This window comes from Loxodonta africana, chromosome 24, assembly GCF_030014295.1.
Source record: "Loxodonta africana isolate mLoxAfr1 chromosome 24, mLoxAfr1.hap2, whole genome shotgun sequence".
NCBI lineage: Eukaryota > Metazoa > Chordata > Mammalia > Proboscidea > Elephantidae > Loxodonta > Loxodonta africana.
In genome coordinates, this window is record NC_087365.1 from 63796888 (window position 1) to 63868088 (window position 71201).

Here is a 71201-nt window from a genome sequence, read left to right on the forward strand (position 1 = left end):
ACCTTAGGTCTGTATACAATTGCCTGTTCTAGACATTTCATATACGGGTACTCATATAATATTTGTCCTTTTGTGAGTCCTATGGATTTTGACAAATGTATGTCATGTGTCCACCATTACAGTGTCTTACAGAAGTTTCACTACTTTCAAAGTGCCCTGTGCCCCACCTATTCATCTCTCCCCTTCCCCTGAACCCCTGACAAGCACTGATCTTTTTGCTTTCTCTATAGTTTTTTTTTTTTATAGTTTAGCCTTTTCCAGAATGTCATGTAGTTGGACTCATACAGTATATAGCCATTTTAGATTGGCTTCTTTCACTTAGCAGTATGCATTTAAGGTTCATCCATGTCTTTTTGTGGTTTGAGAGCTCATTTGTTTTTATTGTTGAGTAATAATTCATTGTATGGATGTACTGTCATGGATTGAATTGTGTCCTCCCAAAATAAGTGTCAACTTGGTCAGGCCATGATTCCCACTGTTGTGTGGTTGTCCTCCATTTTGTGATTTCCCTATGTGTTATAAATCAAAATCTCTCTGGTTAGAGAGGATTAGGTTTGGATGTAACATCCTTGCTCAGATCACATCCCTGATCCAATGTAAAGGGAGTTTCCCTGGGATGTGGCCTGTGCCATCTTTTATCTTACAAGAGACAAAAGGAAAAGGAAGCAAGCAGAGAGTTGGGGATCTCATACCACTAAGAAAGCAGTGCCGGGAGCAGAGCGTGTTCTTTGGGCCTCGGAGTTCCTGTGCAGAGAAGCTCCTAGTCCAGGGGAAGACTGATGAGAAAGACCTTCCTCGAGAGCCGACAGAGAGAGAAAGCCTTCCATTGGAGCTGACGCCCTGAATTTGGACTTCTAGCCTACTAGACTCTGTGAAAATAAATTTTGCTTTGTTAAAGCCATCCACTGGTGGTACTTCTGTTGTTGCGGCACTAGATGACTAAGACATGAACCACAGTTTATCCACTCACCTACTGAAGGACATCTTGGTTACCTCCAATTTTTTGGCAAATATGAATAGAACTGCTATAAACATTCGTGTGCAGGATATAAGTGTGGATATGTTTTCATCTCATTTGGGTAAATACCTGGGGGCATGATTGCTGGATTGTACGCTTTATGAGAAACTCCCAGACCGTCTTCAAAAGTGGCTATCCCATTTTGAATTCCCAGGGGCAATGAATGACAGTCCCTGGTGCCCCACATCCTGATCAGCATCTGGTGTTGTCAGTGTTTTGGATTTTAGCCATTCTAATAGGTATGTCAACTCTATGGTGACTGACAACAACAAATAGGTGTCCAGTGTTATTGTTGTTTTAATTTGTTAATTCCCTCATGACTTATAAGGTCTAGCATCCTTTCAAGTACTTATTTGCTATCTGTATTTATATCTTCTTAGATGAGGTGTCTGTTCAGGTCTTTTGCACATTTTTAAATCTCAAATTAACTTTTAAAAAATTACATTTAATTCCATTTAGGAAAAAGTAGATTTTAAAAGAAAAAAACTATTAGGGAGTTCTTCATATCTTGTAATGATTAATTAAAAGCAGAATGTCAATTTTGCCACCTCCAAGTTTCAAGAAGAGAGAAGAATGTGCCTTGAACCTCTGCCTGGTGGCCGAAACTGGATGGATTATAAATACAGACCCCTCGCGGCCTCCCAGACAGGACCTGCCCCCACACCCTGGGACTCCCCGGGCCCCCATGCCCCCAGACACAACCTGCCCCGCGCCGCCCCCCGCACGACTTGCCCCGCACCCCCCTTCGCCCCCCCCCCGGCACGACCTGCCCCGCACCCCCTTCCCCCCCCCCCGGGCGCGACCTGCCCCGCAACCCCCTTTCCCTCCCCCAGGCACGACCTGCCCCGCACCCCCTTCCCCCCCCCCGGGCGCGACCTGCCCCGCAACCCCCTTTCCCTCCCCCAGGCACGACCTGCCCCGCACCCCCTTCGCCCCCGCCCGGCACGACCTGCCCCGCAACCCCCCTTCGCCCCCCCGGCACGACCTGCCCCGCACCCCGTCCCCCACCCCGGGCACGACTTGCCCCGCACCCCCCCACCCCGCGCCCGCTAGGACAGGGCCTGGCCGCCCGCGGGGCTCGCTGTCCTTCAGAGTCACTGGGTCTCCGTCCCGAGGCGTTCCGCACGACTAAGACCGGGCGGCGCTCCTGGGCAAGCCGAGGCAGCTTAGCACACAGACCACCCGGCCTCCCCGCTCTGTGTCACGTGTCCTTCTCTTGCGCTCGCCCCACAAGGGCAAGGACCCCCAGGAGGTTCTCGTTCCCTGGCGGAAGGCCGGCGGCCACCCATCCCGGGCCCACCGCACGGCGCCGTTGCCCCTTTAAGAGCAGAGCCTGGCGCTCAGGCGCAGTGGGGCCGCTGCGCGCGGGCGCTGTCGGCGGCTGTTTCCTGCGGCCCAGGCGGCGGCCTCGGCGGTGGAGCGCGGTGGGGAGGGCCGTAGGGGCGCCTGGTCGCGGCGGGCCGAGCCCGGAGGTAGAGCCACCGCCCTTCGGGCCTGGCCTGCGGCGGGCGGGCGGGCGGTGTCTCCCCTTCGTTCCTTTCTCGGTCTCCCCGTCTCCGTTCCCTCGTCTCCGTTCCTGGGGGCGCATCTCCCTTACCTCGGTCCCCTCCCCGGGGGCATTTGCACCCCACTTCGGCCTCCAGCACCTCAACCTCCTCCTCGCACCGGGGGGCGTCGCCCCCACCTCGGCCCCCTGCTCACTTCGGCCTCCCACCTCGGGGCGTGTCCCCAACTTCGGTGCTCTCCCGGCGGGGTGTTGCAGTCTCTGGACTCCCCGGAGTGGGACCGTCCCGTGCGCCCCCCTCGCGTCCGGGAGCCCCCGTAGCCACCCCATGCCCGTTGCTTGCACCCTTGGATTACTCGCTCTCCCAACCGTAGTGTTTGTAATAGTTTAAGTCAGGAATTGACGCGTTTAAAATAAATTCAACCTTGGGCTTTTTCAGAAAACGGCAGAGTCCCGGGCCTTGGAGGTACTCAGGGTTGGAGCAGACTGTAAAAGTCGGGGGAGAACTCACCAGGGTTTGTGCTTTGTTTTTGTGCGGGCAGCAGGGGAACCCTTCAAATTGATGTTTGTTCCGGTGTTAACACACCTCAAAAGGCCATCTAAGTACCTAACCCTCCTACCCCCAAACTCCTGTGCCTATGTATTTTCCTTTTTTCTTCTCAACAAAGTAATGGCTAAAGTAAACAACTCCATCCTGGGTTTACAGTAGAATGTCATCCAAGAACTAGTGAAGTCCAGATTTCTCTGTAATAGCTTAAATTGTTGTGGTTGTGCTCAGGGAAAATAGAGGCATAGACTTGGAGGTAATGGCGTCCTGCTCCTCAGGCCAGCACCCCTGCCCCAAAACCCCGCTCTGCTCAGATGTGGACGTGGAACATGGCCTGGGTATAGGACCCTGCGCCCAGAGGAGGAGCTCATTTCCTATTTTGCAGTTTGTTGTTAAAAAACTTCGTTTGTATTTAGTAGAAATTGTTCCATTGGTCCTGCTCTCCCAGGAATACCAAGTCAGCGGGGCCTCATGTGAGTCTTTCAAGTGTCTGGAAAAAACCAGCCTGATTCTTTGTAAGAGTTATGGTTTCCAGGGTTAGAAGTCTGAGTTTTTCCCATCATCCTGCCCACCAAGGCTCCTTTTTTTACTGGGATCTGTTTTAAGAAGTGACACTCAGATTGGACCGTGGTCCTCCTTGTGCATTCTGGCAAACTTAGCACTTCTCCACTCCCACGTGGGCTTTGAGCTTGTGCTGACACAGAATCACTGCCTCCCCATAGGGTACAGTCGTGAGGCCTTCCCCTTCTGCTGCTGCTCAGCAGAGCCTCTTCACTCTGCCCTTGCTACTGTGAGCAAAGTTGTTGCGCTGTGGACAGTTCATGCGGAGTAGTGCATTGCATTAAGGCTTGCAGAGTTTAATACATGTTTGAAAGCCAAGTGCAGCTTCACCACCATTACCTTGACTGTGTTTTGAAATTAGGTGACAGTGATAGGATTTGGTTTGGCAAGGACATCTTTGGGCCTGCTGTTGGTGGTGTTTTGGTGACCTCACCACTGCTCACATCCATGGTCAGTGATTGATAGCTCATCGTGTGTTCCTTGGCACCCCATCAGTGGCAGTAGATGGGATTACCCCCTAGTCATGGAGCCTGTCATTGTGGAATAAACAAAGATTGCCCACCTGTTTTTTGCTCACTTGAGAACCTTTAAGGCTGCATTTTGGTGTGGTATAAAGCACACAGGGCTTTGGCCAGACAATCATGGGTGTGAATTCCAGCCCTTCCTCCTGGCTGTGCGACCATGAGCAGAGTAACCTCTTGGCCCTGATTTGCCTCATGATGTCATAGCCTAAGTGAAGTCGTGACTGGCAGGTAAACAAGTTGCTGTGGAGTCGATTCCAACTCCTGGTGACCTCTTCTGTCCCAAAATAGAACTGCACTCTATAGGGTTTTCAGTGGCTGTGATCTTTCCAAGTAGATTTTCAGGCTTTTCTTCCTAGGTACCTCTGGGTGAGTTTGAACTGCCAACCTTTCAGTTAGTAGCTGAGCGCTTTACTGTTTGTGCCAACCAAAGCTAGCCTTTAGATATGTAATGAGCTTTCAAACTGAGGAAAAATTCAAAATAAGCAGTAAGTACTTAGTAGAAAATGAAACATGCCTAATATTTGGTTTATTTTGATTTTGTAAAGATAGAGTGATGGTATCGAGATAGAGTAGTACAACATTGTATACAGGCTCTGGGTGACCCAACATTTCTTAGTAGGATATGTGATTTTAGGTCTTTTCCCAGATAGACCCTTAAATATCCAAACTCATGACTCCACTTCTGAGCAGTAGCCCACAATTTAGATGACTGTCCCAGGCTCGGGGCATAGTCTTTAGCTCAGGTCTCAGTGGCTTATCCAGATTAAACTTGGCCTCATTAACACTTACCTGTCCAGCTGTGTTAACTGGCCATGGACTATAATATAAGGGCTCTGAAACTGTTTAAAAAGGGTATAAGAAATCAATCCTTGACCATTGCAGTGGTCTGAAAAGCCTAGTATTCAGTTCTAAAGTCGGTTATGAAGGTTAACTGTACTGATGTCCCGACTGTAAAATGGGAAGAGTATTTTATTATGCCATACCCTTCAGACATTTTTTTTACCTGTTGTAAAAGGCCAGTGGTTCATCATGGCATATTCCTGGGACAAGCCATCACATCACAATTTCCAGTTGTGAGTGTGTGTGTGTAAGAGTAGAGTATCTCCCCTGCCCCTAATATTTCTTTTTTTTAATTTATTTATTTATTGTGCTTTAAGTGAAGTTTACAAATCAAGTCAGTCTCTCATACAAAAAATTATACATACCTTGCTATGTACTCCTAGCTGCTCTTCCCCAATGAGATAGCACATTCCTCCTCTCCTCCGTGTATTCCCTGTGTCCATTCAACCAGCTCTTGTACCCCTCTTCCTTCTCATCTCGCCTCCAGACAGAAGCTACCCACATAGTCTCATGTATCTACTTGAGCCAAGAAGCACACGCCTCACCAGTGTCATCATCTGTCTTATAGTCCAGTCCAATCCCTGTCCAAAGAGTTGGCTTCAGGAATGGTTCCGGTCTTGGGCTATGAGAGCGTCCAGGGACCATGACCTCTGGGGTCCCTCCAGTCTCATTCAGATCATTAAGTCTGGTGTTTTTACGAGAATTTGAGATCTGCATCCCACTGTTCTCCTGCTCCATCAGGGATTCTCTTTTATGTTCCCTGTCAGGGCAGTGATGGTGGTAGCTGGGCACCATCAAGTTCTTCCGGTCTCAGGCTGATGTAGTCGCTGGTTTATGTGGCCCTTTCTGTTTCTTGGACTCATCTTTAGCATATGTTTTTGGTATTCTTCATTTTTCTTTCCCCCAGGTGGGTTGAGATCAATTGATGCATCTTAGATGGCCGCTTGCTAGTGTTTAAGACCGCAGATGGCTCTCACCAAAGTGGGATGCAGAATGTTTTCTTAATGCGTTTTGTTATGCCAGTTGACTTAGATGTCCCCTGAAACCATGGTCCCCAACCCCCCGTGCCAGCTGCTTCGGCCTTAGAAGTGTTCTGTTGTATTCAGGAAACTTCTTTGCTTTTGGTTTAGTCCAGTTGTGGTGAACTCTCCTGTATTGTGTGTTGTCTTTTCCCTCACCTGAAATAGTTCTGGTCTACCATCTAATTAGTGAATACCCCTCTTCCTCGCCCCCACCCTCATAACCATCGAAGAATATTTTCTTCTGTGTTTAAACTTCTTCTAGCGTTCTTATAATAGTGGTCTTATACAATATTTGTCCTTTTACAACTGACTAATTTCTCTCAGGATAATGCCTTCCAGATTCCTCCATATTATGAGATGTTTCGCAGATTAATCATTGTTCTTAATCGTTCCATAGTATTCCATTATGTGAATATACCATAATATATTTCTCCATTCATCCGTTGACTGGTACCTTGGTTGCTTCTATTTTTTTGCTGTCGTAAACAGTGCTGCAATGAACATGGGTGTGCATATATCTGTTTGTGTGAAGGCTCTTATTTCTCTGGGATATATTCCAAGGAGTGAAATTGCCGGATCATATGGTAGTTCTATTTCTAGCTTTTTAAGGAAGTGCCAAATTGATTTTGAAAGTGGTTGTACCAGTTTGTATTCCCACCAGCAGTTGTAAGTGTTCCAGTCTCTCCACAACCTCTGTAACATTTATTTTGTGTTTTTTGGATTAATGCCAGCCTTGTTAGGGTGAGATGATGATATCTCACTGTAGTTTTAATTTGCATTTCTCTACTGGCTAATGATCGTGAACATTTCCTCATGTATCTGTTAGCTGCCTGAATGTCTTCTTTGGTGAAGTGCATGGTCATATCTTTTGCCCACTTTTTGATTGCATTATTTATCTTTTTGTAGTTGAGTTTTTGCAGTATCATGTAGATTTTAGAGATCAGACGCTGATTGGAAATGTCATAGCTAAAAACTTTTTCCTAGTCTGTAGGTAATCTTTTTACTCTTTTGGTGAAGTCTTTGGATGAGCATAGGTGTTTGATTTTTAGGAGCACCCAGTTATCTAGTTTCTCTTCCAATATTTCTTTATGTTTCTAATTCTGCTTTTGGAAATCGAGAGGATTGTGAGGGGAAAACAAATATAAACTTTGTATGAAAGTATTACAGTGTGTGAAGACTGATTCAGAGAACAGGTCAGTGTTTACGAGGCCTGGTAGTTTTTCCCTAACACGACCAAGTATGTTAAAGCTACTCCCGGGGCAAGTATAGTCTTGGAGAGGATATTTGTATAGTTGTGGGAGAAGTTTGACTGTGGAGTGTAAGAAGGGACACTGCATGAAGTAGTTGGGCTCAGAGAGGAGGAAGTGCCGTGCCTTTTCTTCTTGAGGGCAGTTTGGAAGAAGGTGAGAAATGTGGTTTTTTGTTTTCGAAGAGCTGGGAAGGTACACAGTACACACTTTTAAAGTGGGTGTAGGAAGTTCTAGTGGCAGCTTCTCTTACTCCTAAGATTAGGCCTTGAAACAATAAGGTATTTGTCACAATATGTTAAATTTGGGAAGACAGTTTTGTTGATGTTGCCTTTGTGTAAAATTTTATCATCAAAGTATACATATCACCATATTGAGTGGATTACTTGATTTAGGTGAATGTTGTGTTTAAAAAAAAAATTTTTTTTTTGTGTTTATGTGGGTGTATAGGGCTCCCAGATAAAATATAGGATGCCAATTAAATTTGAATTGCAAATAAACAACAAATAATTTTTTAGTATTGGTTGTTTAGCTGAATTTCAGATTTAACTGGAAGGTTTTTCCCCCTAAATCTGGTATCCCTAGGGAACAGGATGGGTGGGTGTTAACAAGGTATTCCATCTCTATTTGCAGAACCAGAATCTGGAATTAGTATATTTTGTTGTTCTGTGCTGCCCTTACTTTAACGTAACTAGCTCTTTTCACCCTAGTGCTGCCCTGAGGATGGGAGGTGCCGTGAGTGCCGGGGAGGACAATGATGAACTCATTGACAACCTGAAGGAGGCCCAGTACATCCGCACTGAGCTGGTGGAGCAGGCTTTCCGTGCTATCGATCGTGCGGACTATTATCTTGAGGAGTTTAAGGAAAACGCCTACAAGGACCTGGCGTGGAGGCATGGGAACATCCACCTTTCCGCCCCATGCGTCTACTCAGAAGTGATGGAAGCCCTGGACCTGCAGCCTGGACTCTCATTCCTGAACCTGGGCAGTGGCACTGGCTACCTCAGCTCCATGGTTGGGCTCATTCTAGGTAAATCAGGAGGACTGGAGGCCCTGCTGTGAAGCACAGTGTCTGCGTGGCATAGGGCTTGGTCTTCTTCCTAGAGAAGGTGTGTTTAGTTACTGTGTGTCCTATGTGAGTGGGGACCAGACCCTCTTGTCCTGGCTTCTACAGAAGTCACCCAGTGCTGTTTGCACCTGGTACCCAGGTGGTGGCTGGAGACGTGGTGGGAAAGCCACATCACATTTTCTACTCTGTCCCTTGTCTTTCCCACACCTCTCCCGTTCCATCCACACCCCACAGGTAGCTCAGCATACCATCGTCCTGAGGGGTGATGGGCCCAAAAGGTCTGTGTGACCTGACCTCACCACGCCCTCCGCTCAATTTCATGGACTGCCTCCTCACTCCATCTCTACAGTGAGGATAATGGGATCATAGTTCTTCCAAGTAGTTTTTGTTTTAATACTAAAATAGAATAATAACTATGTTATTTATTTTTAAATAGATTTCAAGGATGAAAGGGATTTCAAAGGTTATCTTGTTTGAAGCCATTTAACGTATTTTCATAAATACGCTGTGACAATGTACGCGGGAATACGGTCATTTTTAATCATAATAAAAGCAGTGTCAGGTAACTAAGTATCTGTTGAGTTCCCACTTTGTTTTAAGTGCTCTAGTTGGGAAAAGTGCCTTTTTGAGTGTGACACATGGGCACTTACAGGAGTGGCAGGTGCTGGGCTGGGTCTTTCCAGGTCCCTCCAAAGAGGAGGCAGGCCCAGAGGCTGTGCCACAGATGAGGGGGCTTAGACCAGAGGTGGCGGCGGTATAGCTGGTGTGAAGTAGCTGGAGTCTGTGCATTTTTAATAATTTTATTTGTTTTGTTGTTGCGAATATGCACAGCAAAACATACACCGATTCGGCAGTTTGCGCATGTACCATTTAGTGACATTGATTACGTTCTTCGAATTGTGTTACCATTCTCACCTTCCTTTTCTGAGTTTTTCCTCCCCTATTAACATAAATTCACTGTCCTCTAAGGCTTCTAATCTTCTGGGTTGCTGTTGTCAGTTTGATCCCATGTGGATAATTCTTTTTTTTTTTTTTTTACAGGTTTTATAAGGCTTTTTTTTTTTTTTTTAACTTTTATTGAGGTTTAAGTGAACGTTTACAAATCAAGTCAGACTGTCACATATAAGTTTATATACACCTTACTCCGTACTCCCACTTGCTCTCCCTCTAATGAGTCAGCCCTTCCAGTCTCTCCTTTCATGACCACGATGCCAGCTTTCAACTCTCTCTATCCTCCCATCCCTGCTCCAGACAGGAGATGCCAACACAGTCTCAAGTGTCCGCCTGATATCATTAGCTTGCTCTTCATCAGCATCTCTCTCCTACCCACTGTCCAGTCCCTTTCATGTCTGATGAGTTGTCTTCGGGGATGGTTCCTGTCCTGTGCCAACAGAAGGTTTGGGGACCATGACCGCCAGGACTCCTCTAGTCTCAGTCAGACCATTAAGTCTGGTCTTTTTATGAGAATTTGGGGTCTGCATCCCACTGATCTCCTGCTCCCTCAGGGGTTCTCTGTTGTGCTCCCTGTCAGGGCAGTCATCGGTTGTGGCCGGGCACCAGCTAGTTCTTCTGGTCTCAGGATGATGTCAGTCTCCGGTTCATGTGGCCCTTTCTGTCTCTTGGGCTCTTAGTTATCGTGTGACCTTGGTGTTCTTACCATGTGGATAATTCTTAAAAGAGCATAATGCTCAAGGCAGATATTTTTTACTAAGTTAAGCTAAATTATTATTTGGTTTTAAGAAGACTTCTGGGGATATTTTTGATTTAAGGTTTAAAGATTATCTTAAGGCAGTAGTTTCACTAGTTCATCCAACCCTCAAGGCTCCAGGATGTCTGGAGTCCGTGAGAATTTGAAATTCTGTTCTTTATTTTCCCCCTTTTGGTCAGGCTTCTTCTATGAAATCTTTGGTTAAAATGCTCAGTAATGGTAGCCAGGCACTATCCAGTTCTTCTGGCCTCATGGCAAAGGAGGCAGTTATTCATAGAGGCAAATTGCCACACAATCTATATCCTATTCCTGACTCTCCCTCTTTCTCTGTTGTTCCATGCAGATAGAGACCAATCATTGTGCCTTGGATCGCTCCTTACAAGTTTTTAAGATCCCTGGTACTACACATTGAACTAGGAGGTAGAACAGAAGCACTAAACGTGTTATTAGGCCAATTAACTGGCATGTCCCTTGAAACCATGACCTTAAACTGCCAAACCAGGAAGCCAAATCCCATGAGGTTTTTGGTTGTACACAGGCAGCCTTAGTAGCTGCTCCTTTTTTGTTTTTTGTCACTGTAAATATATCTATCACACAACTTTTGCCAATTCAACTCTTTACAGGTATACAGCTTATTGACAGCAATTACGATAATTGGCTGTTCGACCCTATGCTTAATCAACGCAATATTTCCATCACCGTTAGCCTCCCCTTACCCCCTTTCTCCTGCCTGGTAAGCACTAATAAACTTTGTTCTCTATACATTTGCCTTTTCCTTTTTTTATATCTAAGTGAAGTCATACAATATTTGTCCTTTTGTGATTGACTGACTTCACTCAGCATAATGTCTTCTAGCACCATCCATATTGTGGCATGTATCAAGACTTTGTCTCTCCTGCTGGCTGAGTAGTATTCCATTGTATTTATATACCACATTTTGTTTATCCATTCATGACAGACATTTAGGTTGTTTTTACCTTTTAGCTGTTGTGAATAGTGCTGCAGTGAACTTTGGTGTACGAATCTCTCTTCGAGTCTCTGCTTTCTAGTCTTTTGGGTATATATCTCAGAGTGGGATTGCTAGGTTTTAGTTTTAGGTTTTAGTTTTTTGAGGAACTGCCACACCGTTTTCCACAGTGGCTGTCCCATTTTGCTTTCCCATGAGCAATGGGTAAGGGTTCCAGTTTCCCCACATGCTTGCCATCATTTGTTTTATTTTTTTATCCTAGCCATCCCAGTGGGAGTGAAATGGTATCTTATTGTGGTTTTGATTTGCATCTCTGATGGCCAGTGACGCTGAGCGTCTTTTTATGTGTTTGGTGGCCATTTGGATGTCCTCTTTGGTAAAATATTTATTCAAGTCCTTTGCCCATTTTATGATTGGGTTATCTTTCTTTTTGTTGTTAAGTTGTTGGAGTTTTATATGTAATTTGGGTAGTAGATTCTTGTTGGACATGTGGTTTCCGAAGATATTCTTCCAGTTGGCAGCTTGTCTTTTCACTTTTTTGGTAAAGCCTTTTGCTGAACACAAGTTTTTAATATTTATGAGGTTCCATTTATTCATTATGTCTTTTGCTGTTTGTGCTTTTGTTATTACATTAGATAATCCATTGTCAGTGTTGCCCTGCTTTTTCTTCTAAGAATTTTATGGTTTTAGTTTGCACATTTAAGTCCTTAGTCCGTTTTGAATTTTTTTTTGTGTATGGTGTGAGGCATGGATCCTGTTTCATTTTTCTACATGTGAAAATCCAATTTTCCCAGCGCCATTTACTGAAGAGACTCATATTTCTCCATTGAATGGACTTAGCACCCTTGTCAAAAATCAGTTGACCGTAGTTGTATGAGCTTATTTCTGGACTCTAAACTCTGTCCCATTGGTCTGTGTGTCTATTGTTATATGAGTACCAGGCTGTTTTGATTACTGTAGCTATGTAGTATGTTTTAAAATAAAAAGTGTGAGTCCTTCTGCTTTGTTCTTCTTTTTCAGCATTGCTTTAGCTATTCGTGACCTCGTGCCATTCCATATAAAGTTGAGGATTGGTTTTTCTATTTCTATAAAGAAGGCTGTTGGAATTTTGAGCAAGATTGTGTTGAATCTATACGTTGCTTTGGGTAAGATTGACATCTTAACAATATTAAGTCTTCCAGTCCCTGAACGTGGAGCATCTTTCCATTTATTTAAGTCTTCTTTAATCTCTTTCAGTAGTGTTTTATAGTTTTCATTGTGTAAGTCCTTCACATCCCTGGTTAGATTTATTCCTAGGTACTTTATTCTCTTAGATGCTGTTGTAAATGATATTGTTTCCCTAATTTCCCTTATAGATTTCTCATTGCTGGTGTAGAGAAACCCAGCTGATTTCCGTTTGTTGACCTAGTACCCTGCAACTTTGCTAAATTACTCTATTAGCTTTAAAAGTTTTCTTGTGGACTCTTTGGGATTTTCTATACGTTGTTGTTGTTAGGTGCTGTCGAGTCGATTCCAACTCATAGTGACCCCATGCACAACAGAAAGAAACACTGCCTGGTCTTGCGCGATCCTCACAATTGTGCTGTGTTTGAGCCCATTGTTGCAGCCACTGTGTCAGTCTGTCTCGTTGAAGGTCTTCCTCTTTTTCACTGACCCTGTATTTTACTAAGCATGATGTCCTTCTCCAAGGACTGTTCCCTCCTGATAACATGTCCGAAGTATATGAAATGAAGTCTTAACCATCGCTGCCTCTAAAGAGCATCCTGGCTGTACTTCTTCCAAGACAGATTTGTTCGTTCTTCTGGTAGTCCACAGTATATTCATTACTCTTCGCCAGAAGCATAATTCAAAGGTGTCAGTTCTTCTTAGGTCTTCCTTATTCATTGTCCAGCTTTCACATTCATTTGAGGCGATTGAAAACACTATGGCTTGGGTCAGATGCACCTTAGTCCTTAAAGTGATATCTTTGGTTTTTAACACTTTAAAGAGATCTCTGGTGGCACACGTTATCTGATTTCTTGACTGCTGCTTCCGTGGGCCTGATTATGGATCCAAGTAAAATGAAATCCTTGACAACTTCAATCTTTTCTCTGTTTATCGTGATGTTGCTTAATGGTCCAGTTGTAAGGATTTTTGTTTTCTTTATGTTGAGGTGTAATCTGCACTGAAGGCTGTGATCTTTGATCTTCATCAGTAAGTGCCTCAAGTCCTTTTCACTTTCAGCAACCAAGGTTGTATCATCTGCATAATGCAGGTTGTTAATGAGTCTTCCTCCAATCCTGATGCCCCGTTCTTCTTCATATAATCCAGTTTCTTAGATTATTTGCTCAGTTTACAGATTGAGTAAGTGTGGTGAAAGAATACAGCCCTGACACACACCTTTCCTGACTTTAAACCACGCAGTGTCCCCTTGTTCTGTTTGAATGACTGCCTCTTGGTCTAAGTATAGGTTCCTTGTGAACATAATTAAGTGTTCTGGAATTCCCATTCTTCGCAATGTTATTCATAATTTGTTATGATTTACACATTGAATGCCTTTGCGTAATCAGTAAAACACAGGTAAACATCTTTCTGGTATTCTCTGCTTTCAGCTATGACCCGTCTGGCGTCAGCAGTGCTATACCTTGTTTCATGTCCTCTTCTGGATCCAGCTTGAATTTCTGGCAGTTCCTTGTCGATGTACTATTGTAACATCTTTTGAATGATCTTCAGCCAAATTTTCTATATAGGATCATATTATCTCAAATAGAGATGATTTTACCTCTTCTTTTCCAATCCGGTTACCTTTTATTTCTTTTTCTTGTCTTATTGCTCTGGCTAGGACTTTTTTTTTCTGTTTGTTTTGATTCCCCAAACTAGAATTTATTTACTTTTGGTGTCAATATACACAACCAAACATACCTCCATTCACAGTTTCTACAGGAACAGTTCAGTAACAGACTACATACTTCACGTCGTGTCACTATTCTATCTCTACCCATATTGGTTAATCTTCTCTGCCCCTTAAAGTTCTCATCTGTGCTTTTATTATTTATTAATTTTTATTGTGCTTTAGGTGAAAGTTTACAGAGTGAATTAGTTTCCCATTCAATAGTTTATACATAAAGTGTTCCATGACATTGGTTGCATTCCCCACAATGGGTCAGCACTCTCCCCATTTCTGCCCTGCATTTCCCGTTTCTTTTCCTCTGGATTTTCTACCCCTTCCTGCCTTTTCATCTTTGCTTTTGGGCAAATGTTGTCTTTGTGATCTTATATAATTGATTGTTCCGAGGAACACATTCTTCTTGGGTGTTATTTATTTTATGGGCCTATCTATTGTTTAGCTGAAATGTGGTCTCTTGGGAGTGGCTTCAATTCCAGGTCAGAATAGTGCCTTAGGGCCGTAGTCTTGGGGATTCCTCTGGCTAGGACTGCCATAGTCTCAGGGATTTCTCTGGCTAGGACTTCTAATATAGTACTGAATAGATGTGGTAAGAGTCAGTACGTTTGTCTTGTTCCGGATTTCAATGGGAAAGCTCTCAGTCTTTCTCCAGTAAGTATAATGTTGGCCGTTGGCTTTTCATATATGCGCTGAATCATATTCAGGAATTTTTCTTCTATTCAATCATCTTTAGGTTTTTTATCAAGAAAGAGTGTTGGATTTTATCAAATATTTTTTCTGCATCCACAGAGGTTGTTGCCGGGTGAAAACCCTAGGCTTTGCTTGGTGCGACTTGTTACAGTCAATTAACAAGAAGCCGAGGTGGGAGATGAGAAAGATGTCTTTATTGAGGTGTACAGGGAAAGCCGCAATCAGGGCTGCTGCCTCCAAGACTGCTCGCAGGCAGCTTGGGAAGATGGGCTTTTACAGAGAGCAGTCAAGGAAATGCAAATTCATCATGGATATTCAGGATTGACTTTCACGCAAGAGCTCAGAGCTTAGACAAGGGTTTGATTCCCCAGCATGGAGGAAGCGATGAATTTTTCTTCATTAGGATGTTAAGTCTCCACCCAGAGGGAGGTTGAGGCCATCTATGGCCCATTCTGTGGTTATCTTGTCAAGGACAGTTTCAGAAGAAAGGGCAGCTTATTTTGCCCTTTGCAGGAGGGTAAGTCAGAGCAGGTATCTCTTAGAAGGGTTGGGCTCTGAGGCTGCCTGCGTCAAGATGACATGTATTTCTTCTCCTTTTTTTCTATTGATGTGTTGTATTATGTTGATTGATTTTCTAATGTTGAGCCATCCCTGTATTCCTGGAATAAATCCCACTTGGTCATGGTATATAATTCTAATATGCTGTTGTATTTTGTTCGCTGGTTTTTGTTCAGGATTTTTGTATCTACTCATAAGAGATATTGGCCTGTAGTTTTCTTTTCTTGTGGTGTCTTTGTCTGGTTTTGGTTTCTGGGTTATGTTTACTTCATAGAATGAATTAGGGAGTGTTCCTTCCTTCCCGATCTTTTGGACGAGATTAAACAGTATTGGTGTAAATTTTTCTCTAAATGTTTGGTAGAATTCCCCAGTGAAGCCATTTGGTCTAGGACTTTTTCTTGTTGGGAGGTTTTTGGTCACTGACTCAGTCTCTTCACTTGGTATGGGTCTACTGAGACTTTCTGTTTCCTGTTGAGTCAGTTTGGGTAGGTTGTGTGCTCCTAAGAATTTGTCCGTTTCATCTAGATTATCTAGTTTATTGCCATACAGTTGTTTATAGGATCTGTGCATTTTTTTTGATGTTGGAACTGACAGGATTTGCTGATGCACTGGATGTGGTTGTGAAAGAAAGAAATACAAAGAATGACTGAAAATACTATTTTTTAAATTTTTTATTGTGCTTTAAGTGAAAGTTTACAAATCAAGTCAGTCTCTCATGCAAAAACTTATATACACCTTGCTATGTACTCCTAATTGCTCTCCTCCTAATGAGACAGCCCGCTCCTTCCCTCCACTCTCTCTTTTCATGTCCATTCCGCCAGCTTCTGACCGCCTCTGCCCTCTCATCTCCCCTCCAGGGAGGAGATGCCAACATAGTCTCAGGTGTCTGCTTGATCCAAGAAACTCATTCTTCACCAGCATCTTTTTCTATCCCATTGTCCAGTCCAGTCTCTGTCTGAAGTGTTGGCTTTGGGAATGGTTCCTGTCTTGGGCTAACAGAAGGTCTCGGGGCCATGGCCACCAGGGTCCTTCTAGTCTTAGTCAGACCATTAAGTCTGGTCTTTTTATGAGAATTTGAGGTCTGCATCTTGCTCCTCTCCTGCTCCCTCAGGGGTTCTCTGTTGTGTTCCCTGTCAGGGCAGTCATCAGGTGTAGCAGGGCAGTCATCAGGTGTAGCAGGGCACCATCTAGTTCTTCTGGTCTCAGGATGATGTAGTCTCTGCTTTATGTGGTCCTTTCTGCCTCTTGGGCTCATAATTACCTTGTGTCTTTGGTGTTCTTCATTCTCCTTTGCTCCAGGTGGGTTGAGACCAATTGATGCATCTTAGATGGCCACTTGCTAGCTTTTAAGACCCCAGACACCACTCTTCAAAGTGGGATGCAGAATGTTTTCTTAATAGATTTTATTATGCCAGTTGACTTAGATGTCCCCTGAAACCGTGGTCCCCAAACCGCTGCCCCTGCTACGCTGGCCTTCAAAGTGTTCAGTTTATTCAGGAAACTTCTTTGCTTTTGGTTTAGTCCAGTTGTGCTGACCTCCCCTGTATTGTGTGTTGTCTTTCCCTTCACCTAAAGTAGTTCTTATCTATTATCTAATTAATGAATACCCCCCTCCAACCCCCCCTCCATCCCCCCTCTCGTAACCATCAAAGAATATTTTCTCCTGTGTTTAAACTGTTTCTCGTGTTCTTGTAATAGTGGTCTTATACAGTATTTGTCCTTCTGCAACTGACTAATTTCATTCAGCATAATGCCTTCCAGATTCCTCTGTGTTATGAACTGTTACGTGGGTTCATCACTGTTCTTTGTTGATGCATAGTATTCCTTTGTGTGAATATACCATAATTTATTTACCCATTCATCTGTTGATGGACACCTTGGTTGTTTCCATCTTTTTGCTATTGTAAACAGTGCTGCATTGAACATGGGTAGGCATTTATCTGTTCATGTAAAGGCTGTTATTTCTCTAGAATATATTCCAAGGAGTGGGATTGCTCAATCTTATGGTAGTTCTATTTCTAGCTTTTTAAGGAAGCACCAAATCAATTTCCAAAGTAGTTGTACCATTTTACACTCCCACCAGCAGTGTAGAAGTGTTCCAGTCTCTCCACAACCTCTCCAACATTTCTTATTTTGTGTTTTTTAGGTTGATGCCAGCCTCATTGGAGTGAGATGGAATCTCACTGTAGTTTTGATTTGCATTTCTCTAGGGTCGCTATGAGTCGGAATAGATTCGATGGCGCTGGGTTTGGTTTTGGGTTTGAATGGCTAATGATCATGAGCATTTCCTCGTGTATCTGTTAGCTACCTGAATGTCTTCTTTAGTGAAGTGTCTGTTATATCTTTTTGCTATTTTTTAATTGGGTTATGTGTCTTTTTGTAATTGAATTTTTGCAGTATCGTGTAGATTTTAGAGATCAGGTGCTGATTAGAATTGTCATAGCTGAAAACTTTCTCCCAGTCTGTGGGTGGTCTTTTTACTCTTTTGGTGAAGTCTCTGCATGAGCATAGGTGTTTGATTTTTAGGAGCTCCCGGTTATCTAGTTTCTCTTCTGCATTCTTAGTAATGTTTTGTATACTGTTTATGCCATGTATTAGGGCTCTTAGCGTTGTCCCTATTTTTTCTTCCATGATCTTTATCGTTTTAGATTTTACATTTAGGCCTTTGATCCATTTTGAGTTAGTTTTTGTGCATGGTGTGAGTTCTGGGTTTTGTTTCATTTTTTTGCAGATGGATATCCAGTTATGCCAGCACCATTTGTTAAAAAGACTGTCTTTTCCCCATTTAACTGATTTGAAGGCTTTGTTAAATATCAACTGCTCATATGTGGATGGATTTATGTCTGGATTCTCAATTCTGTTCATTGGTCTATGTATCTGTTGTACTAGTACCAGGCTGTTTTGACTACTGTGGTGGTATAATAGGTTCTAAAATCAGGTAGAATGAGGCCTGCCACTTTGTTCTTCTTTTTCAGTAATGCTTTAGTTATCTGGGGCCTCTTTCCCTTCCATATGAAGTTGGTGATTTGTTTCTCTATCTGGATCAGAATTGCATTAAATCTATAGATCGCTTTTGGTGGAATAGACATTTTTACAATGTTAAGTCTTCCTATCCATGAGCAAGGTATGTTTTTCCACTTATGTGGATCTCTTTTGGTTTCTTACAGAAGTGTTTTATAGTTTTCTTTGTATAAATCTTTTACATTTCTGGTAAGATTTATTCCTAAGTATTTTATCTTCTTGGGGGCTACTGTAAATGGTATTGGTTTGGTGATTCCCTCTCCCATGTTCTTTTTGTTGGAGTAGAGGAATCCAACTGATTTTTGTGTGTTTATCTTGTATCCTGATACTCTGTTGAGCTCTTCTATTAGTTTCAGTAGTTTTCTTGAGGATTCCTTAGGGTTTTCTGTGTATAAGATCATGTCATCTGCAAATAGAGGTACTTTTACTTCTTCCTTGCCAATCTGGATGCCCTTTATTTCTTTATCTAGCCTAATTGCTCTGGCTAGGACCTCCAACACAATGTAGAATAAGAGCAGTGATAAAGGACATCCTTGAAGAATGACTGATAATATTTTGACTTAAGTATCTTGACCTTGTAACAAATCAGTGTAAGAGCTCTGAATATTGGTGACTTCAAGTTCTAGTGGCTTAGAAGCCACATAAGAACGGATTAGTATTTTATGTCATAGCGTTGTGTCTTTGTAGTTGCTGTCATTTTAGAAAATCTCAGTGATAATAATAGCTTTTTGTGTATGGAATGAAATTTTTGGTTTCTTTTGAGACTCTGACCATTTGGCTTTAGGCTATGGAGTGCTGCCTTCGTAATTTTAAACGTGTGTTGTTTTCAGCCACCTGCTTTCTGACCTTATTTTTTAGCTCGTCTTGGATGCGACACGTTTGCATGCATTGTGATGGGAACACGGTGCTCGCTTTATTTATCAGGCTGGAATTATGAAATCGTGATTCTCTCCCTTGTAGTTGGTGTGTGGGGGAAGTGGGCTATCAAACTGACTAGATTAGAAGTGCTGCTGAAAATAACTGGAATGTCTGTTGCACTCGACATTCCCTAAAAGTTATAAAGAATGAGCTGAAATTTGAGATTGTTGTTTCTTCGGTTCCTGAGAATTTCATGAGCTGTTGGGAAGAGGATCCGGGGAGAGGAAAAGACAAGTTTTCTGCGGTGATGGGCCTTGCTGCTGCTTTGGCTGTGCAGCCTGGAGGGTGTAGAGAGGCTCAGGCCTGCAGGGTGCAGGTGACCAGGGGTCATTGTCACATCCCTTGCAGTGTAGGGGTTTCTGTCACAGTGGTTCTGGCCTCAGCACTGTGCCAGGAGTCACCAGCCATGAGGAGCCCTCTTGTTCGGGATCCGCAACATCTGCTGTGTACCCCTGCCTGCTTGTCACTTTTTATTGGGGGCAGGTAGGCGCATGGGTCCTTCCTCTGTGTGGTTTTAAACTTCTGAGGGGTAGGGATCACATCCCACATCTATTGCATCTGTTACTGGAATTAACTACTTACTGTGTGATTGTGAAGATGAAGTGTCGATGAGAATATCATGAGTGAAAACAGCAAGCAGATGTCCTTGGTCTTGGCACAGTGATCCCATGCCAGAGTAACGGGAGAGACAAGTATGTGAGAAGGTGCTGGGAGAGGGGCCAGGTGGCAGACATGCAGCAGAGCCTTGGCTGGGGCTGCTTATCAAGGAAGGGGCTGGGTGCTCAATACAAAGTGCAGAGGTTCTGGCCTGTTTGCCACTGTTCCTGCTGGACTGTGGGCGAGTGTCACACTGCTAATTCATGGGGACACCTTACTGAAGTCCCCTTGCATGTTCCACTGGTTTTCACACAGATTTTTGTAACGGGGGTGTGACGTACATGGAGGTATGGTGTGCAAAAGTGTTAGTTAGGGCTTGGTGGATTTTTGTATCTCTACCCTGGGGGCACCACCTGGGCCAAGGTACCGAGTGTGGGCAGCCCCTGAGGGCTTCTCATGCCTCCTCCCATAACTAGAACCCCTGTCCCACTTAGAGACCACTGCCCAGTCTCATTTGCAAATGAACTTGGCTTAGTTCCATCTTAAAATGATTCTTTAAAGTTTGAGAGCAGGGTTACCTGGCTTCTGAAGACCTGCCAGCCTTTAGCTGTGGAATCAGCAGTATGATGGAAAGATGTCTTTACAGTGTGTGAGTGGGGCTGCCCCGGACGCTGGAGAAATTGGTGGGGAATTTAGGCCCAGTGATGTGTTTACAATTTGAGACCTCATGGATTTCTGTAATTATACTGTCAGATTGGTGCTTTGTGGCTAATAAAACAGAAGTGAACAATCAGGAAGAGCCCTCGCCCTAGCTCTGAGTGTTCCTATTTGTAAACCTTCAGGTCCTTTTGGTGTCAACCACGGGGTAGAGCTTCACTCCGATGTGACTGAGTACGCGAGGCAGAAGCTGGACTTCTTTATCAAGACCAGTGACAGCTTTGACAAGTAAGAGGCAGGGCTGTTCAGCTGTCAAAGGCTATGACTGCCGTTTAATGGGCTTTTGATCAGATGTGTGGAAGTGGCGCATCAGCGTTCACACACCGACAGAATCGGTGAAGCCGTGGTGCAGTAACCATAGGGTTATGTGCCTTGTCTAGTTTTTGTTTTTGAAGGTCTGTGTTTTTAAGGGCTTTAAACTTCTTGAGGGTAGGAACCACTCCCAACAAAGGTACCTAGGTCCAGGTAATTTTCACCAGTATAATAAGAGAAGAAAACAGAATTTTTTGCTCACTTAGCACGTTTCCAGTGTAGATGAGTTCATATCACCTAATTGTTTGTAAAATTAAATTGCTGTATTTATCTTTAAACAGTGTATATAACTAGCTCTTGCCATTTTCCAATAAAACATTGAAGTTCTTATTTTACAGATTAAAATTTTTAGAGAAACCTAATCTATTTTTCCCTCATCTTATTCATTGTGTAGTAGTTCTTCCATGAGACAGAGCAAAAACAGTGATGATCGGAGATTGTTTTAAATTTGAATTATGCTTATATATTCATTCTCATAATATTTTGTTTAGAATTTCTAGGGTTCTATAATTCTTTTTGGACATCCGGCTTTCAGCTTCTGACCTTATAAATGTATTACATTACTGTGGAATTTTACCATTAAAACATAACCCACAGATAGAATAGATAACTGTATCGACATGTTAACCCATTGCTGTCAAGTTGATTGTGACTCATATAAAGACCTTATAGGACAGAACAGAACTGCCCCGTAGAGTTTCCAAGCTGTAACCTTTATGGAAGCAGACTGGCACATCTGTCTCCCAAGGAGCAGCTGGTGGATTCAAACCACTGACCTTTTGGTTAGCAGTCGAGCACTTAATGCACTGTGCCGACAGTGCTCCTCATAGACATGTCACAACGTGATAGATTTAGTTGCAGAAAACATTTTTTACTTTCAGGTTTGAATTCTGTGAACCATCGTTTGTTACTGGCAATTGCCTAGAAATCTCTCCAGATTGTACTCAGTATGATCGTGTGTACTGTGGGGCTGGTGTTCAGAAAGAGCATGAAGACTACATGAAGAATCTGCTCAAAGTTGGGGGTATCCTTGTCATGCCGCTGGAAGAGAAGGTCAGAGTCCCTCCCTCACAGATGTTTGTTCTGAGCATTTCACACGCACAGATTTCCCCTCGGAACCCTCGCAGCAACCTCTCCATTTCACATATGAGAAACAGAGGCAGGGATAGGTAAGGAGCTCACCCAGGTCGTACAGGTAGCCATTCCAGGCGCAAGGCCTGTGCTCCGAACCTTCTCTTCACCTCTCTCCTCTTTTCCTTGCTCCTCTCCCTTGCTTCTTTCCTTTTTTCACTGTTCCCCTCTTTCCCCTCCACCATCTTTCCCCCTACCCCGCCCCAAGTCAGCATATAACTGTTCTTCTGAGTGTTTGCTGCCTTGATGGTATTTTGTAGGAATCTTCTCCAAGTTTGCTATTTGCTCTTGAATGTTTGTGTGTGTTTTAGATACTGTATTTCATTGGGAAAAATAGATTGTAATAAATCATTAATAGACATGAATGTGTCAGACACAAAGAATTAGGAAACACAGAAATGATAAAAATTAAAAGATTGTGCAATTTTGTGCTGTTTTTAAGTGTTAGCATTTAATTAACTTTGTTCTAAAATATCCATTTTAGAAAGTTCAGAAGACAAGAATATTAAGAAAAACCGCTCATAGTCAATGATGTAACTGCCATTAATGTATAATTCTTCCAGCACTTTTCTTTCCGTTTGTAGTCCTTCCTTTTTAAAAATGTTATTGTACATAGTGGTTTGTAACTTGCAGTGTTTACTTAAAAAATCATGTACTGTTCTACATTGTTAGAACATCAGGCTGTGTGTGCTTTTTCAGTTATTTATTCTTATACAAAGGCTTTAGTGAGTACCCTTAGATTTAAAAAGTTTTCATCGATAAATATTATGTGTCTATAATATGTGTCTGGTTTTGAACATCACCACAAAAAAACCATTATCATAACCTAAAAAATGAATTACATACTTTGGACATGTTGTCAGGAGAGATCAGTCCCTGGAGGAGGACATAATGCTTGGTAAAATACAGAGTCAACAAAAAAGAAGAAGGCCCTCAACAAGATGGATTGACACAGTGACTGCAACAATGTGCTTAAGCATAACAATGAACAATGATTGTGGGCATGGTGCAGGACCGGGCGGTGTTTTGTTCTGTTGTACACGGGGTCGCGGTGAGTTGGGACAGTTTCAATGGCACCTAACAACAACAACAGCATCTTCAAGGAGCCTTGGTGGCACAGTGGTTAAGAGCTCAGCTGCTAACCAAAAAATTGGCAGTTCAGATCCACCAGTCACTTCTTGGAAACCCTATGGGCAGCTCTACTCTGTCCTGTATGATGGCTATGAGTCAGAATTGACTCATTGGCAAAGGGTTTGATTTGGATTTCGGTTTGTATCTTCAAATATTCCACTAGTGTTCAGGTTTTCCCAGTTGTCTTATAAAATTTTTTAATAGTTCAAGTGAGGATGCATTTCAGGTTCGTATGTTACATTTGGTTAATATATGTCTTAAGTGTTTTTCTAATCTATAGGTTCTCCTTTCTATCTTATTTCCTTTTGTCTCATAAAGTTACTGTCCAAGCTGGCAGTGGGACCCAGAGATTTGGGTAGATCCAGGTTTTATTTATCTTTTTAAGAACAGTTTTTGGTGGGGAAATGTCCTTCCATGCCAAGGCATAGCATGACTGGAGGCCTCTTTGTCTGATCCATTTGTCCATTGGGGGCCCCAGAATAATGCCTCATAGTTCTGTCATTTTGTCCTTCTGTCACTGGCATATCCTGTACAGAAGAGATGGGATGAATTTGATCCTCCACCTGTGTTTATCAGCTCTCTGCCAAAGGTAGTGACCGATGTGGTGTGTTTGTCTGTGTTTTAGTATCACTATGAATTCATGGATTTAAACATACCTGCATTATTCTGACTGAAGCTGAAATTGTTCTGTCTTTGGCCAGTGGAAGCCTCTTCAGGTTGGATCTTGAGTCCTTTGGTGGCCTCAGTGTCTTTGATAGTCTCATTGCTTTCTGGTAAGAAAAGGTGTCCCTGACTCGGTTTATACATTTTTTTACCACAGACTTGGAATTAACCATTTTTCGGAGAATGCCTGTTCCATTGTGATGGGGATTGGTTTTTAGATACAATCGGGGTATTAGGAGTAGATACTCACTGCTGTTGAGCTAGTCTCTCTTTTTTTTTTAATCTTTTTTTAGCCTTTTCTGCCGACCTCTAGAGCCAGGAAGTACACACATACACCCGCGCATGCCCCACACACCACACACATCCCACACACACGTATCCCACACACACACATATCCCACACACACACATATCCCACATAACCACACACATCTCACACACACACATCCCACACACAGAGCCCACACACATATCCCACACACACATCCCACACACACGTCCCACACACACGTCCCGCACACACACCCCACACACACTCACATCGCACACACACATCCCACACACACAGCGCACACACACATCTTAGACACACGCATATCCCACTCACACACGTATCCCACACACACACATCCTACACACTCACACATATCCCCCCACACACATCCCACACACACACATCCCACACACACTCACACGTATCCCACACACATATCCCACACGCACACACATATCCCCCCCAAACAACCCCCCCACACACATATCCTACACTCTCACACATATCCCACACACACACAACCCTGCCACACATATCCCACATACACCCATACACACACATACCTGTGCGCACGCGCACACACACACACACACACACACACACTTTGAAAAGATAAAAGGTACCATGAATTCGTACTGCTAATTTCAATTCAGAATTAGGACCAGGGGGGTTTCTAGTAACCTCTTCCATCTCACATCAGTATCTCCCTTCTCTCACATGCTGAGTTCTGGTGCCCAGCCACTTCTGCTTACTGTTTATCCTGTAATACATCATATCACCAGCCATCTGGTTACTGAAAATAGTTCAATTTTTTATGAAGTTTTTTTTTTTTTTTTTTTTGCCTTTTTAGCCTTTGTAATGCACTAGGGATGTTCAGGTCACTATGTTTAGAGCCAGAAAGAGCATGGAATAATACTTCCTGGGAGGTTACACTACCAGCCAGATACACAGCTTATTTTCTTTCAGTTTTTAGGGTTTGCTACATTAAGCCTGGAAACCCTGGTGGTGGTGTGGTTAAGAGCTATGGCTGCTAACCGAAAGGTCAGCAGTTTGAATCCCCCAGGCCCTCCTTGGAAACCCTATGGAGCAGTTATACTCTGTCCCATAGGGTTGCTATGAGTCTCTGTTGTGTTCCCTGTCAGGGTAGTCATCAGGTGTAGCCGGGCACCATCTAGTTCTTCTGGCTCAGGAGGATGTAATCTCTGATTTACGTGGTCCTTTCTGCCTCTTGGGCTCGTAATTCCGTTGTGTCTTTGGTGTTCTTCATTCCCCCTTGCTCCAGGTGGGTTGAGACCAGTTGATGCATCTTAGATGGCTGCTTGCTAGCGTTTAAGACCCAAGACGCCACTCTCCAAAGTGGGATGCAGAATGTTTTCTTAATAGATTTTATTATGCCAGTTGACTTAGATATCCCCTGAAACTGTGGTCCCCAAACCCCTGCCCCTGCTATGCTGGCCTTCAAAGTGTTCAGTTTATTCAGGAAACTTCTTTGCTTTTGGTTTAGTCCAGTTGTGCTGACTTCACCTGTATTGTGTGTTGTCTTTCCCTTCACCTAAAGTAGTTCTTATCTACTATCTAATTAATGAATACCCCTCTTCCACCCTCCCTCCCTCCCCCCTCTCATAACCATCAAAGAATATTTTCTTCTCTGTTTAAACTGCTTCTCGAGTTCTTACAATAGTGGTCTTACACAATATTTGTCCTTTTGCAACTGACTAATTTCACTCAGCATAATGCCTTCCAGATTCCTCCATGTTATGAAATGTTTCACAGATTCCTCACTGTTCTTTATCAATGTGTAATATTCCACTGTGTGAATATACCATAGTTTATCCATTGATCTGTTGATGGGCACCTTAGTTGCTTCCATCTTTTTGCTATTGTAAACAATGCTGCATTGAACATGGGTGTGCCTATATCTGTTCGTGTAAAGGCTCTTGTTTCTCTAGGATATATTCCAAGGAGTGGGATTGCTGTATCGTGTGGCAGTTCTATTTCTAACTTTTCAAGGAAGCACCAAATCGATTTCCAAAGTGGTCATACCATTTTACATTCCCACCAGCAGTGTATAAGTAAGTGCCAGTCTCGCCACAACCTCTCCAACATTTCTTATTTTGTGTTTTTTGGATTAAAGCTATTCTTGTTGGAGTGAGATGAAATCTCATGGTAGTTTGGATCTGCATTTCTCTAATGGGTAATGATCGTGAGCATTTCCTCATGTATCTGTTAGCTAGCTGAATGTCTTCTTTAGTGATGTATCTGCTCATATCCTTTGTCCATTTTTTAATTGGCTTATTTGTCTTTTTGTGGTTGAGTTTTTGCAGTATCATGTAGATTTTAGAGATCAGACGCTGATCGGAAATGTCATAGCTAAAAACTTTTTCCCAGTCTGTAGGTAATCTTTTTTCGTGAAGTCTTTGGATGAGCATGTGTGTTTGATTTTTAGGAGCTCCCAGTTATCTAGTTTCTCTTCTGCATTGTTAGTAATGTTTCGTATACTGTTTATGCCATGTATTAGGGCTCCTAGCATTGTCCCTATTTCTTCTTCCATCATCTTTATCGTTTTAGATTTTATATTTAGGTCTTTGATCCATTTTGAGTTAGTTTTTGTGCATGGTGTGAGGTACGGGTCTTGTTTCATTTTTTTGCAGATGGATATCAAGTTATGCCAGCACCATCTGTTAAAAAGACTGTCTTTTCCAGGCTTTGTGCATCATTTATTGTTTATTTCTAACTAGTGGGTGTTCATTTTAACTACCAAATCCTTTTTCCTCTGTTTTGCTTATTTTTAACAATCTTTTATTGATACATTGGAATGTGATTCATTGAGGGGTCTTTGTGCTCTTCCTGGGTTTTTCTGCTGTTAGAGGCGTGCCAACATGAAGGACCTGTGCACCCGCTATGGACATTTTTGTGTCTCACTTTCAGCCAGCTTCTAGGATCTTCTCCAGCCACAGTCTCAAAAGTGCTCATGTCCCACCAAAGGCTCTGCATTTTAGAAAGTCTTGCCTGCCACCCTTCCAAAGTCTGTACTCTGAGCAGTGTGAAGGGAAAGTCCTGGTCCCCAACGTGGACTCGCTAGGTGCTGCCAGCACCATTAGCAGTGGGGACGCCCTGGGACAGTGGGTGCTAATGGCTGCCCTCTGTCTCAGTGCTGCTGTCTTTACGAGGACATTGTGCACAATGGGCGATGGTTCCCGTCTTTGCTCTTTGTTTTTGGAACATTATTTTAAAGATGTCTTTCTTTATACAAATGATATTAGAAATCTCTGTTTGCATTGCAGAAAGGTGTTGGGCTTTTGACTGGAATTGTGTCACATCTAGATTAATTGGAAGATTGCAGATGTCCGTACAGTATTTATTCTGCACATCCAGAAATATTAAATCAGGGTTTATAGTTGGCTTTGTTTAAGGTTTCATACATCACTGATTGTATTTAAATGATTGGTGCTCATTATAACTAGAAATTCTCCATTTTAAAAATGTTTTTGCTGGTATACATGAATGTGAATAACTTCTTGATGTTTATCTGGTATACGGCTCCTTTATTACGTCCTTTTAGTTTTAATACTCAGCACATAGAATCTTAGTTTTTAGAGGATTTGCTAGCTTAGCTATTTTTAGACAAGATTAACAAGTACTCTTTGCAAGGCAGAGCTGACCAAAAATAACACTGGAAGCTGCTGGACACTTGGCAGCTGCGCAGGTCACACATGCCCTGTGGTTAGCAGTGTGCTGGTCTTATTGGTCTCCCCGGGAACTCACCTGTGCTGCACCGTGTTACCGTGGGTGTCACAGGAAGTCTATTGCACCCTTGAGATAGCACCTCCCAGGGGTGGGTGGTCTCCCATATGCCCAGGGTGCCAGGTTCACATTTAGGGACCTTATCAACAGTTCTGTAACAGTGTCTTCTATGGGACATGGCCAAGAGTCTGCAGTTGCTGTAAGAGTGTTTTTTGTAGCCCCTTCTAAAAAACAAACAGAACCCAGCCCAGGATTCAGTATGAGTTCAGGTATTGAGTTGGTTGTAACTGCTTTTACTTTAGAGCAGCCCCTTCCCCCCTGCCTTTTCCCCAGGCATCGACTTTTTCCGAAAGCCCAGGATCTTGTGAGAACCCTCGCTCCCAGATACACCTGATAGTTTCCTCTTTCCTCCTCCACCTTGCTTCTCTACCGCATGTATCACCATAACCATGTTAGGCCTAGAGGCGTGAGTGTGTTGGGGGTCAACATTTCTGCAGTGATATTTCATTATTTGTGCATCACTGTTTTTAAGGATTATATATAGGAGTGATTATATTTTAATTATAGGCTATCTAGTAGCCAAATCTTTTCAGTATTCTCATTTTGTCTTTGGGATAGTTGACAAAGATAACACGTATTGGTCCTTCTGCTTGGGAAACCAAAAAGATTCTGGCTGTTTCTTTTGCTCCTCTGATCCAGCCCTGCCGCTCAGAGTCGGGAATATCACACCCTGTCCAGTTACGTAAGTACAAGGATTTCAAATGGTTTTGTCTTGTAGATGTTCTTAATTTCAGTAGAATGGGAAGGGAAACAAAGTTTACAAGGAACTTTTAATATTAATCAGTATTTCCCCCTTTGCCCCCGCCTCCAAAACCTTCACACATGACCAGGGATTTTTTGGCATGTAAAAAATTACAATCCATTTCTACCCTTCTAAGTCTCCCCTTCTAAGTCTCAGAGAGCTGTTGCTCTTTACGCCTTTGCAAGCAGAAGACCTTCATAACGGGGAGCTAGACGTTTGGCCTCCTCCACAGGGAGACGAGTTCGGAGAGTTCCAGGCATGACTGAGCACAGGGCTCCAGAGAGCCCTCAGGGCTGTGAGGACCCACGTGCTGGGAGTCTGATGATGTGTGGGGCAAAAGACCCCTCCTCTCCACAGCAGGAGGGGGTTTTAGCTGCCCACTTTGCCCATTTCGCTCCTTCACAGCCAGCAGACATCCTAGTTTCATTTTATTATTTAAACAAAAATTCACATACAATGAGAATTCCAGTAGGTTTTACTTAAAACCGTTGTGCTTGCATTCTCATTTTTTATCCTTTAGGAAATGAGGAAAATGCAAAAAAAAAAAAAAAAGAAGTGAGGGAGAAAAACAATTTTACATAGTCATCTTTTTTAGTACTAAGACAGCCATTGTTAACATTTTGGTGGATTCCTTCCAGAACGGTGGTTTGGGCTGTTTTGAATACTTATGCTTTGCCTTGGTCTCTGCTGAGCCCAGGCAGTGGGTCGTAGACCAGGACAACAATGGCACAAGCAGAGGGGCTTGGCTCAGGGGCTTGACTTGTGCTTGGCTCTCAAGGGTGACAAGGAATTCCCTAAAGAGGGAAGAAAGACCCTCCTGGTGGAAGAGTGGTCTCAGCAGAGACATGGAGACTTCAGGAGGCACCTGACCCAGTGAGGTGAGGAGGGCCTGGGGGAAATTAGATGGGACGGTGAGAGTCGAACTTGTCACGTTGGCTGTGGAGCACCACATCTGTGCTTTGGATAACCTTGGTGGTCGAGGGAGGGTGAACTTGTCTAAGGCAGCTCCCTGAAAAGCCCACCAGAATAACCTCTTGGGTTACCATGAGTCGGAGTTGACTCGATGGCAGGTAACAAGAAGCTAAGTTGTGCTTTTTGCTGCCTGTGGTGGGGAGGCCACCACCATGCCAGCATCTTGGTGGAGTGTATGAGGCGAGGGCATAGGCGGGGTGCAGAGAGGCTTCTCAGGGTGCCCGGTTTCAGGCACATCTTTTGGTGCAAGGGCTGGATGAGGACCAGGGTGGCTTCTCAATATGGTGTGGACACACGGTGTGAGGCAGGTTTCGAGGTAAGTCTTTGACCGTGAACAATCATTTGATGCTATTCAGAGCTCCTGGAATAAGCAATAAAGTTATTTCAACTTCAGAGTTTGTGGACCAGAGTTTCCTAGAACAGTGAAGAGTCACATCACTGTAGACGGTGAGCTCAGCAGTGCAGGTCTCAGAGGATGGAAGCAGAAAGATGAGGCCAGGAATCTGGCTAGGAGGCTGGGGGAAGTTCCCAGGTGAGCGATAAAGATGGAGACTGAGATCCTGGCCTCTGGAGCAGAAAGACTTCGGGGGATCACTCTGCCTTTTCCTTTGTGGGAAGCTATTTTCTGTGTGGCCTCTGAGGCTTGGGCTGTGGTCTGGTAAGTGCTGTTCGAAGCTGTGGAATGCAGTAAAGGCCAGGGATGAGAAGCCACGTAGAAAGGGGAATGGGAGCACAGAAGGGCCAGAGCCGCCCTGGGGTCCTAGTGGCCTGTGGGGCGCCATCTCATTACTGTCTTACGGGGAACACCTGCAGGTCATACAGGAGCTGTGGAAATAGTCTTTCTAGAAGGCGTGGTAAGGGAAGAAAAAGTGGCAGATTGTGAGGGGGAAGCCAGGTAGAGGGGAGTTGCCATGGGACCCCATCCCCAGGAAGGGAGGGGACACTTTGTCTTCTGGGACAGCTGAATGTGCTGCTTTGAGCACTCTGGACCATGCTGGGGGCCCCTCTGATCGGAGAACACTGTCCTCTCCCTGGATCCTTCCCTGCAGGAGGCTGTGGGCCACTGCTCTTTGTGCAGGGTGTTTAGATGTTTAGATGTTGCGGCTTCATGTCACATTGCTTACACTAGCTTGGGTCATGTCTGTCCTTATGCCTGTAGCGCTGCTGGTGGTCCGAAGCCTCCAGGACCTGGCCCGCATTGCCATCCGGGCCGCGATAAAGAAAACAATCCATCAGGAAACAGCGAGCAAAAATGGAAACGGACAGAACACTCCCAGGTTCAAACGAAGAAGAACTCACCGCCATCGGGTGGAAACTATAGTCTTTTTGGACGAAGAGGTCTTTGCTAGCCGCATTTCCAACCCCTCCGATGACAACGCTTGTGAGGACTGGGAAGAGGAGCGGCAGGAAAACGAAGGCAGGGCCCCACCTGCAGTGAAGCCAGATCCCCCAATGAACTTCCTACGTGAGAGGGTCCTCAGCCTCCCTCTGCCAGACCCCCTGAAGTACTACCTGCTCTACTACAGAGAGAAGTAAGACTCCCGTGATGAGGCAGGGGGGCGTGAACGGCCCAGGATGGGCGGGGGCTGCCCTACTGCTGTGGGGAGCATCTGCTGGTAGGAGCATCTGTGGGAGCTGCCGCCTCCACGCCTTGGTTCCTCTTCCTCGTTTGTACTTGACAGTCCTCTCAGATTTTCACACAATAGTATGATTTCTTTACAAATAATCTGACAAATGTTAACTGCCTGGAAGTATGTTTCCCAAAGGGAAGAGGGTCTCCGGGAGGAGTCTTTGTCTCACTGGTTGAAGTGCCGTGCGGTGCCAGCACCACCTGCTGCCTGCCCCGCGCCAGGGTACGTGCATGAATCACTCAGATGAGAACAGAAATTGGAAGCATTTTGCTTATGAAACGTGAAACAAAGCACAAGTTTATAAGTGTACAGAATTCTTTCTGGATGCCTACGTCTAAGTTTTCCTTTTATGGTATCAGCATCTTATGTACTAGCACTGAGTTTCACTAACCTTGATTTTTCTAGATGGAGGAAACATCCTTGGAAAACCCTTCTTTGTTTTTAGGTAAATTGATTAAATCTTACCTGATTTGTCAGTTGTAATTTTTAAAGCAGAAAATGGAATTGATTGAGGAAGAGTAATAAAATTCTCGAATTGCCAGATGTCTTTCTGTAATTCCAAAAGGATTCTAAGACATTTTTTTCCTGGCACCTTTTGTTACTTTTAAAAGAACCATTATCAAGAGATCCCTGAAAGAATATCCTGAAAAATGAAACAAGTTGTGTCTGTGTATTTAATAAGTGAAATTACACTAACAAAAGATGTGACTCCTCATCCAACTCCTGAGACCATTTCAGATTCTTCACTTGTTCTCCTAGTGGTGGGACTGATGTGTGGACGGCCTCTGCTTTCTTGGCTTCAGTTTGCGATTTTTCAGCAACTATACTTTTTATACTTTAGTACTGATTCATAGATTTTATCTTTTATAATTCTGGAGAAAAAAACATTGTTAGTTTTGTGATTTTCTGGAGAACGGATGTATTTTAGGCACTCAATTGTATAAGAACAGTTTAACTTGTAGTGAGTTGTGAACTAGGTTTCTCCAGGCCCTGGGTGGGTGTCAGGAGGCCCTCGGGTAGTGAGAGCATCGCGTCTATATCCAACTGTGGGTGTGGAAGAAATGGCAATCCTTACTTACATCGGTTAGTTGTTTTGAAGTTACATTGCTTACTCGAAAACGTTGATTATTTTAAAAAACTTTTTTTTCCACCAAAATAAAAATATATAAAATGTTAATGATGAACCTAGACCCTCAGAGTGCTTGTGTGGGATTGGGCCTCCAGATTTTTGATAACTGGAACCATCTGGGGCTCAGCATCTCCAGTTTCACCTGCTCAGCTGAGCGCTGGTTATTTTGGACCTTTTCTGTCTCCTGGTATCCGAATTGTTTTCACCCTGCTGCCACCTGCATGCATAGCAGGAAAACATGCATACCGCCCTTGATTTGTAAATTGAAGCTATTTGAAAGAAAGTTCAAAGTCAGTCAAGCTTCCTTCTTTCAGAGAGAAGCCCATGGTTTGCTTGGTTCACTTGCTGACACTGTGTAGTTTGCAGATACTTGTCCACACTCTTCTAACACATGGAGAGCTCAGCAGGCACATGGACATTTCTGTACCTAATATTGAATGAGCAGTGTCTGTGACATCTGTCATGCGAGGTTGCTTGACTCGATTTTCCCCCGTAATTTCATATGGAGCATGTATATTTTTACCACGTTTGTCCTTACGCTTGATTGTAAAAAACTCTGTACAATGCGTAGGATATGTTTCTCCCATGTCTGTAAAACTTTTCTCAAGATTTTATATTTACATGTTGTCAATTTGTGCTTTTTTCAAACCCAGAACTTGGTTGAAAAATATATAGATGTATGTATGAAATAGGTTGGCATTTATCTCAGCAAAAATAAAGGGGAATTGTGAATACATTTTCCAGTGCTTAAGCACCTTATACAAGAGTCCAGTATAGTGTATTATTATCTGTTTTCAGATGGATAAAATATAATCTGTATTCTCTGCAGGCTGTTTTATGAAATATATTGTAAAACCATGTCTTGACAGCTGTTTACATTGATGTTTTGAGTAGTCTGTAATTTAATGATGTTTATCTTGAAAAGTAATAAGGCCATAGCCTTGTGCAAAACATTTCAAATTTATAAATATTTGGTATGTAATATAAAAATCGAATATGCATGTAAAAATACTTGTGCCAGTCTGGAACTTTCAGGGGGTTAATGCAAGATATTTGAAACATAGGTTTTAAAAATAAACACAGTACATGGATGAATACAAAATATGGCAATAAAGTCAGTTAAGACATTTTAGCCTTCTCGGCTGTCTCTTGTGTGAGATTTAAATTCTTGATTTCATTCTTTTCAAAACATGCATTTTTTTTTTTTTTTTATTAAGATGCGTCGTCACAATGCACTACTAAAGAGGCAAGGTGGGCAAACCCCACCTCTGGCTCACTGCGTGGTAAGGATGAGTGTGGACCCAGGCTTCACCGTCCCACATCTCCATTCCTCATCACCAGCCACTTCTGAGGCACTTCCTCTTCCTCTGACCACCCAGAATTAGGTCAGACTTTTTCCCCAGCCGCCCTGAGCCAGGTCATCAGGTCCCAGGGTAAGCTCAGGGGTCTGCACAGTTCCCTGCACTTCTGACCAGCCAACCCCTCACTCTTTCTCTCTAGCCCCCTGGGCTAGGTCACAAGCTAGAAGGACTCTATCCTTCATCAACTGGCTGTGCATCCTTTCCCTGACCAGCAGCTACCCAGAGCTGAGGTCTTCACAAATGGACTGCCTTTCTCTGAATTAACCACCCTGAGCTAAGTAAGAGTCCCACTGCCCCTTGTGGGTTTGTTGATTTTCTCTAGTGGCTCAAAAAATTCACAGAGAATATTACCCATACTTACAGTTACCCATTTATTATAACCAGAAAGGATACAAGTGAGTGACTGCCTTAGCCTGTGTTCTCTAGAGGAGCAAAACTGGTGAGATGTATATGTATACAAACATAGAGACCTACTTCAAAGAAATGGATCATGCAATTATAGGGACTGGCAAGTCCCAAATCCATAGGCCAGGCGACAGGCTGGAGACCTCTTCCGGCTCAGGGAATTGTGGGGGACCCGCGAATCCAAAGTCTGCAGGTCAGGTGGCAGGCTTACATCCCAGGAACCAAAGATAGGTGAAGAGAAGAGTGTGGGGTCCAGAGAGAGAGCGAGCGTTACGAGAACATCCATTTATATTCTGTAGGTAGGCCACACTGCCAAGGAAACTCCCCTTTCGACAAATGGGCTGTTCACATCAGATCACATCATGGAAGGTGATTATATTACATTTTGGAAGAACAACCAGTCCAAAAAACCTATTGCTGTCAAGTCGATTCGAGCACATAGCAACCCTATAGGAGAGAGTAGAACTGCCCCATAGGGTTTCCAAGGAGCGGCTGGTGAATTCAAACTGCTGACCTTTTGGTTAGCAGCCGAGCTCTTAACCACTGCACTGCACCAGTCCAGTATGTGCCAAACTGCTGAAAATCAAAGCCAAGCCAAGTTGACACGTAACACTCATCAGGCAAGGTCTGGGAGAAGCCCTGGCGCGGGGCCTCCACTGTCCTCAGGGTGTGCCATGCTCCCCCCTGCACAGGTGTTCTCACCACTCCAGGACGTTGCAAAAGCAAGAGCCTGAAGTCCAAGGTGCCTTAGTCCCTGGGGCCTTGATGAATATGCTTGACTGGGGCCTTAATACAAGGTACGAGCTAGCCAATCAATGAATATTCATGATTAACTGCATTGCTCCCTCCTTTTCAGAGGGTTGTAGCCTGCGAGGGTGGAATCGAGGTCTCCCAACTGATTTGCACACATTTATTGGAAGCGTTGCCTGGATATTTTATAAAACAAAGGCCCCTTTATTGCTGGCAAATCCCAAGGGCTATTTTCAGACACCAGAGACAAAGGCCAAACCAAGTTCTTTGTCCCCCACATAAGATCCTGTGTTTTCCTTTATTTAGGTGTTTGTAGGTGGGGCAGTGGTTAAAGTGATTAGCTGCCAACCAAAAGGCCAGTGGTTGGTTCGAAACCACCAGCCGCTCTGCGGGAGAAAGGCGTGGCAATCAGCTTCCTTAGAGATTTAAAGCCTCAATGTCAGTGCGTTTGTGTTTTTTTGGTTATAAATGTTTAGAGTTGTTGGGATTGGGATTGGGATAAGAGGTTTAGGTTAAGAATTAAGGAGTTGGAGAGTTGGGGACTAGGGTCTGGAGTTAAGGTTTAGGGTCAGTGTTGGGGTAAGGGCTGGGTGGATGGTGGGTGGATGAATGGATGGATGGTGGATGAGTGGGTGGAAACGTAAGGGGGAGGGGGAGAGCTTGCACTCTGGAAGAGGAAGAGGCAGAGGGTGGTGACATTCCTCAATAAAATGGTCCCTACATAGTTAAACTTTAAGCCAAGGAAATGGTCTTTACAGGGGTCTTTGATTTGATAAAATCCTTGACTTGATAAAGTCCCTAACTTGATAGATCTCTAATTTGGTAATTAAGCCTTAAGCCAAGGAAATAGTCTTCATGGGGGGGGGGGTGTCTTGTCCTGGCTTTTAAATGTTAATAGAGACAGATCAAGAGACAAAAGGAGTATAAAACCCTAAAAAAACTGGGGCACTCAGATTCTTTCTGTACTTGAGAGTCTGCAGGACGCTTCCTAGTCAAGTGTACTTTTACTACTCACCCTCTGCTTGCTAATAAACCTCTGCTCGCTTGGCACTGTCTGTCTCAGTGAATTCTTTCCTACACTGAAGACAAGACCCGAGGCCGTTCTCCGGCAACAGAAAGATGGGTGGATTCTGGATCTGTTGTCCTGGAACAGTGTGCCGGTAAGATCCTGAGGAGCGGGAAGCTTGTGTTTCTCCTTGTACCTCCACAGCACTGTGCCAGCCTTGATGAAGTTTGTGGTATAAGATAAAGTGGGTCTGAGATTTGGGAATCCTTCCAGATGGAAGTTGTTACGTGAATGTGGATACCTTTGAATATCATCTAACCACATAATGTGGCAGTTACTGTGGAACAAAAGACCCGGTCATTCACTCTTGTATAGTAATTGCTTACAAATAGGAAAACCCACACGTATGTTCAAATTCCCAGGGGACTATCAAAATAAAAATGGCTAATTCTAGCTGAAGAATTGTTTTTTTTCTTTAACTACAAACTGGTTCTAATGGTGATCGTGTAAAATTTATGGGCAAAGGATAGACACCGTGGAATCATTCCAAGAAGAGGATTTCCAGACATAAGTGGTAACTGGTAAACTGGATTATGTGAGATCTACATCTGAGCCACCTTCTTCCCGTAATGGTGCCAGACTTGATAATAAGCTGCCTCGGTGCTCTATTGTGTGGAACCGTAGATAGAGGAACAGCCCTTGCTCCAGCCTAGCAGTGAATGCATGTCAGGCCAGTACAGCTTGCCTTACTAGCTCCTGGCAGTGTGCCCTTCCCTCTTTCCACCTCACTGACTTTTAATTCTAACCTAGTGCATATGGGGGCAAAAGGGGGGCCTCCTGTTGGGCAGAAGGAAAGACCAAACTCCATTTTGGAAAATCATCTCTTACTGCTATGACATACCCATGCAGGTGACATATCCAAAAGCCTCTGGTCTCCCCAAAAATACTTAAAGTAGTTTTTTGTAGGTTGATTGTATTTTGCATGATTCAACTATAAGCAAGAACCAGTTCTGCAAATGATTTATTAAACTTAATTGGTCACTAAGACTTTAAATCTGTTGGAATGGGGTTTAAGTAAAAAAAAAAAAGGGGGGGACCTTTTTATGGTCAAGCATCTGTCACTGATATACATTTCCTAAGAAAATATTCTCTAAGATGTGTTTTCCCTTCGGTAATAGGAAGGCATTACTGTTATATTTGAGTTAGTATGGTGCTACATACTAATATTTGAATTGCTGGTATAAGTATCAGTTGTTATGGGAAAGAGGCATGTAACATGTCAAAAAAAAAAAAGAGTATTATAAAACCAAAAAAGCCAAACCCAGTGCCCTCAAGTTATAGACATCCTAATTTTGTTGCAAGACAAGGCTCCCCAGTTTGGGACCAAGTCCTGTTTAGGTTCTTGCCTTCTGCTGACCAAGAATGACCAGAAGAGGCTCAGAAGTTCCACACAAACAAAGGTTTATTAGTGACAGAGGAAAAAAAGAGCTCACAAGGGAAGGATGGAGAGGGGTTTCTGCCTATGCTAGCCTCCAGTCTCTCTCTGAATGGAGGTTTTCTTGGAGATTATAAGGGGTTTTAGGCAGGAAGGATCTCATGTTTTATTCATTGCTTTCTGGGGAAAAAGGTGGGGCTTTCTGAGAAATAGAGGGGTTAAAAAAATTAGGAGTGTGCACATCTGGAATCCAAGGCAGGGTCAGTTTGGGCAATGTCACATCAGCACTGCGCAGTCTCAGTGGCCACTTGACAAGACTGTCAGGTCTCACCCATTCTCACTGCGCATACCCGGGGGATTGGCTGATTCTGTTCATTTTGGAAAGCAGCTTGTAGGGAAGATGTGTGGAACGTCATGTGTTAGAGTCCAGGATGTGGGTTATCTTGTAACACCACCCTCTATGGTGGGGTCCTGAAAAACAACTTACAAGAGAGATACGCAGGACGCCACCCCCATAGTGGGGTCATGAGAAACAACTTGAGAGAGAGAGATATGTAAGACTTTGTGCATCATGGGCTGTGTGTGTGGGTTGTCTTGTAATATCCCCCATGGGATAGAGTCCCAGATCAACGGGCCTGTTATTCCGACCTTGAGGGTTGTATCCTTTTTACTATGCCTATTCAATCTGTGTGCTGAGCAGATAATCTGAGAAGATGGACTATATGAAGAAGAACAGGGCATCAGGATTGGAGGAAGACTCATTAACAACCTGCATTATGCAGATGACACAACCTTGCTTGCTGAAAGTGAGGAGGACTTGAAGAACTTACTGATGAAGATCAGAGACCACAGCCTTCAGTATGGATTGCACCTCAACATAAAACAAAAATCCTCACAAATGGACCAATGAGCAACATCATGATAAGCAGAGAAAAGATTGAAGTTGTCAAGGATTTCATTTTACTTGGATCTACAATCAACACCCATGGAAGCAGCAGTCAAGAAATCAATTGATGCATTGCATTGGGTAAACCCGCAGCAAAGGACCTCTTTAAAGTGTTGAAAAGCAAAGATGTCACCTTGAAGACTAGCATGTGCCTGACCCAAGCCATGGTATTTTCAATCGCATCATATGCATGTGAAAGCTGGACAATGAATAAGGAAGACCGAAGAAGAGTTGACGCCTTTGAATTGTGGTGTTGGTGAAGAATATCGAATATACCATGGACTGCCAAAAGAACAAACAAATCTGTCTTGGAATAAGTGCAACCAGAATGCTCCTTAGAAGCAAGGATGATGAGACTGCGTCTCACATACTTTGGACATGTTGTCAGGAGGGATCAGTCCCCGGAGAAGGACATCACGCTTGGCAAAGTACAGGGTCAGCGGAAAAGAGGAAGACCCTCAATGAAGTGGATCGACACAGCGGCTGCAACAATGAGCTCAAGCATAACAATGATTGTAAGGATGGCACAGGACTGGGCAGTGTTTCGTTCTGTTTTGCATAGGGTCGCTATGAGTCAGAACCGACTCGACGACACTTAACAACAACAACCCAGGCTCTATCCTCACAACGTCTCACTATCACCAGGTTCTCTGAGGCTGGGTCTGACCAGGAGTTTAGGTGTGGCTGGGTCTAGTCCATCAGGTTGGGTACCTTGGGGACTGGGGGGCAGGGGTGGCATAGATAGAGACCTGGTTCAAGTCCCTGCCCCTACCCCCAGATCACATAAGACACTGGGACCTAAGTGTCTACCTGGAAGTTCCAGTTTAGACTCAGGGCTTTGGGGAAGGGACTGTCAGCGGGTCACATGCCGAGTCGGCACCCTCGCCTGGGCCTTCTCTGAGCTGCATACTCTCCATGTGTGGGGTAGTCACCCTGCTGTCCTAGTGGCTTCATTGACAGGGCCACTGATGTCCCTGTGCTGGTCTAGGCCCTCCCAGATCCTCCTGCAGATCTCAGAGGTCGATATCTATACTTCAGCTCCTGAGCACCCCCCCTCTCTGCTGTAAGCTTTCCTCGTCCCTGGGTGGCTGTGGCCAGTGGACTTGTCCAGGGTTTGGTGGTTTAGCCCTCAGGCAGGCTGCCCAGTAGGAGGCATTAATGCCTTTTCAACAAGGGCCTTTCCTTTCCGCCCGCAGATTGGGGAGCAGCCAAAGGAGTCCCCATTCCTGTCCTAGCTAAGACCTCATGATTTTGGATTCTGTGGATCCCCAGCCATCAGCCCATACCCCAGGACTGTCATGTTTGACACCTGCCCCTACCACGTGGTGACAGACAGGGAATGGGGAGCTTCTCTGATGCCCAGACTGGCACCAGGGCCAGAGGGGGCAGAGAGGGAAGGAAGCAGCCTTGAAGTCAGGCCCTTGAGTCTGCAGGGCACCGTCTTTGCAGACCTCCCTGCGGGAGATTTGTAAAGAGCTGGGCAACGGCATCATGCACTCCTTCTCCCCTGAGAAAGGGGCTAGGAAGGGCCAATGCAGGCTCAGGGGTGAGTGCAGATGGGGCAGGGTCCATACCTAGGTCCCTGAGGTGGTCGCAGGGGGTTCCAGGGGCCAGATACCACCCTGGAGATTCCCTCGAGCTCTTTTCTGGGGATTTTCCCCTTGAGGGCCCCCAGCTCCCTCCCAAAGGAATCTGACCACCACTGCTTTCCTCTTCCACCACCCACCGCCCACCGCCCAACCCCAGCCTTGGCCCAGTGCAAAGTCACTTTTCCCATTATCAAAGAAACATCAGAAACAAGTCTTTGATACTGCTTTCTCTTCATGTTAGGGTGTGTCATGAATTGAATTGTGTCGCCCCCCCCCCCCGCAAAAAATATCTGTCAACTTGGCTAGGTCCTGATTCCCAGTATTGTATGATTGTCTACCATTTTATCGTCTGATGTGATTTTCCTAGGTGTTGTAAATCCTATCACTATGATGTAATAAGATGGATTAGTGGCAGTTATATCGATGAGATCTACAAGATTAGACAGTGTCTTAAGCCAATCTCTTTTGAGATATAAAAGAAAGAAGCTGCAGAGAGACATAGGGACCTCATACCGCCAAGAACGAAGAGCAGAAGTGTGTGTCTTTGGGACTCAGGGTCCATGCGCTGAGAAACTCCTCAACCAGGCGAAGATTCATGACAAGAACCTTCCTCCAGAGCTGAGAAGAGAAAGCATTCCCCTGGAGCCGATGCCCTGAATTTGGACTTGTAGCTTACTAGACTGTGAGAGAATAAATTTCTCTTTGTTGAAGCCATCCACGTGTGGTATTTCTGTTATAGTAGCACTAGACCACTAAGACAGGGTGAGACTACTTTTGCATTTTGCTACTGTTTTTAGTGTTTTCACACATGACCCCAGGTGTCCCACGGAGCAGTCAGTTTGACTGTCCTTGTACACCAACCAGTCTCATACATCTTCACCCTTAGTAGGCTTCTTTTTACCAAAAAAGGCAGGGTTCATGCTATGATATACCTTTCTTTGCAACTTGCAATCTCATGGAACACAATACCGTGACTTCTCCAGGTCAGGAGCTGTGTCCTGACTGGGCTGCTTAATATTCCAGAAGGGAGAACGGTTACCACAGCAACTGAGCCTTTCACCGCTGGTGGACCTGAACGTGATTCCTTTCTGCTGCCCTATCAGCTGTGCTGCAGGGAACGTCTTGTGTGTGTCCTAATCTATGGATCCCCCACCCAGGAGAGACTCCCAGGAATGGGATTGCGGAGTTGAAAGAAATGCCCATTTAAAGTTAAGATCGCTAGAGCTAGACTCCTTTCCAAAACAGCTGTGTCAGTTACGTGGTCACCAGCAGTCTGTGATGGTAGCTGTGTCCCTGCATCCAGCCTGGCCAGGGGTGTAATTGTTCAATTTAATTCCTGGCAATCTGGTATCAGGGTGGCCAATGGAATCAGTGTTACTTCGATTTACAATTGATCTGCGAGAACTGAGCCCCCCTTTTAGTTGTTTACAGTCATTTGCATTTGCTCTCCTTGAGTCATCTGTTCAGATCCTTGACCCTGAGGAGGTCTTTCTCCCACCCCAGGATCTCTGGGCATTCACCCATGGCTGGATCTGGGACCACCACAGCTTCAAGTTCTCAAAACCCCTTTTAATATAAAGAAAGAAAAATACGTGTCTTGTTTTGCCATCAAATGGGATGTCGTGGGGTGTGTCTGCTCTGTGCATTGTCTTAAAACTAGGGAGGAAATGAGGTTACACAAGACCCTTCCTTTCCACGGTAGAAGCAAACCAAGCCTAACACAGCACAGAGGGAACATCATGTAGCCTTACCGGTGGAGGTTTCTGGGCTCTGACCCTGACTTTGAGCAGTTGCTTGACATTACTAAGTCTGTTTTATCATCTCTAGAATGGGGGTGTCTTGTGAGGACTCACTGGGAGGATTATTCTCTTAATACAGGGAGATACCATGATTACTTGGTTAATAAAATGACTTGAGCTTCATGATATTTTTAATCATACCCCACCTCAAATTCTCCTTTAAAAGCTAAGAACTGCTTTCTGCTTTAGATACTTGTGTCTCACCTGCCTCAAGTCACCGAGGGCCTGAGTGTTCCTGGTCTGAACTCCAGCCCCCAACCCTCCTGGGGCTACATGACCCTCATGTTGCCATCTCTGTGTGTCACTCCTTTTTCCCACATCCAATGTGAACATGAGTGGGCCCTGGACCTGGATGAGATCTGTGCAGTGCTGACAGTCAAGGCAGGTATCCTGGAGAATCTGGTGGAGCACCTCGTGCCTGCCTTCCCGGGGGCCAACCTTTCCTACAGCTGTACCTTCCTGGATACCTACGGAGCATTCACAACCACCCAGCAGGTCCTGGACCTGCTCTTCCTCAGGTGAGCCCCCTATCCCTCCACAGCCCAGTGGTGACACTGCCACCTACTAGCTATGCATCTTGGGAATATGACTTCACCTCTCTGGGTCTCTGCTCCTCTGAAAAGTGGAGTGGTAACACCTAGGGGTATTGTGAGGGCCCCCTGGGATAAGCCATAAAAAAAAAAAAAAGCCATGGATGGTACTAAACCCAGAGCGTGGCTCTGCAGAAAAGTCTGCTGAAGGGGTTGGGGATGTTTACATTGATCCTTACCTCTCCCCAGAGAAGAAGCTCTATGCCTCACCTCTCAGTGATTCCACGACCTAGATAGATCAAAGCCATTTCTCATTTGTAAAGGGAGTTTGAGATTCTATCTAGTGGGTTCCTGTACTTGGTGTAGCCAGAAGAGGGATCCCTGGGGGCTGGGAGAGGGACCCTGGGCCACTTAGATATTGAGGAAGGTGCTGGTTGAGTTCATTCATCCAACAAATATATGTTGGTGTTGTTAGGTACTGTCGAGTTGATTTCAACTTATTGTGACCCTACGTGACAGAGCAGAACTGCCCCAGGAGGTTTTTCTTGGCTGTAATCTTTTTTTTTTAATAATTTTTATTGAGCCTTAAGTGAATGTTTACAAATCAAGTCAGTCTGTCACATATAAGCTTATATACACCTTACTCCATACTCCCACTTTCTCTCCCCCTAATGAGTCAGCCCTTCCAGTCTCTCCTGTCATGACAATTTTGCCAGTTTCTAACTCTCTACCCTCCTATCTCCCCTCCAGACAGGAGATGCCAACACAGTCTCAAGTGTACACCTGATACAAGTAGCTCACTCTTCATCAGCATCTCTCTCCAACCCATTGTCCAGTCCCTTCCATGTCTGATGAGTTGTCTTCGAGAATCGTTCCTGTCCTTCTTGGCTGTAATCTTTATGAAAGCAGATCGTCTGGTCTTTGTCCCATGCAGCTGCTGGATGGGTTTGTACTGCCAGCCTTTTGGTTATCAGATGAGTGCTTAACCATTGTGCCATCAGGGCTCCTTAATAAATATATAGCAAACACCTAATCAGGGCAGATACTTTTCTAGGCACTAAGTATGGTCCAATGAACACAGCATGCAAAAACTCCTTCTCTCCTGAGCCTCCAGTCTAGTCAGAGAGTCAGGCAGGAACGCCAGACATAGTGAGCAGGTAGTGTGCACGGTGCATTAGATGTAGATGCTCTCATGCCTCCTCCAGGTACGGAAGCATCCTTCCTTATTCTGACGGGGATGGCAGATCCCAGAGCCAGCAGAAACAGTGAGTGGACTTTCGGTTAAGAAGGAGGGGCTCCTGCCTCCACAGAAGGATGTGGAGCTGTTGGGGGGCTGTGGTTGGGGAGGGGTTGGGCAGAGCCCTGGGTTTCACACATTTAGATTCCCCCTAGAGGAATGAATTCAGAGGCTTCACCCTGCAGGAGGAAAGAAGACACAGAGAGCCTTGCATGGAGCCTGGGTGTTCTGGGAGGGGGTGTGTAGAGGGGAGGCTGGATCCTTAGAGAACCCATCCCCACCACTGTCCCCTCCCAGCTCTGCTTGACCTCCTCCCAGATCCAAGAGCCCCAGTCTCCTGAACTCCAGTTGTGGGGTCAGCTGCATGTGTGGCTTGGGTAGCTGGACCCTGGCCCTTCGGGAGAATGGTGTCAGCGGGATGAAGAGACTCACATTCACTCAGAAAATAAGGCAGCAGTTTGGCACGAAAGCTCCAGGTCGAGGAGCCGTAAGGGCACTGGGCAGGTTGGGGCAGGAGGATGGACACCGTTTCTCCCTCAGCCATCAAATATTCACAGGGCACCTACTGTGTGCCAGGCCCTGCAGTGAACACACAGACATAGCCCCTCCCTGGTGTCAGGGAGTTTTCCTCCCAGGGTGGAGGCAGTTGGGGAGACAGGGAAGTATGTCAGGCTTCCCTATAATGGAGAGAGTTGGTCAGACCATTGAAGAAGAGTTTCTGGGATCAAGGCTCTTTCCTAGCCCCATGCTGGGTGACCAGGCCTGTGATTGCCAGAACAGCCAGAGTCATGAGGGATAGCTGGGTGGGGCTGGATTCTGGAAGGTCAGGGGCTGGCACAGAGGCCCAGTCCCTGCAGAGGTGCTGTGGGATGGCAGTGTGAAAGGAAGGCCAGGCCTCTGACCCTGTTTACCTCCTTTACACCCTCAGTGCCATCTCCTCCATCCTGAGCACCTGGCTTGAAGAGCACTCGAAGGGCTTCCATCAGCCCCTGGACTTCCTCCCCCTCAAGGTGCTGACAGTCTACGCTCAGATGAACATGCTGGGCTCAGACATGGAGTGTCATGTCTGCCTGCTCCTTACCCAGCTGGAGCACCCAGGGCCCACTGCAACAGAGCCAGAGGGTGAAGAGAGTGGGGTGTGTGCCTTTGAGCATATGTGCAGGGGCAAGGGGCTGGACTACACAGGGAATTGTCTCCAGAGGCTGATGTTGGGCCAGAGCTCAGAGTAATCTCAGACCACTCATCTGGTGGACTGCTGTCTGGGAAAACTTCCTGGAGAGTTCTTACGGCTGGGCTTCTTTTAATGGCAGTAAGAAGTTTTTTGTTTTTGGAAAGGCACATTCCTTTCCTAGGCCTTGGTGAACTTTTTTCTTTTTGTGTCTCTAGCACAAGCATCACATCTGGATCCCACTCCAAATCCACCTTGAGTATTGCCTCCAGAACTCGCCCCTGATCCACGTCAAGCATCACCTCTGGAACACTCTCCAAATTCACCTCTAGCGTTCCCTCCAGAATTCACTCCTAATCCACCTCGAGGCTTCCTCCTGGAATCCGCTCCAGAATCAGATCAAGTGTTGACTCTGGAACCCACTCCAGGTCCGCATAGAGTGTTATCTTCAGAAATTGGTCCAGTTCCATGTCAAGTGTCACTTCTGGAACATGCACTTCCAGTACCTGCTTCAGATATACATTGAGTGTCATAGTTGGAACCCACTCCAGATCCACATGAAGATTCGCCCCTGGAACTTGTTCCCAATCTACATCGAGCATTGCCTCAGGATCCTGCTCCAGGTCGATGTCAAGTGTCACCTCCCAAACATGTTCCAAATCCACATGAACATTTACCTCTGGAACCTGCTCCAGATCTACCTCAAGTATTGGATCCGGAAAACACTCTAGATTCACATGAAGATTCAGCTCTGGAACCTATTCCAGTTCCACACTGAGTGTTGCCTCAGGATCCCCCTCCAAGTCCACATTGAGATTCGCCTCCAGAACCCACTGCAGATCCACATCAAGGATCACCTCTGGAACTCTCTCCAGATCTATATGAAGATTCACCTTCAGAACCTACTCCTGCTCCACATCAAGCGTCGCCTCAGGATCATGCTCCAGACCCACATCGAGATTCACCTCTGGAGCATGCTACAGGTCCACATCAAGTGTTGCCTCCAGAACCCACTCCAGATCCGCATTGAGCATCACCTCTGGAACATGCTCCAGAATCATGTTGAGTGTTGCCTCTTACAACAATGGCGTGGGGGCAGCGTCTAACCTCCTCTAAATTCACAAGGGGAAAGGAGAATCAACATCAACAGCCCAAGGCTGATTCCTATGAGGCAGAGGTCAGACATGCCTCCTCTCTCTGCCATCTTTACCAATTCTGACACCAACCATCCCTCCCACAACACTCTCTACTTCTCTGCTGAGTTTAATAATTCATTGCAATTGCCACACAGAAGTCACAGACAGCACTCATGATTATGGGGTTTATTAGGGAAGTAACAGTTACAATTCAGGCTCAGGAACACTCATGATACAGTTCTTTCATTAGGACAACCTCGCAGGCACACCTCTCCCTGGCCCTCGTCTCTTTCTCAGTCTGTTGGTTCTAGGAGTTTCTCAGCACAGGGATCCTGGGTCCAAAGGATGCAGTGACTCTTCTTCCTTGGTGGTGGTGGAATCGCCTCTCTTTTCTGCCTCTGGGGTGGCTCATTTCAAGCCCAGCAGGATGACAAAACTGACCAATCCCTTTGGTGGGCTACAATAACCCTATCTGCACAGTTTTGCCCAATCACCTGGGTGAGAGTTACAAGATTATGGGGAGAAAGGCCACACAAAAGCAATCCGTCTGGATCCATCTGGAACACGCTCCAGATCCACATGAAGATTCACCTCCAGAAATCGCTCCAGATCCACCTCATGCATCGCCTTAGGATCCTGCTTCAGATCTAAGTCGAGGATCACCTCTGCAACCTGCTCCAGATCCACGTGAAGATTCACCTCCAAAGCTCTCTCCAGGTCCACATCAAGTGTCACCTCTGGAAACAACTCCAGATCCACATCACGCCTTACCTCTAGAGCCCGCTCCAGATCTACCTTGAGTGTTGCCTCTGGAACCTGCTCCTGAGGCAGAGCCAGCCTCAGCATCTTCTCCAGCATCAGGTCCTGAGCCAAAGCAGGCATAGTTCAGCTCCAGACCCTTCCTGTCCCTTACCTGAGAGGGCATCTTTTTTTGTTGTTCAACTTTTACTTTATCCCCTAGTTAATTTTAAGTTTGGCCAAAAATCAAGTTTTAAAGTGCATAATTCAGTGGCTTTATATGCTTTCACAATGCTGTTCAGCCATTGCCACTATCTGTTTATAGAGAATTTTCATCACCCCAAACAGAAACTCTGTAACTATGAAGCAGTCACTCTCCAGTACCTTCTCCCCTAGCCCCTGGAATTCATAAATTTGCTTTCTGTGTCTACAGGATTACTTACTCTGGATTTTTCATCTAAATGGAAGCATGCAATACATTGCCTTTTGTTCTCAGTGTTTTTGAGGTTCATCCAATGTGTACCATGTGTCAGTGTCTGCTTCCTTTTTATGGGTGAATGTTATCCCATTGTACAGATTTACCACACTGTGTTTATCCATTTATTTGTTGATGGACACCTGGGTAGTTTCCACCTTTTGACTAATATGAGTAGTGCTTTTGTGAGCATCAAGTACAAATATTTGCTTGAGTGCCTGCCTGACTTCATGATAAATGCCAGGGGTGGGTAAGGAGGAGGAAGGGAGGCTGAGGAGACAGCCCAGGTATGAGGAGTGAGAGTTTGGAGAGATCAAGAGGCAAGTTATGGAAGATGAGGACATGGGGGAGGCCTAGATGTGGGTAAAAGGAGACAGGAGGGCTCAGGAGGCAGCACTTGTGTGGTGACTGAGGAGATGGAGGAATAAGTGGGAAGGCCTTGTAGAAGAACCGGGAAGATGGCAGGGGCCAGAACAACACCACCAGGTGTGGGTAATGATGAGGTAGGAGGGGCCAGGAAGCAGTCCAGTCATGGTAAGTGATGAAGGTGTAGGGAATGAGGAGGAGGGACAGACCACAAAAGGCACGGGTTTTGGAGGAAGTAGAAGGGAGGGTGTCAGCAAATGCACAGGTGTGGCAGAAGAGAAGGTACAAAGGACTAGAAAGCCACTGAGATGTTGAGAGTAAGGCAGTAGGTGGAGGCAGTAGAAGGCAGAGGTGTAGGGAGTGAAGATGTGGAGGGTCAGGAGGCTTCCCAAGTAGGGGACAGTCCTCATGACTGGTCTCTGGGATGCTGTGGGGCTCCTGCTGCCTCCAGACAATTGGATGCAAGAATGTCCAGGAGGTTGCCCCAGGCCCAGTGCCAGCAGCCCAAGCAGCCCTTGCCCTCCAGGGCTCTGAGTTTTGTCTTTGTTCCCGTGGAGCAGCTTGACTTTCCAAGTGTTTTTTTTCCCCACAGACCCAGCCAGAGTGCGGCATGGACAGAGAGCTGAAAATGCTTGTGCTTGGCCCCAAAAGGCCACGAGTTTACCATGGAAGGGGACACAAGGATCCTTCTCAGGGACTCCCTCTACTTGGCAGAAGTCCCTGTTCCGATGGCTAATCAATGCTTCCTGTGACACTTTCTGGCTTGAGGTGGAGGTTGGAGCTGTAGGGGGGTGAAAAGGGAGCCCATCATCGGCCCTTTGAGATCATTCTGGTCCCCTAGATGAAGACAGAGGTGCTATTTTATCCTCACTTCACAAGGAAGAACACTGATCCTATACAGTTTAATGGACCTGCTCCAGGTCACCCAGCTTGTAAGGAGGCCTGCAGAATCCAGAGCCCACACTGTGATCCATCACACAGCACATCCAGGACTTCACTCAGAGCCTGTGACCCTAGGGGATTTGTAGGGTAAACAAGGAGGCTCCTGGGATCATGTAGCCTATGCTCCTTAAGTCTGCTTATGTTCATAAGAGGCTGCCTGTGCCTTTGTTTGGATCTCGCTGTTTATATTGTCTTACTCTTTGCATCAGATCACTATCCAAAATGTATCAGAAAGAGGTTTTACTCCATTAAAAGACAGCAGAAGAAGAGAAGAGGGTCCTTCTACTTAAGACAAAAGAGAGGAAGAGGCCCTCTGGGCAAACATACCTCCATTCAGTCAGTGTCCTGTGTTTGTTTCCTTATAGAACTTGGGTGGGGAAGTCATTTTCAAGGTCTAAAGGAAAAGCAGTAGAGGAAATGCAGACTCAGAGAAAGCTCCTTAAAACCACCCTGACCCAAGAAAATGTGATGGTTCAAGATGCGGAGGAGGAGGGTGAGGAAGAAGATGAGATTTCATCTGTGGGTGAGGTAGGCCAGCAACGGATTCACACTTGAGTGTGGAGAAATTGTGGTGTGTTCATTCTCTGTGTATTCCTGATACAAGCAAGGTCCCCCACGGCCCAGTCTCCACAGAGGTGCATATAAAGAATGACAAAGGCATTCACGTCTTTTTTTATTTTTGTCAACAAGAATCCAATTGTGAACTTACAGCAATGTTTAGTAAAAATTCCCCTTTCTCTCCTCAACCTGCTCTGGAGTCACCCCCAACTCTATTGCTTTCCTCATCTCTCTAGGCCCTCTCCCTTCCTCAGCTCCTGTCTAGATTGTACAGATCACCTTAGCCACTGTGCAAGCGCTCCCTGCTCCACTCCAGCCTCGGCATCCCTTCTCCTTTCCCATTCTCCATTCATGTAACGGAACCCTGGTGGTGCAGTGGTTAAGAACTTGGCTGCTAACCAAAAGGTCACCAGTTTGAATCTGCCAGTGGCTCCTTGGAAACCCTATGGGGCAGTTCTACTCTGTCCCATAGGATCACTATGAGTCAGAGTCAAGTTGATGGCCAAAACTGTCGTCAACTTGATGGCAGTGGGTTTTAATTCATGTAACACAAAAGACCCGTAGTCACAGGGCATGCAAACCTCTCTGTAGAGAGCAGGGAAGTGACTCATGTGAGTACATCCTTTCCTCAACACACCCTCAAACTCAGAGCAGTACCCTCAATTCCATAATCACGAAATTGCAAAAGCCATGTTGCCTACATTGCTGTGGGGGTTGGCACATGGGGGCTTGTTCGGAGCAGGAATCCCAAACTGAAATGCCCACGGACATGTAAGAGAAAAGAGGGCAGGAGACCAAGTGTAAGGCCGCGAGGCGTGGGGGAGATTGTGCAGGTGTCACTCAGCTCCAGCCCAGGATGTCCTGAAGGAATGCAGCCTTGGAATTGCCAGACATTCTGGTTTATAAGGAGAAATCAGAAACCCAGATTTTGTGCACAATTTCCAAATTTTCAAGGCACAGTGTGAGCAAAAAAAAAAAAAAAAAAAGGTAGGCAAGATTTGGGAGAGTTGCTGCTTTACACAGTTGTGACTTTACAACCTCTGCTAGCAAGGAAACTGTGGTCGGGATCTTAAAGTCCATTTGAGGATCTCAAGTCTAAAGGTGCATGACCCTTTTAGGCTGAGTCCAAAAAAAAGAGAGTCTGGGGATATCTCCAACGAGGACATGGCCTCCTTCACCATTTCCAGTGGAAATACTTATCTCTCTCCCCGTGGAGGAAGAAGAACAGAGGTACCAGCGGCCCCACTGCCACCCCTTGGCTGTGCTCACTGACAACCCTCTCGACACCAAGGTCCTAGAACAAGTGATCATTCCATCCAGTCTAGTCTCAGAAATTAAGGAACAGTGAGTAGGAAAATCTTTCATTCTCATTCTTCTGATCTGGGTTTTATTTATAAGGTAAAACGTTGCCACAAAAGATTAGACTGGTTTCAGCTGGAAAAGCAAAAGAAAGAGAACTGAGGGGAAGGGTTGGAGTTACAATTTTAAAAAACAAGCATCTAACAATCATTTGCAGTCACCCATACCCTGAGAGAGACACCCTCAGGCCCTTCCAGGGCACCTTGTTGGGTTGGTTGTTGTACATAAGAAATAGTGCATCCTTGCCAAGATACTTTCTGAGTTCTAGTTGCTGACACATTGTAAGTTTAGGTTTCTTTTATAATTATACAGATATATAGGTATGGATGAAACTCTGGTGGCACAGTGGTTAAGAACTTGGCTACTAACCAAAAGGTTGATTGTTTGAATCCATCAGCCACTCCTTGGAAATCCTATGGGGCTGTTCTACTCTGTCTTATAGGGTCACTATGGGTCGGAATCAACTCAGTGGCAATGGGCTTGGGTTTGGTTTTATAGGTATAGATATAGCATGTATGGTATTTTATTCTGATTGTTGCCACATGATTGCAGAAAATTAGAAAACTGAAAAAAGTGCAATGAAAAGTATAGAAATGATTCCTAATCTCACCGCTGAGAATTTCCTCCCTTAACTCCTGTACTTCTAGGCCTTACTGTTGAGATTGGGTCAAACTGGGAAACATGTGTTTGGCTTTTGGTTGGCGTTGCCATTGCCCTCCCAACACCACAGTGTCATAGCTGGAAGGACTAACCAGCTAGAGACCACCTGGTTAGTCCACCTGCCATGTTTACAGATGGGCAGCAGGCCAAGATAGGGAGTGGAGGCAGGAAAGCCAGGCCTTTGGATTCTTTCTCCTGCACCTCAGCATCATTTCTGATCTTTTCCCCTCACCCCTCACCTTGAAAATGTCTCTTGACTTGATCTTCATCCTTCTCCCTCTGCCACAGGCCACTGTCCCCTATCTCCCTAGACCATAGAATGAGAACAACAAAAACAGCCATGGGAGCTATGACGTACTGAGCTCTTGCTGTATGCCAGAAAGGACTTCATTCTCTCAACAACTATGAGAAGGGGAACGTAATTAACCCTATTTTACAGATGAAGAAACTGAAGCTCAGAGACTTGGTAACTTGGCCAGGATCTCTCAGATAGGAGGTGATTAGAGCCAGGATTTGAATCTAGACCCTGTAATTACATAGTCTCGTACCAACCACTGTTATCTGGTCTTGGAACTAACCCTAAAAAGTTTGTAATCAACTATTAAGATTTGTGTACTAAAGCACAGCATACATAGCAAAAGTGTAGAAATGGTGTAAGTGTACAGCTTGATGAATCATCCAAAGGGAGCACACCTGGTAGCCAGCACCCACAGGAAACAGAACATTACCAACGCTCCCAGAGCACCAGAGAGCATGACCAGGGCCATGTTTAAGGCCAGAGTCAGGGACTGGGCCATAGCCAGGGTCAGGTTCATCGTCAGAGACATGACCAGCGCCAGGGTCAGGGAATTTCCAGGTGGAGAAGTGCTTGGGGATTACAATATGCAGAGATTTGCCCTTTTGTTCCCGTCTGTGAAGCTGATTAAATGAAATCAAGGCACTTGATTGCAAATAGTTTACCAGTTCTTATGTAATTTATCATCATGGAATGATATTTTAAACCAAGTGGGAGCATTTAATGAAGCTCTCCAAGGAGAAATCCTGAAAATAAAGAAAGCTGCATGCTTATTAGAAGGCCTGTCCCCTTTCTTACAGTAAAGGACAGAAAGTATTTTGAAAATATGTTAGATGAATAGAAAACTTTAACAAGACATATGAATATAATTTCTTAGTTTGAAAAGAAACAGGGAAGTAATGTGAAATATTTGAATTGCTGCATGAAAGTGGCAGTTATTATGGGAAAGAGGCATATAACATGCCCCAAAAAGGATGCTAGATACATCCTAAATTCACCTTTGAAATGGAGATATACAAAACTAAACCAAGTATATTCAGAATTTGAATTTTTAAAAGGAGAAAAATTATTTTCAATTAATACATCTGATTTACAAAAGCAGCCACTGTCTTGGCTCTTGGCTTTTAAATATTCTGACAATTCAAGTCCTGTAGATATTTCATCTTTAATGGTTTTAGGCAGTGGGCAACCGATGGTATTAAACAATCACCTTCGAGATGATTCGGAAATTCTTAGTACAGTCTTACAAAATGTTTGGAAGTAACATGATTTCTTTGCTTATTACTTATTTATTTTAACAACATCAGTCACCGTGGTGTCCGGTAAAAGACATTTCAGTAAGCTGAAGTTATTTAAAAATTATTTAAGATCATTACTATGTCATGAGAAAATGCTGGGCGTGGCAATACTGTCATTTGAACATAAGATGAGCTAAGAAATATATTTATAAAATATCGTTGATGAACTAGCTTCCTAGGAGACCTTGGGTAGTTGCAGACAATTAAGCATTCAATTACTAGCCAAAAAGTTGGTGGTTCAGACGTAGTCGTAGGCTCCTGGGAAGACAGGCCTAGAGAAGTGCTTCTGAAAGGTGACGACAGCCTTGAAAACCCCGTGGAGCAGTTCACCTCTGCACACCTGGGGCTGCTCTGAGTAGAAACTGACTCAATGGCAACTAACAACAACCACCACAAAGCCAGGGAAGTAAAATTATGAGAAATGATGGCTTTGGAATAAAACAATAATATTTTATTTATATAATATTTTTATTTATAAATTTAAAGTAGTGTGACTTTTAATACATCTACTTTTAAAGTTTTAAATTTTTGTTTAACTGCTTTAATGTTGTAGGAAAGAATAATCATTAAACTTTTTAACAGAAGTATGTGTACAAGGACGTCCATGTTCAATCGTTCCTTGAGTTTCAGGATAGGGCCCAACCTGGCACTGCCTATGTACCCAGCTGACTGGACTGGAGGGTCCCAATATTTTGTACACTCGTTTTATGATCTTATCTGAATCTGTGGAGTTTCTCCCCAGCAGCAATGCTGAATCTGTAAAAAAAAGAAAAACAAAAAACTAGGGCATACTATGATTTCAACTCACCTAAACAATCAAAGAATGGTTGAATACTTTTGTAAAAAAAAAACAAAAAAAACGCAAACCAGTTGCTGTCCAGTGGATTCCGACATTCTTTGTAGAGTAGGATTCTGCTTCATAGCGTTTTCTTGGCTAAGTGTGAATCTTTATGGAAGCAGATCTCCAGGCCTTTCTTCCCCGTTCTTCGGAGTGGGTTCGAACCGTCAACCTTTAGGCTAGTAGTCAAGTAGAAACCGTTTGCATAAATCTTGCTAAAATATCATATGAGAAAGCAAAGAACACAGCACACGGAAACCGTCTAGAAAATGCGCGGTTCTGTGCTCGCTACTGCAGAAAAGCTCCGTCCTCCGCAGTCTGGGCTGTCGAGACTGAGCGTTTTCCTCACTGCTGACTCGGCGCCGGTTTGGTCTCCAAGCGGCCGCGGCTCCGCCTGGGGCGGTGGGTCCCGCGGGAAGGAAAGCGCCGGCTCTCGGCGTGGGAGCGGCGCCCAGGTCCTACCGGGCCGAGCACCAGACAGGTCCCACGCTCCGGGAGACCACGTGCGCAGAACCCGCGGCTCGCGCGCCCTCTGGCGGCCGACAGCCGAATCGCTGAAATTCAGTGTCCGCTGTTTATAAGCCATGGTCTTGAAGTTGAAACTGACGTGGGGTCAGAGTGTCTCGATGTGGAGACAGGAAGTAAAGCGAGAGCTCAATGTTCAAAAGTCCACTGTGTGTGTGGAGTCTTAAAAGCCTGTGAGCAGCTATCTAAGATACTCCTCTGGTCTTACCCCTTCGGGAGCAAGGAAGAATGAAGAAAACTAAAGATAGAAGGAAAAAATTAGTCCAAAGGACTAATGGACCACAGCTACCATGGCCTCTAACAGAGTCCAGTACAACTAGATGGTGCCTGGCTACCACCACCGACTGCTCTGACAGGGATCACAATAGAGGGTCCTGGGCAGAGCTGGAGAAAAATGTTGAACAAAAGTTCTAACTCACAAAAAAAGACCAGACTTCCTGGCCTGACAGAGACTGGAGAAACCCTGAGAATATGGCCCCTGGACACCCTTTTAGCTCAGTAATGAAGTCACTCCTGAGGTTCACCCTTCACCCAAAGATTAGACAGGCCCATAGAACAAAACGAGACTAAAGGGGCACACCAGCCCAGGGGCAAGGACTAGAAGTCAGGAGGAGACAGGAAAGCTGGTAATAAGGAACCCAGGGTCGAGAAGGGAGAGTGTTGACATGTTGTGGGGTTGTTAACCAATGTGATAAAACAATATGTATACTAACTATTTAATCAGAAGCTAGTGTGTTCTGTAAACCTTCATCTAAATTACAATAAAAAAATATTTGAGACTGGAGGAACTCCTGAAACTATGGCCCTCGGATACTCTGTTAACCCAGAACTGAAACCATTCCCAAAGTCCACTTTTCAGACAATGATTAGACAGGAGTATAAAACAAAAAATAATACTCGTGAGCAGTGTGCTTCTTAGTTCTAGCAGATCCAAAAAAACAAATGGGCGGCTCCTGTCCAGAGGCAGGATGAGGACGCAGGAAGGGACAGGAATTGGTTGAATGGACACAGGGAACACAGGGTGAAAAGGGGGAGTGTGCCCTCACATTTTGGGGATTGCAACTAATGTCTGCAAACAATAAGTGTGTAAATTTTTGTATGAGAAATTAACTTGAGCTGTAAACTTTCACCTAAAGCACAAAAAAAAAAAAGTCCACTGACTGTTAGAACAATGTGGAGGGAGGAAACAGGCGGAGAGTGGAGGGGCAAAGAAACAGAGAGGCTGGGGCTCCCTTGGCCTGGACTCTGACCTGTGGGCTCCCACACCTGCCCTGCCCACACGGCCTGATGAGGGTAAATGAGAAACCTATTTAAGCGGAGAGAAGAAACTCGGAGGTCAAGATTAATGACACTTTAATGAAATGTACATTAAAAAACAATCTATGAGGAACAAAATATCAAAATTTTAGAGGGATCCGAGACAGACAGTCAGATGGGTTGAGTGGGGGGGGGGCTGGCTGGGGGGGAGTTTCGTTAGGGTTAGAGGTAGGTGTTAGGGTTAGGTTTAGGGTTAAGGTTTATTGTTTTAGGGTTTGGGTTCAGGTTAGGGTTTGGGTTCGGGTTAGGGTTAGGGGTCGTGTTAGGGTTACGGTGCGGGGTTAGGGTTAGGGGTAGTGTTAGGGTTAGGGTTAGAGGGTTAGGGTTAGTGTTAAGGTTTATTGTTTTAGGGTTAGCATTTTTTTTTTTTAGGGGTTAGGGTTAGTGTTAGGGCTAGGGTTAGGATTAGGGTTAGGTGTTAGATTTTGGGTTAGGTTTAGGTTTAGGGTTTCGGGTTAGGGTTAGGGGTTTAGGGTTAGGGTCAGGGTTAGGGTTCGGGTTGGGGTTTGTGTTTGGGTTCTGGTTAGGGCTGGCTTTGGGGTTGAGGTTGGATTTGGGGTTGGGTTAGGGTTAGGGTTAGGGTTAGGGTAGTGTGTTAGGGTTAGAGGTTAGGGTTAGGGTTTAGGGTGAGGGTTAGGGTGGTTAGGGTTAGAGTTAAGGTTAGAGGTTAGGGTTAGGGGTTAGGGTGAGGTTTAGGGTGGTTAGGGTTTGGGTGGTTAGGTTTAGGGTGGTTAGGGTGAGAGTGTTTAGGGTGATGGTGGCTAGTGTGAGGGTGGTTAGGGTAAGGGTGGTTCAGGGTAGGGTGGTTTAGGTTAGGGTTTGGGTTAGGGTTAGGGTTAAGGGTTTGGGTGGAAAGCATTCGGTTTTAGGGTTAGGGTTAGTGATTAGGGTTTAGGATTAGGGTTACAGTTAGTGTTAGCGTTTTGGCTAGGGTTACGGTTATGGTTAGGGTTTTACTGTTAGGGTTAGGGTTCGGGTTCAGGGTTAGCGTTGGGGTTCAGGCTGTGATTGGATTAGGGTTGTGGTTGGCGTTAAGGTTAGGGTTAGGGTTAGGATTAGGGGTTAGGGTCAGTGTTAGGTTTGGGGGTTCGGGGATATGGTTTGGGGTTATCGTTTAGGGTTAAAGTTAGTGTTAAGGTTAGGATTAGGTTTAGGGTTTAGGGTTCGCATTAGGTTTAGGCCTTTAGGATTATGGTTAGGGCTTTTAGGGTTAAGGTTAGGGTTTAGGGTTTTTAGGGTTGGACTTAGTGTTAGGGTTAGGGTTATGCTTAGGGTTAGCGTTTAGGGTGAAATTTTACAGTTAGGGTTAGGATTTATGGTTTGAGTCAGGTTTTAGGGTTAGTATTTGGGTTCGGGTTTAGGGTTAGGGTTTAGGGTTAGTTTTAGAGTTCAGGGTTAGGGTAAGGGTTAGTGTTAGGCTTAGGGTTTAGGGTTACTGTTTCTAGTTAGGGTTCAGGTTGGGGTTAGGGTTATTGTTAGGGTTAAGGTTACAGTTAGGGTTAGGGGTTAAGGTTTTGGGTTAGTGTTAGGGGTTAGGGATAGGGTTAGAGTTGGGGTTGAGTTTGGAGTGGGGTTGGGATTGGGGTCGGGGTTGGAGTCAGGGTCGGGATTGGTGATGGGGTCGGTTTCGGGGTTAGGTCAGGGTCACTTTCAGGGTCAGGGTCAGGGTCAGGGTTAGGGTTGAGATATTGTGAAACCACGTTGTTGCCTAGTGAAAACAAAGTGTGTAGTGAAATTCTAAGAAACCCAAGTGTCTCTCTGCAGTTGAAAGTGTGTTACTGTGCACTGTTTTCCAGATGAGACAGCTCAGAAGCTACATCAGTTTGCATGTTTCTCAGTAAAGAAAGAACTTGACTTCACCCAGTCCTCTGAGAAAAGCAGGCTGTATGAGAGAAACTGTCCCTTCTTTTTTTTCTTTCTGGCAATGAACTCGGTAATTTTCTTTTGCAAACGCAAGGTTTCTTCTGGAAAAAAAAAATCATTGTACCAATATCCTTGCACAGGAGAAACTACAGGATGTTAGCGTTAAGTGATTGCGAAAGCACACTGAGGCCCAGGGAGAAAACCCTCTTTTGTATTCTCTTTCTCGGGTGAATAGGGTAACTTTGCACTTGCAAACACAAGGTTTCCTAGGCCAAAGTACGAAATAGTAACATCTCTCCTTGTAGAGGAACAAGTAGGAAGTGTTACCATGAAGAGATACTGAGAGCCCATTGACGCCCAGGGGAAAAAAGTGCATACTGAAATTTTAGCAAACCCAAGTGTCTTTCCGCATTTTAATGCATGTCAATTTGCATTATTTCCAAAGAACAGAGCTCAGAGGCAACATCAGCTTGCAGGTTTCTCAGTAAAGAAAGAACTCCCTGACTTCATTCAGTCCTCTGAGAAAAGCAGGCAGCGTGAGAGAAACTTTCTCTTTCCTGCAATGAGCTCGTAATTTGCTCTTGCAAACGCAAGGTTTCTTCTGAAAAACTACATCGCGGTAGCTCTATCCTTGCAGGGGATCAACTACAGAGCGTTAGTGTTAAGAAATTGTGAAAAGACACTGACGCCCAGGGAGAAAAAGGTCTTTTATATTCTCTTTCCTGCATGAACTCGGCAACTTTGAACTTGCAAACTCAAGGTTTTCTAGGCCAAACTACATCACAGTGACACCTCTCCTTGCAGCAGAACAACTACATCGTGTAAGTGCTAAGAGATTATGACAGCACACTGACGCCCAGGGAGAAAACGCTCTTTTGTAATCTCTTTCCTGCATGAACTTGGTAATTTTGCGCTTGCAAACATAAAGTTTCCTAGGCCATACTACGAACCAGTAACATCTCTCCTTGCAGAAGAACATGTTCGTAGTGTTACCGTTAAGGGAGCCTGAGAGCACATTGACGCCCAGCGAAAAAAAGTGCATAGTGAAATTCTAGCGAACCCAAGTGTCTTTCCACAGTTTAATGCGTGCCAATTTATTTCCAAAGGACAGAGCTCAGAGGCTACATCAGCTTGCACGTTTCTCAGTAAAGAACTCCTTGACTTCACCTAGTCCTCTGAGAAAAGCGGGCTGTATGAGAGAAACTTTCCTTTCTTTTCTCTTTCCGACAATGAACTCAGTAATTTGCTCTTGCAAAGGAAAGCTTTCTTCTGAAAAATTACATTGTGGTAGCGCTATCCTTGCAGAGGAGCAACTACAGAGTGTTAGCGTTAAGAGGTTCTGAAAGCACACTGATGCCCAGGGAGAAAACGTTCTTTCGTATTCTCTTTCCTGCATGAACTCGGTAACTTTGCACTTGCAAACGCAAGGTTTCCTAGGCCAAAGTACAAACCACTAATACCTCTCCTTGCAGAGGAACAACTACGTAGTGAAGAGATACTGAGAGCACATTGATGCCCAGGGAAAAAACCTGCATTGTGAAATTCTAGGAAACCCAAGTGTCTTTCCATATTTTAATGCCTGTCAATTTACTCTATTTCCAAAGAACAGAGCTCATAGGCAACATCAGCTTGCCAGTTTCTCACTAAAGAAAGAACTCCTTGACTTCATCCAGTCCTCTGGGAAAAGCCAGTAGTATGAGAGAAACTGCCCTTTATTTTCTGTTTCTGGCAACGATCTCGGTAATTTCCTCTTGCAAATGCAAGGTTTCTTCTGAAAAAACTACATCACAGTAATGCTATACTTGCGGAGGAACAATTACATAGTGTTAGCGTTAAGAGATTGTGAAAAGACACTGACGCCCAGGGAAAAAACTGTCTTGTATTCTCTTCCCCGCATGAACTCAGTAACTTTGCACTTGGTAATGCAAGGTTTGCCTAAGCCAAAGTAGATCCCAGTAAAATCTCTCTTTGCAGAGCAGAAGCTACATAGTGTTAGCGTTAAGAGATTGTGAAAGCACACTGACACCCAGGGAGAAAACTGCCTTTTGTATTCTCTTTCCTGCACGAACTCGGTAACTTTGCACTTGCAAACGCAGGGTTTCCTAGGCCAAGCTACAAAGCAGTAACATCTCTCCTTGCAGAGCAGCAACTACGTAGAGTTACCTTGAAGAGATACTGAGAGCACAGTGATGCCCAGTAAAAAAAGAGTGCATAGTGTAATCCTAGCAAACCCGCGTCTTTCCACAGTTTAATGCATGTCAATTTATGTTATTTCCAAAGAACAGAGCTCAGAGGCAACATCAGCTTGCACGTTTCTCAGTAAAAGAAAGAACTCTGTGACTTCATCCAGTCCTCTGACGAAAGCAGTCAGAATGAGAAAACTGTCATGTGGTTTCTCTTTCCTACAATGAGTTCGGTTAATTTGGCTGTTGCACACACAAGGCTTCCTCAGAAAAACTATCTGCGGTAGCCCTTTTTGTGAAGCCGAACAAGTATGTATTGTTAGCTTTAAGAGATTGTGAAAGCACACTGAAGCCCAGGGAGAAAACTGTCTTTTCTGTTTTCTTTCCTGCATGAACTCGGTAACTTTGCACTTGCAAATGCAAGGTTTTCTAGGCCAAACTACAAACCAGTAACATCTCTTCATGCAGAGAAACAAGTACGTAGTGTTATTGTTAAGAGATACAGAGAGCCCATTGACACCCAGGGAAAAAAAGGTGCCTAGTGAAATTCTAGCAAACCCAAGTGTCTTTCCGCATTTTAATGTGTGTCAATTTACTTTATTTCTAAAGGACAGAGCTCAGAGGCAACATCAGCTTGCATGTTTCTCAGTAAAGAACTCCCTGACTTCATCCAGTCCTCTGAGAATAGCCGGTAGTATGAGAGAAAGTGTACTTTCTTTTCTCTTTCCTGCAGCGAACTCAGTAATTTCCTCTTGCAAACCCAAGGTTTCTTCTGAAAAACTACATCGTGGTAGCGCTATCCTTGCAGAGGAGCAACTGCATAGTGTTAGCGTTAAGAGGTTGTGAAAGCACTCTGATGCCCAGGGAGAAAACTGTCATTTGTATTCTCTTTCCTGCATGAACTCAGTAACTTTGCACCTGCAAATGCAAGGTTTCCTAGGCCAAACTATAAAGCAGTAACAACTCTCCTTGCAGAGGAGCAACTACAAAGTGTTACCATGAAGAGATACTGACAGCACAGTGACGCCCAGTAAAAACAGAGTACATAGTGGAATCCTAGCAAACCTGTGTCTTTCCACAGTTTAATGCATGTCAATTTACTTTATTTCCAAAGAACAGAGCTCAGAGGCAACATCAGCTTGCACGTTTCTCAGTAAAAGAAAGAACTCTGTGACTTCATCCAGTCCTCTGACGAAAGCAGTCAGAATGAGAAAACCGTCATTTGCTTTCTCTTTCCTACAATGAGGTCGGTAAACTTGGCCCTTGCAAAAGCAAGGTTTCCTCACAAAAACTGCATTGCGGTAGCCCTGTTCTTCAAGAGGAACAAGTATGTAGTGTTAGCTTTAAGAGATTGTGAAAGCATGTAGTTGCCCAAGGAAAACAAAGTGCGTCCTGCGATCCTAACAAACCCAAGTGTCTCTCCGCAGTTCAAAGTGTGTAACTGTACACTCTTTTCCAAATGAGACAGCTCAGAGGCAACATCAGCTTGTATGTTTCTCAGTAAAGAAAGAACTCCCTGACTTCATCCAGTCCTCTGAGAAAGGCAGGCAGGATGAGAGGAAATTTCTTTTCTTTGCTCTTTCCTGCAATGAACTCATTAATTTGCTCTTGAGAACCCAAGGTTTCTTCTGAAAAACTACATCACGGTAGTGCTGTCCTTGCAAACGAACAACTCCATAGTGTTAGCGTTAAGACTTTGGGAAAGGACATTGTCACAAAGAGAGAAAACTGTGTTTTGTGTTCTCCTTCCTGGATGAACTCTAAATTTTTTCACTTGAAAACGCTAGATTTCCCAGGCTAAACTACATCCCAGTAACATTTCTCCTTGCAGAGGAACAACTACATAGTCGTACCATTAAGAGATGCTGAGAGCACGCTGATGCACAGGGAAAACAAAGTGCGTAGTGAAATCCGAACAAACCCAAGTTTGAAGTGTGTAACTGTTCACTCCTTGTCAAATGAGGGAGCTCAGAGGCAACATCAACTTGCATGTTTCTCGGTAAACAAAGAGCTCCCTAACTTCATCCAGTCCTCTGAGAAAAGCAGCCAGTATGAGAGGAAATAACTTTTCTTTTCTCAGTCCTGCAATAAACTCGGTAATTTGCTATTGCAAAAGCAAGGTTTCTTCTGAAAAGCTACATCGCGGCAGCCCTATCCTTGCAGAGGAACGACTACCTAGTGTTAGCGTTAAGACACTGGGAAAGCACACTGATTCCCAGGGAGAACAAAGTGCATAGTGAATTCCTAACCAACCCAAGTGATTTTCTGCAGTTCACACTGTGTAACTTACATTCTTTTCCAAATAAGAGAGCTCAGAGGCAACAGCAGCTTGGATGCATCTCATTAAGAGACAGAATTCAGTGACTTCATCCAGTCCTCTGATGAAAGCAAGCAGGATGATAGAAATGGTCTTTTGCATTCCCTTTCCTGCATGAACTCGGTCAGTTTTCACTTAAAAACGTTAGGTTTCCTAGACCAAACTGCATCCCAGTAACATTTCTCCTTGCAGAGAAACAACTACATAGTCTTACCGTTAAGAGATACTGGGAGCACATTGACGCACGGGGAAAAAAGTGCCTAGTGAAATCCTAGCAAAACCCAGTGTTCTTTCCACAGTTACATGTGTGTCGAATTACAGTGTTTTCAAAAAACAGAGCTCAGAGACAATATGAGCTTGCATATTTCTCAGTAAAAGAAAGAACTTTTTGATTTCATCCAGTCCTCTGACGAAAGCAGTCTGAGAAAACCGTCGTCTGGTTTCTCTTTCCTACAATGAGCTCAGTAAATATGGCCCTTGCAAAGGCAAGGTATCCTCAGGAAAACCACATTGCGGTAGCCCTTTTCGTGAAGCGAAACCAGTATGTAGTGTTAGTGTTACGACATTGTGAAAGCATGTTGTTGCTCAGGGAAAACAAGTGCGTAGTGAAATCCTAACAAACCCAAGTGTCTCTTTGCAGCTTAAAGTGTGTAAGTATACACCCCTTTCCAAATGAGAGAGCTCAGAGGGAACATCAGCTCGCATGTTTCTCGGTAAAGAAAGAACTCCCTGACTTCATCCAGTCCTCGGAGAAAAGCAGGCAGTATGAGAGGAAATGCCTTTTCTTTTCTCTTTCCTGCAATGAACTCGGTAATTTGCTCTTGCAAACGCAGGGCTTCTTCTGAAAAACTACATCGTGGCAGCCGTATCCCTGCAGAAGAAAAAGTACTTCACGTTTGAGTTAAGACATCTCGAAAGCACACTGACCCCCAGGGAGAACAAAGTGCATAGTGAAATCCTAACCAATGCAAGTGTTTTTCCGCAGTTCACACTGTGTAATTTAGATTCTTTTCCAAACAGGAAAGCTCAGACACAACATGAGCTTGGATGCTCTTCAGTGAGAGAAAGAATTCTGTGACTTCATGCAGTCCTCTGATGAAACCATGCAGGATGATAGAAATGGTCTTTTGCATTCCCTTTCCTGCATGAACTCACTAATTTTTCACTTGAAAACGCTGGGTTTCCTAGGCCAAACTGCATCCCAGTAACATTTCTCCTTTCAGAGGAACAACTACATAGTCTTGCCGTTAAGAGATACTGAGAAAAACTACATTTGGGAGACCTTTTCGTGAAGCCGAAGAAGTATGTAGTGTTAGCGTTAAGAGATTGTGAAAGCATGTTGTTGTCTAGGGAAAACAAAGTGCGTAGTGAAATCCGAACAAACCCAAGTGTATCTTCGCAGTTCAAAGTGTGTAACTAACAGTACGCTCCTTGTCAAATGAGGGAGGTCACAGCCAACGTCAGTTTCCATGTTTCTCATTAAAGAAAGAGCTCCCTAACTTCATCCAGTCCTCTGAGAAAAGCAGCCAGTATGAGAGGAAATGACTTTTCTCTGTCCTGCAATAAACTCGGTAATTTGCTATTGCAAAAGCAAGTTTTTTTCCGAAAAACTACATCGCGGCAGCCCTATCCTTGCAGAGGAACGACTACCTAGCATTAACGTTAAGACACTGGGAAAGCACACTGATTCCCAGGGAGAACAAAGTGCATAGTGAATTCCTAACCAACCCAAGTGTCTTTCTACAGTTCACACTGTGTAACTTACATTCTTTTCCAAATAAGAGTGCTCAGAGGCAACAGCGGCTTGGATGCATCTCATTAAGAGACAGAATTCAGTGACTTCATCCAGTCCCTGATGAAAGCACACAGGATGATAGAAATGGTCTTTTGCATTCCCTTTCCTGCATGAACTCGGTAAGTTTTCTCTTGAAAATGCTAGGTTTCCTAGGCCAAACTGCAGCCCAGTAACATTTCTTCTTGCAGAGAAACAACTACATAGTCTTACCATTAAGAGATGCTGACAGCACATTGACGCACAGGGAAAACAAAGTGCATAGTGAAATCCTAGCAAACCCAAGTGTCTTCCTGCAGTTCCATGCGTGTTAATTTACAGTGTTTCCAAAGAACACAGCTTAGAGGCAATATCAGCTTGCATGTTTCTCAGTCCAAAGAATGAACTCTGTGACATCATCCAGTCCTCTGATGAAAGCAGTCAGAATTCGAAATCTGTCATTTGTTTTCTCTTTCCTACAATTAGCTGGGTAAATCTGACCCCTGCAAATGCAAGGTTTTCTCAGGAAAAGTACATTGGGGTAGGTCTTGTCGTGAAGCAGAACAAGTATGTAGTATTACTGTTAAGAGATTGTGAAAGCACGTTGTTGCCCAGGGAAAACAAGTGCCTAGTGAAATCCGAACAAACCCAGGTGTCTCTTCACAGTTCAAAGTATGTAATTATACACTCTTTTCCAAGTGAGAGAGCTCACAGGCAACATCAGCTTGCATGTTTCTCAGTAAAGAAAGAACTCCCTGACTTCATCCAGTCCTCTGAGAAAGGAAGGCAGTATGAGAGCAAATGTCTTTTCTTTTCTCTTTCCTGCAATGATCTCGGTAATTTGCTCTTGCAAACGCAAGGTTTCTTCTGAAAAACTACATCGTGACAGCCCTATCCTTGCAGAGGAACAACTAACCAGTGGTAGCATTAAGAGATTGGGAAAGCACACTGAAGCCCAGGAAGAACAAAGTGCATAGTGAAATCCTAACCAACCCAAGTGTCTTTCCTCAGTTCACTCTGTGTAACTCACATTCTTTTCCAAATCAGAGAGCTCAGAGCCAATATCAGCTTGCATGTTTCTCAGGAACACAAAGAATTCAGTGACTGCAGACCTCTGATGAAAGCACTCAGAATGAAAGAAATGGTCTTTTGCATTCCCTCGCCTTCATGAACTCAGTAATTTTTCACCTGAAAATGCTAGGTTTCCTAGGTCAAACTACATCCCATTAACATTTCTCCTTGCAGAGGAACAACTGCACAGTCGTTCTCTTAATAGATACTGAGAGAATGTTGATGCACAGGGAAAACAAAGTGCTTAGTGAAAACCTAGCAAACCCAAGTGTTCTTTCTGCACTTACTTGTGTGTCAATTTACAGTGTTTTCAAAAAACAGAGCTCAGAGGCAATATGAGCTTCCACATTTCTTAGTAAAAGAAAGAACTTTCTGACTTCATCCAGTTCTCTGAGGAAAGCAGTTAGAATGACAAAACCCTCATTTGGTTTCTCTTTGCCCAGGAAAATCAAAGGGCATGGCAAAATCTTAACAAGCCTGAGTGCATTTCCACAGTTCAAAGTGTATAACTCTACACTCTTTTCCACGTAAGAGAGCGCAGAGGCAACATCAGTCTGCATGTTTCTCAGTGAAAGAAAGAACTCCCTGACTTCATCCGCTCCTCTGAGAAAAGCAAGTATTGTGAGAGACTGTGTATTCTTTTCTCTTTCCTGCAATGAGCTCAGAATATCTGACCCTTGCAAACACAAGCTTTCCTCAGGAAAGGTCGATTGCTCTAGCCCTGTTGTTGAAGAGGAAAAAGTATGTAGTGTTAGCGTTAAGTAGTGTGAAAGCACTTTGTTGCCCAGGGACAACAAAGTGCATGCTGAAATCCTAAAAACCCAAAAGCCTTTCCACAGTTTAAACTGTGTAACTACACACTCTTTTCCAAGTAAGAGAGCACAGAGACAACATCACCCTGCATGTTTCTCAGTGAAAGAAAGAACTCTCTAACTTCATCCAGCCCTCAAACCAAAGCAGTCAGAATGAGAAAACCGTCATTTGGTTTCTGTTTCCTGCAACGAGCTCAGCAAATCTGGCCCTTGCAAGCGCAAGGTTTCCTCAGGAAAACTCCATTGTGGTAGCCCTTTTCTTGAAGTGGAACAAGTATGCAGTGTTATTGTTAAGATATTGTGAAGGCACATTTTTGCCCAGGGAAAACAAAGTGCATGGTGAAATCTTAACAAACTCAAGTGCCTTTCCACAGTTCAAAGTGTGTAACTACACACTCTTTTCCAATTGAGAGAGCTCAGAGGCAACAACAGCCTGCATGTTTCTCAGTGAAAGAGAGAGCTCCCTGACTTCATCCAGTCCTCTGAACAAAGCAGGCACAATGAGAGAAACTTTTTTCCTTTCTCTTTCCTGCAATGAACTCATAGTTTGCTCTTGCAAACCCAAGGCTTCTTCTGAAAAGCTACATCGCAGCAGCATTATCCTTGCAGAGGAACAACTACACAGTGTTAGCTTTAAGACATTGTGAAAGCACTCTGACACCCAGGGAGAAAAAGGCCTTTTGTATTCTCTTTCCTGCATGAACTCCATAAATTTGCACTTACAAAGGCAAGGTTTCCTAGCACAAACTGCAAAGCAGTAACCTCTCTCCTTGCAGAGCAAATACTATGTAGTGTTGCCCTGAAGACATACTGTGAGCACAGTGAGGCCCAGGGAAAACACAGTGCATACTGAAATCCTAGCAAACCCATGTCTTTCCCCACTTGAATGCATGTCAATTTCAGTTATTTGCCAAGAACAGAGCTCAGAGACATCATCAGATTTTGTGTTTCTCAGTGAAAGAAAGAACACCCTGACTTCGTCCATTCCCCTGATGAAAGCAGTTAGAATGAGAAAACCGTCATTTGCTTTCGCTTTCCTGCAATGAGCTCCGCAAATCTGCCCCATGCAAACGGAAGGTTTCCTCAGGAAAACTCCATTGTGGTAGCCCTGTTCTGGAAGTGGAATGAGTATGTAGAGTTAGCGTTCAGAAATTGTAAAAGCACTTTGTTGCCCAGGAAAAACAAAGTGCATGGTGAAATCCTAACAAGCCCAAATGCCTTTCCACAGTTCAAAGTGTATAGCTCTACACTCTTTTCCATGTAAGAGAGCACAGAGGCAACGTCAGTCTGCATGTTTCTCAGTGAAAGAAAGAACTCCCTGACTTCATCCACTCCTCTGAGAAAAGCAGGTATTATGAGAGACTGTGTATTCTTTTCTCTTTCCTGCAATGAGCTCAGAATATCTGACCCTTGCAAACGCAAGCTTTCCTCAGGAAAAGCCCATTGTGGTAGCCCTGTTCTTGAAGCGGAAAAAGTATGTAGCCTTAGCGTTAAGAGATTGTGAAAGCACGTTGTTGTCCAGGGAAAACAAAGTGCATGGAGAAATCCTAAGAAACCCAAGTGCCTTGCCAAAGTTAATAGTGTATAACTACACACTCTTTTCCAAGTAAGGGAGCACAGAGGCAACATCACCCTGCATGTTTCTTAGGGAAAGAAAGAACTCTCTGACTTCATCCATTCCTCTGACGAAAGCACTTAGAATGAGAAAACCGTCGTTTGGTTTCGCTTTCCTGCAATGAGTTCAGCAAATCTGCCCTTTGCAAACGGACAGTTTCCTCCAGAGAACTACATTGCCACAGCCCGTTTCTTGAAGTGGAACGAGCATGTAGAGTTAGCGTTAAGAGATTGTGAAAGCACTTTGTTGCCCAGAAAAACAAAGTGCATGGTGAAATCCTAACAAGCCCAAGTGCCTTTCCACAGTCCAAAGTGTATAACTCTACACTCTTTTCCAAGTAAGCGAGCGCAGAGGCAACGTCAGTCTGTATGTTTCTCAGTGAAAGAAAGAACTCCCCTGACTTCATCCACTCCTCTGAGAGAAGCAGGTATCATGAGAGACTGTCTATTCTTTTCTCTTTCCTTCAATGAGCTCAGAATATCTGACCGTTACAAATGCAAGCTTGCCTCTGGAAAAGTCCATTGCAGTATCCCTGTTGTTGAAGTGGAAAAAGTATGTAGTGTTAGCGTTAAGTAGTGTGAAGGCACGTTTTTCCCAAGGGAAAACAAAGTGCATGGTGAAATCCTAAGAAACCCAAGAGCCCTTCCACAGTTCAAAGTGTGTAACGACACACTCTTTTCCAAGTAAGAGAGCACAGAGGCAACATCACCCTGCATGTTTCTCAGTGAAAGAAAGAACTGCCTGACTTCATCCAGTCCTCTGAGCAAAGCAGGTGTAACGAGAGAAACTTTTCTTTCTCTTTCCTGCCATGAATTCATAATTGGCTCTTGCAAAGGCAAGGCCTTTTCTGAAAAACTACATCCTGGTAGCTTTATCCTTGCAGAGGAGCAACTACATAGTCTTAGCTTTAAGAGGTTGTGAAGGCACCCTGATGCCCAAGGAGAAAAAGGCCTTTTGTATTCTCTTTCCTACCTGAACTGGGTAAGTTTGCACTTACAAAGGCAAGGTTTCCTAGCACAAACTGCAAAGCAGTAACATCTCTCCTTGTACAGTAAATACTACGTAGTGTTTCCCTGAAGAGACACTATGAGCACAGCGAGGCCCAGGGAAAACACAGGCACGGGGGTTTCTTAGGACTGCACCATGCACTTTGTTTTCCCTGTGCAACAACGTGCTTTCACAATCTCTTAACGCTAACTCTACATACTTATTCCACTTCCAGAACAGGGCTACCACAATGGAGTTTTCCTGAGGAAACCTTCTGTTTGCAAGGGCCAGATTTGCGGAGCTCGTTGCAGGAAACAGAAACCAAATGATGTTTTCTCATTCTGACTGCTTCGGTGAGAGGACTGGATGAAGTCAGAGAGTTCTTTCTTTTACTGAGAAACACAAAATCTGATGATGTCTCTGAGCTCTGTTCTTGGCAAATAACTGAAATTGACATGCATTCAAGTGGGGAAAGACATGGGTTTTGTTAAGATTTCAGTATGCACTGTGTTTTCCCTGGGCCTCACTGTGCTCACAGTATGTCTTCAGGGCAACACTACATAGTATTTGCTCTGCAAGGAGAGAGGTTACTGCTTTACAGTTTGTGCTAGGAAACCTTGCCTTTGTAAGTGCAAATTTATGGAGTTCATGCAGGAAAGAGAATACAAAAGGCCTTTTTCTCCCTGGGTGTCAGAGTGCTTTCACAATGTCTTAAAGCTAACACTGTGTAGTTGTTCCTCTGCAAGGATAATGCTGCTGCGATGTAGCTTTTCAGAAGAAGCCTTGGGTTTGCAAGAGCAAACTATGAGTTCATTGCAGGAAAGAGAAAGGAAAAAAGTTTCTCTCATTGTGCCTGCTTTGTTCAGAGGACTGGATGAAGTCAGGGAGTTCTCTCTTTCACTGAGAAACATACAGGCTGCTGTTGCCTGTGCGCTCTCTTATTTGGAAAAGAGTCTGCAGTTACACACTTTGAACTGTGGAAAGGCACCGGGGTTTATTAGGATTTCACCATGCACTTTCTTTTCCCTGGGCAAAAACTAGCCTTCACAATAGCTTAACGCTAACACTGCATACTTGTTCCACATCCAGAACACGGCTACTGCAATGAAGTTTTCCTGAGGAAACCTTCCATTCATAAAGGGCAGATTTGCTCAGCTCACTGCAGGAAAGCGAAACCAAAAGACGGTTTTCTCATTCAAACTGCTTTCATCAGAGGACTGGATGAATTCAGAGAGTTCTTTCTTTCCCTGAGAAACATGCAGGGTGATGCTGCCTCTGCACTCTCTTACTTGGAAAAGAGTGTGTAATTACACACTTTGAACTGTGGAAAGGTAGTTGGGTTTGTTAGGATTTCACCATGCACTTTGTTTTCCCTGAGCTACAACATGCTTTCACGATCTATTAACGCTAACACTACATACTTTTTCCACTTCAACAACAGGGATACCACACTGGACCCTTCCTGAGGAAAGTTTGCGTTTGTAAGGGTCAGATTTTCTGAGCTCATTGCAGGAAAGAGAAAAGAATAGACAGTCTCTCATGATACCTGCTTCTCTCAGAGGAGTGGATGAAGTCAGGGAGTTCTTTCTTCCACTGAGAAACATACAGACTGACGTTACCTCTGCACTCTCTTACTTGGAAAAAGAGTGTAGAGTTATACACTTTGGACTGTGGAAAGGCACTTGGGCTTGTTAAGATTTCACCATGCACTTTGTTTTTCTGGGCAACAAAGTGCTTTCAGAATCTCTTAACGCTAACTCTACATGCTTGTTCCACTCCACGAAAAGGGCTACCACAATGTAGTTCTCCAGAGGAAACCTTCCGTTTGCAAAGCGCAGATTTGCTGAGCTCATTGCAGGAAAGCAAAAACAAATGACGGTTTTCTCATTCTAAGTGCTTTCGTCAGAGGAATGGATGAAGTCAGGGTGTTCTTTCTTTCACTGAGAAGCACGAAATCTGATGTTGCCTCTGAGCTCTGTTCTTGGCAAATAACTGAAATTGACATGCATTCAAGTGGGGAAAGACATGAGTTTGCTAGGATTTCAGTATGCACTGTGTTTTCCCTGGGCCTCACTGTGCTCACAGTATCTCTTCAGGGCAACACTACATAGTATTTATTCTGCAGGGGGAGAGATTACTGCTTTGCAGTTTGAGCCAGGAAAACTTGCCTTGGCCAGTGCAAATTTCCCTAGTTCAGGGAGGAAAGAGAATACAAAAGACCTTTTTCTCTCTGGGTGCTTTCACAATCTCTTAAAGCTAAGACTATGTAGTTGCTCCTCTGGAAAGATAAATCTAATGCAATGTAATTTTTCAGAAGAAGCCTTGCGTGTGCAAGAGCAAATTATGAATTCGTTGCAGGAAAGAGAAAGGAAAAGAGTTTCTCTCATTACGCCTCATTTGCTTAGAGGACTGGATGAAGTCAGGGAGTTCTCCCTTTCACTGAGAAACATGCAGGCTGTTGATGCCTCTGCGCTCTCTTATTTGGAAAAGAGTGTGTAGTTACACACTTTGAACTGTGGAATGGCACTGGAGTTTGTTAGGATTTCACCATGCACTTTGTTTTCCCTGGGCAAAAAAGTGCCTTCACATTATCTTAACGCTAACACTGCATACTTTTTCTGCTTCAAAAACAGGGCTAGCGCCATTGACTTTTCCTGAGGAAAGCTTCCGTTTGCAAGGATCAGATTTTCTGTGCTCATTGCATAAAAGAGAAAAGGATAGACAGTCTCTCATAATACCTGCTTTTCTCAGAGGAGTGGATGAAGTCAGAAAGTTCTTTCTTTCACAGAGAAACATGCAGACTGACGTTGCCTCTGCGCTCTCTTACTTGGAAAAGAGTGTATAGTTATACACTTTGAATTGTGGAAAGGCACATGGGCTTGTTAGGATTTCAGCATGCACTTTGTTTTTCCTGGGGAACAACGTGCTTTCACAAAGTCTTAAAGCTAACTCTAAGTACTTGTTCCACTTCCAGAACAGGGATACGGCAATGTAGATTCCTGAGGAAAACCTTCCGTTTACAAAGGGCAGATCTGACTAGCTCATTGCAGGAAAGCAAAATCAAATGGTGGTTTTCTCATTGTAACTGCTTTTCTTAGAGGAATGGATGAAGTCCATTCCTCTAAGAAACACAAAAGCTGATGTTGCCTTTGAGATCTGTTCTTCGCAAATAACTGAAATTGACATAACGTTCAAGCGGGGAAAGACATGGGTTTGCTAGGATTTCAGTATGCACTGTGTTTTCCCTGGGCCTCACTGTGCTTACAGTATCTGTTCAGGGCAACACTACCTAGTATTTACTCTGCAAGTAGAGAGATTACTGCTTTGCAGTTTGTGCTAGGAAACCTGGCCTTTGCAAGTGGAAATTTACCGACTTCAGGCAGGAAGGAGAATGCAAAAGTCCTTTTTCTCCCAGGGCCTCAGGCAAGGCAAAAACGCAGAAAGGCAAAAAGGCAAAGCAAGGAAAGGAATAAATGCTAAAAGGCAAAGCAAACAGGCTAGAAGGCAATGTAAAAATGCAAAAAGAAAAAAGATAAGGCAAAAGTAAAAATGGAAAAAAGTCAAGGAAAAAAGGCAAAAATCCAAAAAGACAAGGCGAAAAGGCAAGGCAAGGTAAAAAGACAAAAAAAGCAAAAAGGAAAAAGGCAAGGCAAAAAGGAAAACAGGCA

At 44.4% G+C, this 71201-nt stretch overlaps 1 protein-coding gene across 4 annotated transcripts; it reads left to right on the plus strand.

Moving 5' to 3' along the window:
- The first annotated feature begins 2428 nt into the window (after positions 1-2428).
- Positions 2429-33329, plus strand: PCMTD2 (protein-L-isoaspartate (D-aspartate) O-methyltransferase domain containing 2). Of its 4 annotated transcripts, none has more exons than XR_010319337.1 (7): positions 2429-2490; positions 7974-8293; positions 20518-20620; positions 21586-21757; positions 28266-28389; positions 29228-29327; positions 30581-30692. XR_010319337.1 is itself a non-coding variant. In XM_003421755.4 (6 exons), the coding sequence occupies exons 2-6, from the start codon at positions 7987-7989 to the stop codon at positions 30955-30957; spliced, it is 1083 nt and encodes a 360-aa protein (XP_003421803.1). In that variant the 5' UTR covers positions 2429-2490; positions 7974-7986; the 3' UTR covers positions 30958-33328. The 4 variants fall into 4 exon arrangements, 2 of the variants coding, with proteins under 2 accessions (XP_003421803.1, XP_064132490.1); XR_010319336.1 differs by having other exon boundaries at positions 29228-30079; positions 30581-30678; XM_003421755.4 differs by lacking the exon at positions 29228-29327 and having other exon boundaries at positions 30581-33328.
- The last annotated feature ends 37872 nt before the right edge of the window (positions 33330-71201 follow it).

Coding starts and splice junctions, on each gene's coding strand:
- PCMTD2 (XM_003421755.4), top strand. CDS start 7,987: ATGGGAGGTGCCGTGAGTGCCGGGGAGGACAATGATGAACTCATTGAC. Junction 8,294..20,517: donor CATGGTTGGGCTCATTCTAG/GTAAATCAGGAG, acceptor GTAAACCTTCAG/GTCCTTTTGGTGTCAACCAC. Junction 28,390..30,580: donor ATCACACCCTGTCCAGTTAC/GTAAGTACAAGG, acceptor TTATGCCTGTAG/CGCTGCTGGTGGTCCGAAGC.